This window comes from Lytechinus pictus, unplaced genomic scaffold (genome assembly GCF_037042905.1).
Source record: "Lytechinus pictus isolate F3 Inbred unplaced genomic scaffold, Lp3.0 scaffold_56, whole genome shotgun sequence".
NCBI classification, from domain to species: domain Eukaryota; kingdom Metazoa; phylum Echinodermata; class Echinoidea; order Temnopleuroida; family Toxopneustidae; genus Lytechinus; species Lytechinus pictus.
Window position 1 is genome coordinate 64,045 of NW_026974176.1, and position 72,089 is coordinate 136,133.

At 36.0% G+C, this 72,089-nt stretch overlaps 2 protein-coding genes and 1 long non-coding RNA gene across 3 annotated transcripts in view; 1 reads left to right on the top strand and 2 right to left on the bottom strand.

Moving 5' to 3' along the window:
* Positions 1–27,928: 27,928 nt before the first annotated feature.
* On the bottom strand, positions 27,929–29,907 carry LOC135158563 (uncharacterized). Its single transcript, XM_064115449.1, has 2 exons — positions 29,560–29,907; positions 27,929–28,810 (listed from the first exon to the last, which is right to left on the bottom strand). The coding sequence occupies exons 1-2, from the start codon at positions 29,905–29,907 to the stop codon at positions 27,929–27,931; spliced, it is 1,230 nt and encodes a 409-aa protein (XP_063971519.1).
* A 3,913-nt stretch (positions 29,908–33,820) lies between these two features.
* On the bottom strand, positions 33,821–39,581 carry LOC135158566 (uncharacterized). The gene is made up of 3 exons (XR_010297334.1): positions 39,383–39,581; positions 35,273–35,389; positions 33,821–34,736 (listed from the first exon to the last, which is right to left on the bottom strand). It is a non-coding gene; the product is annotated as an uncharacterized LOC135158566 (long non-coding RNA).
* A 29,586-nt stretch (positions 39,582–69,167) lies between these two features.
* Positions 69,168–72,089, top strand: part of LOC135158567 (uncharacterized) — a 6,787-nt gene continuing 3,865 nt past the window's right edge. The window contains exon 1 of the mRNA XM_064115453.1: positions 69,168–72,089. This exon is cut by the window's right edge and continues 3,865 nt beyond it. Within this exon, the coding sequence (XP_063971523.1) occupies positions 70,399–71,772 (1,374 nt within the window). The 5' untranslated portion in view covers positions 69,168–70,398 and the 3' untranslated portion in view covers positions 71,773–72,089.

The window sequence follows — 72,089 nt, forward strand, 5'->3', positions numbered from 1 at the left end:
AAAATAGTTTTTAGGTGAATTTTATGGTGTTATGCTGTTTTACTATACATCATTTAGCCACTCCACACACAATTTTGATATCGTATGTTCATGGTTGAGTGAGCACAATGTATTGCAGGGGCCACGGAAGCGGGGGGGGGGGTTCAGCCCCCCTCCCCCACTTTTTTCCAAAAGCATGTACAAAAATGTAAAAATGACCGTACGATTGTGATTTTTTGCATGGTCAGCCCCCCAACCCCACACTTTGAAAACCGTTCCGCGGCCCCTGTATTGTGACGTATTATGAAAATATCCTCTACATCTTGTTAGATCATGTTAAAATTTGAAAATGTTGGTGTCTCCCCCGATTATAGGCCTCTCCCCCATTTTAGAATTTTGGATCCACCACTGATTTGTCCATAAATTAAACTGATCATGAGAAATTGTTAGGAAAGAATACATTTATGCAGTATAAAGAGTATTTATTCCTAGTTTTTTGCTCGCTCAACCATGAAAATGTTTAAAGTTCGGAAATTGTGTGTTGATAGAAATGATGGATGATAAAAACACAGCGATTAAAGTCACATTTGAAACCGAATTTGCCCCCAAAATTCAATTTATTACCCTTTAAAATGAGTCTGTGACATTGAAAATACCAATTTCCCCACTTTGATGCGTGCTCACTCATCCATAAATAAACAAATCGATTTCATTTTTGCACAGAATTCTGCCCATGGGTTGATAAACATTACTACCAAATGACATTAAAAAAGACAGCCTTGAAAAAAGTTCCACCATATTGAATAAGGGGTTACGTATTCTTAAACTTATGCACCCATAATGTACACAAGTCTATGAGAGAGGAAGTCAACATTCTAACAAATATGAAATGAGGTTTTTTTTCATGGACGGTTTTTGTTACTTCTGCCAACAGTCATTTCATGAAACTTCGCACATGGCTTCAGAGTAACACTATCCAAAAGGCGCGCACACCAAAATAACCATTCGATACGGCACAGAGTGGGGCCAAGGCCTTGAACTTTCTTCTCATTTGCATCATTTTCGAATATTGTGTGCTCACTGATGCATTAAACATCGGGATTTTCATAAAAATCAAATCAAATGAACTATGCATGGAGGTTTGTGACAGATATCCATAGTTACAAATTGCATTTTTTCCAATAACGTAAAAAAGAGCTAATCACATTCCACATGTTCATTCAAGCGTGAACGTTTAATTAAACGCCTTTGAATCATTGAAGCATGTTAATTGGTCATGAACATAACGAAAAAGATGAGAAAAGATCATTTTCAGCTACCAAAATGAAACAATACTTGCCTATGATATTTGAAAATCGTATTTTTTTTATTCAATAAATGTTTATTGAACCGTGAAACGATGAATATTGCTGAAGATACTCTTCCCAAAAATAACTGTCATCATATTCTATCATTTTTATTTATAGAAATGTGTAAAACATCCAATTATAGCAAATTTGGACTTGTGTTTATTCAACCGTGAAATTTAGCCAAAAAAGTTGTATCGTCTTTTAGAAAGTACCTTTTACAAGCCTTCTGACTATTTTTCATGATGAGAATGTGGAATTAGTTCCAATAAAATGGAATCAAAGTAATGATATTTGGCTTGTGACTTTTGAAAAGTGACATTTTTGCCTTCTGACGGTGCTCACTGAAGCATGACGTAAAATATGTCCATAACATTTACTCAGAGGATAGCTTATAAAATTACCTACACGCTCATGTAAAAATATATTAAAAACTCGCATTGGTTCGGAAATTATTGATGTTTGTTTAAGGGGGGACTAACTTTTTTTGTTGTGTATATATATATATATATATCGGAGAAAATATGGCTGAAAAAAATATTCCGCCACCCCCCTCCCCCCCCCCCCCCTATTGGCGAAGGCTGGATCCGCCCATGAGTATAAAGTGCGCATCAAAAAGCGGGACAGTTTTGAAAAGTCTATTAAAATTTGTTTACGATGTTTGTATTTTGATGTCAATAGTTTCTCTGAAATCATTTGTTTGAAAGAAAATAGGTTCCGTTCATGCTTGAACAAACACGGAACATTTTTTGTCAGGGGTTCATTCAAAGGTTTGCGCGAAGTGGCAGAAAATGAGAAAATCTCGACAATCTGACATCATGCTAATCAGCAGACCTCCTCTTAACCTTTCATTATCTCTGCCAATATTTTCGAATCATGCTTTAAAAATCCATGTACAAGCATTAATTTGCTTGAATTGTTTTGTATTGTAATTTAAATATGTTATCTGTTAGCATTGGATATTCTTTCATAAGCAAGGAAAAAACGAACCTTTTGTCGCCCCAAACAAGGAGATTTGCATTATTAATGGGACAGCTTGTAATCTATTCATATCCTTTCATTAGGTGCTACCAAGGTTCTGGAATATTTTCGTGTATTAATTAATATTTCCTTATAAAGTACCAAGGCTCAGGAAGCTGCCCGGGAAGCGGGGTTGCTGAGGTGCTTAAGCACCCCCAGGATTTTCTTGGGGGCGCTGCGTGTATTCTTCATCATAGGTAGCGCCCCCTGGAAAAGTGTTACGTATGTGCAATATAAATTCTGAACAGAACTTAACTTAATTTTGTAGCGATATCCTTTTTATTCTGTTAGTCAAATTTCTCCTTATCAACAAGAGCTTTATTTCTTGGTGAAAACCCTTTTTTGCATGTCAAATTTAAACCACCCCTACTTTTTCATTGAATCAATGTCCCATTAACAATGTGAATCGTGTCTTTCAGTGGCACCACAACCCTTTTTTCGCAAAACAAAGTCACAAACTCTCCATTAAAATGCTAATCTCCTCGCTTGGGTTGACAACACAATTTTTATTTTACTTTTGAAGGAATATTCAATGCTAAAAGATAACATATTCAAATATAAATACAACACAATGCTTTGTAAATTGATTTTTTTTTAAATTAAGTTATTAGAACATATTTGGGTACAAAAGATCAGCATAAAACTGTTTTTCATCAATTACCTGATGAAAACATAAAGAACAACCTCATACATGTAAAATAAAGTCAAAATCTAAGTCAAAGATAACAATGCTTGATAACATAAATAAACAAATATTATTACTTAAATGATAATATGAATCAAGCTGAAATATTTTGAAAGCATACCTCAAAAATAATGGTAAAGATTGTGAAAAGGTTAAGAGGAAGTCTGCTGATTGGTAGGATGTCTGATCAACAATATTTTCTGCCACTTGGCGCAAAAATGTCTCGTGTTTGCTCAAGCATGAACAAAAACTATTTTTAATGGCATTTGAAAGATAAAACCTAATGGCATGTTTCGACATCAAAGTATAGACATCACAATTTGAAACGAAAATTTGATAGACTTCAAAACTGCCCTTTTTTATACGCAATGTATAGAAAATTTCAGCTTACGTCAGAGCTTGCATTATTTCGTTTGATAAAACACATCATGTTCCTGTTTAAAACGATAGTCAACATGTCCAGTTTTCAAATATGAAAGTAATGATAATAAGAAAATACTTCTCACGAATTCTTGCAAAAGGTCGCAAAAGTGTTCCAATCCATAATTAATATTAATCAAACAAAATCGTAATTCATACCTCCTTAAACAAGGATTGTAATCTCTTCAAAAGTTGGTGGCAATCAGATCATTAGGGACATTGTAAATTGCCACATATCCGATCTGTCCAGTGCAACCTATACAGTCAAGTGAGGCAGAAAAAAAGGAATGGATCCGCACTCACAAAATCAGTTCCTGGAGGACGATAAATCACGCCTGATAATGATAGCCATATGATGCAGATCTGGTTGTTTGATTCTAAGACCGAATTCATTCGTCTCTTGCATGTCTGATCAAAGTCGCATGAAGTAATGTGTCCGTAGGTAAGCAGCGCCTAATAATTAAAGCACTATCTGAGATACATCTCGATAAGTAATAAAATGATTAAAAAAACATTGATAGTAGTCACGAAGTCATGAAACAAAAAAAAATGGACTTTGATGCAAACGCAACTGGCTAAAATACATTACAATGCAAAACTACGGTTTTGATTCATAGGTGGAAATCTCTCCCCGAAGGTAGGAGCGCGAACCGCGAACTGATTTTTTTTTTTTTCATGTATTTTGTCCTGAAAATTGAATATTCTAGGCAAGGTGTGTAAACCTGAACAAGATGCGTATGTAGCTAAATAACTACTGCGAGCGATTCTGGCTTGATCTGTAAGGGACCTGTTAAGGACGTTTCGCAGTTAGCCATTAAGACGATGCATATTTCAAATATTAAATAATGCGAGCGCGAAGCGCGCGCTGAACATTTTTTGACATTCCGACCTATAAAGTTGACATTCTAAGCACTATTTGTAATCATTAATGGTATAGGTATAAAACCAAACAATTATTGCGAGCGCGAAGCGCGAGCGGAAAAATTGAGATTTCAGACCTAAAAATGGGACACTATTCATGTTTTGTAAATCATGAAAAAAGAGGGAAAATTTGGTCTTTTCCTACATAAATAATGCGAGTGCAAAGCGCGAGCAGAATTTTTTTTGATAATCTGATCTGAACTTGGATAATTTTAGCACGTTTTGAATAAAGATCCAGCTGCGTATCTCAATAAAGATTTGTGCGCGTGTTTTAGAGTTAGGCAGAATCTGGGCATTGTGAATACATTTCATTTTTTTATCATGAAAATCAATAATGCAAGCGCGAAGCGCGAGCGGAAAATACTTGATATTCCGGTATGTATGAGAAGTGGATATGGATAGCACTCAATAAATGATGCGAGTGAGAAGCGCGAGCTGATATTTTTATTACTATTTTGACCTGAGACCTGGACATTCTCAGCCTAAGGACATTTTGTCATCATATGAAAATGATGACTATCCTCCTATACTCCTTTTCTGAAAAAGCGACAATTTTGTTATTAGGAATTCATGCAAATTTTATATATCGTATTTATTTATGTTTTAAGTATAATGAGTAAGTGAAATTTGTTGACATTGAGGCCTGAAAACTGGATATTTTAAGCACTTTTGTAATCATAAATATAATTTATGAGTTGATATATTTTCAACAATATTGCCAGTGCCAATCGCGGACGAAATTTTTGATAAACTGTCATAAAAGGGGGATTTTAAGTCATTTGTTATATGATTAATAGGCCTATATAAAGAATCTTATGGAATAAACAGAGACCATATGTAGGCCTACTTGGCAAATAAAATAAAGCGAGCACACAGCGCAAAAAGCTGCAAATGATATTTACACAATAAAACGGACATTTTACAGAGCACTTAAAAAAGTCAATTTGTAAATCAAACAAGATAATAAAAGCTCGATGTTCGAGCTGAAATATGCATTGTATATTTCAAAACTTGATATTTCAAGCTACATATCAGCGCAGTAGCGTACCGTGACCCGGAGGAGACAAAGCATGGGAGGCACTGCATTGTTTGTGAACAATGCTGTGCCCCCCCCCCCCCCCCAATGCTTTGTCTCCTCCGGGTCACGGTCCGCCACTGTATCAGCCTATTAAACACGATATGTATTTCGTCGAACAGGCTATGCAAGCGCGTAGCGCGAGAAAAATTTAATATAGTGACATGAAATATATTTTCAAATCATTTTCCAAGTCTTCCCTTGACCTTATTTTATTCACTCGTCTCGCTCCTCTTATTTTTCCTCTTCATTTTTCCTCCTTTTCCCCCTTCTTTTTTTCTTTCTTTCCCCCTTTTTTCAATTTTGTTTCTCGTCCAAAATACATTATTTCGATTCTTATTGATGTATTTCTTTCCATCATAAAAGACCAAAAATAGCAGGGGGACAATTGACATTGGTAGGGAGGACGCGACCCCCCCCCCCCCCGTTGTCCCCCCTGTGATTTCCGCCCATGTTTTGATTTAACACCAGCCCGGAGTTTATATATGTACACACCAGAGACGTATTGAAACAACACCAGTTTGGAATCAAACCGATGCTGTTTTGATACTAATTGGTGTTGTATAAACACCTATCTGGTGTTAAACCAAAACAAAACTGGTGTTGTTTAACACTTCTCTGGTGTGGACATATATAGATTCCGTGCTGGTGTTAAATCAACACCAGAGTTTTTGCAGTGTATAGAAGAGGGGATGCCTTTTACCACTATTCCCCTCCCCTCGCAATTTCTATGAATGAAATATTACCGTTTTGTAATCATCAAAAAATTAAGAGTAAATATAATTTCATTTCTTTATATTCTACATTGTTATTATACATGACATATTTTTATTTCATTAGCAACAAAGTCATATTTATACGTTTTGGAAAAATTATATTGTGGTCTATGGTGGCATATGATTCATTTCATAAGAAAGCCTTATTTATGATAATTATGACGAGATCCTCTTCTATTCTCATCTCACTTTGACCAGTGAGCAAATGAGTTTTCATTTAATACATTTTTACTATTCAATCTTCAATTCCTCGTTTTATTTAAAAAAATACAGCTTTAGCGCCATTTTGTCTTCCGAATACTGCGGATTTGCCAGTTCGCTTCACCAGCTAGCATATCATTATGCATTGTCATCCCGATTGTAATTCATTAGTTTATGTCACATTTCAAACCACTGAAGCAAACATTAAAAAAAATCGAGGCTATATAATTGTATAAGGCGTGTTGTCAAAAGTGTGCGTGCGTCTTTACCTTTATATTCTACGGCGAACCCGCTGAGCGTGCCATTGTCCATTTTTCTTTCCTACGGGTCAGTGCTCTTGCCATTCAAGACGCCAGCGTGCCCTTTTGCAGCAAAAACGGAAGCGTTCGCTTTTATCTTTTCTTCTGACATGCTTCGGTTGGCTCTCCGATAATATGTTTTTGCATTAGCGCCCTCTATGTTCACGATATCGGCGTTTTAGGCAAACTATTGAACGCCCGATCTCTAGTCACTGATCTGCATTGTGTCCTTGTATCGGTGTGCCTAGTCCATTGGGGGTACATTTTCCAAAGTTACGCTTTCACGATTTCTTTTTATAGTTTTTCGTTTCAGGTTTCAGTAGTGACAAAGTTCAATTAGATTTAGATTTGATTTTTTTTTAATAGAACGAGTTGTTTTATTTTGAAGAATATACCGTTAAGACACTGACTTTCTAAAAGTAAATGTTCAGGCGCGGGTAAGATTTTTTTTCATCACACTGAGCCCACACATTCAGCATTGTCGGGTGAAAAGGAAAAATATGGAATTGTCCTTAACTTCTTTGTAAACGAAATGCAAAACCCTTTGCAAAATATGCAATATAAATCATACCTGGGTCCCAAAATGATGGCATTTAAATATCTACATTGAAACGCTATACTGTGACAAAAAATAATAAACTCATAAAATGCAAGCGTTTTTGTGGGAAAATGGACAAGGGCATCGTTGAAATTCATATTTGAGCTAAACATAGGCCTATATCTAATTTAGCCAAAGTGCACAACAATTTTACTCTTATTATACATTATGTTTAAACATTAACATGCTAGAAACTTATATATTCACACATAATACAGATGTCGTGCAAAACAAACGAATAAAATATCATTAATTTGAACTTTTAAAAATTAAATTGGATGCTCAAGCAGTCATATCGGTCATTGTTGATTAAATGCACAATTCTTGAATTTCATTGCCCGAAATTTAGAACTAAAAGTATTTTCGTTACTTTGTAAGACCATTACAAACATCTTTACTTTCAAACGAAATCAAAAGCACTTAACAATTTAGTATAAAAATTATCAAATTTGAGGTAGTCTTGACCATGAATTGAGTTGAATGTTTATAAAGGAATTATAGCGTATTTTAATGAATCCCATTCTAAACTTTGAATGACCGATGTCTCCGGGGAAAAAATATCGCGTGAATTAAAATGCAAATTAACACATTTAAGTGACTCTGACATAAAATTGGACATGAAAACCTATATTATCTTTTTACCTGGGATCCGTCTTTATTCTCTTATCACTTTCCCCTGTGATCTAGGGTGCGTTTATCCGCCACTTTTTTACCCTAGAATCATGATCTGAATCATGATTCTGCAGAATCACGATTGCGTTTAGTCGAAGGGTGCGTTTATCCGCCACTTTTTTACCCTAGAATCATGATCTGAATCATGATTCAAATCATGATTCTGCAGAATCACGATTGCGTTTAGTCGAAATTGAATATAATCATGATTAGAATCACAAACATGAAACACGAAAAAAGGGGCGTTTGGAAAGACGTTTCTGCAGAATCACGTACGAAAATGTTCGAATAAACGATATCGTGATTTGAATCATGATTATATGACCTCACTGTTGTGTCGGGCTACTTTCGGTTTGACTCTTGCCTAGCTCAAGGCGCTGTATGTACATGAATATGTACTACGCATGCATTTCTTGTCATGTTCAAGCTCTGTGTTGGTCATCGCATCGTCCACTACTTTTCATTTTTTGGTCATGTCTTCAACTTCAAGTTCTAGTAAATGAATTAACTGGACAGACAATGATCTCAGTTGTTGAGTATACAGTATCTACGCTGAAATTCACTTCCGAACACCATTTTGGATAAACTAACAAGATGAATAGAAGCATATGGACCCTATATGATAGAAGTAAACAAAATGAGGTATAGACTGAATTCTGGAAGCAAAAGATTTTTCGAGAGCCGAAACACGTGCGAAAAACTTCCTCTGTCAAACTGCGCACTAGTGATGCGCACTGGATTGGCCCGAATCTGAGGAGAAACAGCATTGGAATGAAGGTCGTCTAAACGCTGATTCTGTGATATTGTGATTCATGTTTGTGTTTTGAATCATGATTCAAATCATGATTCAAATCATGATTCTGGCTTGAGGTCGCATAAACGCAGCCGAAATTGAATATAATCATGATTAGAATCACAAACATGAAACACGAAAAAAGGGGCGTTTGGAAAGACGTTTCTGCAGAATCACGAACGAAAATGTTCGAATAAACGATATCGTGATTACAATCATGATTCTATGACCTCACTGTTGTGTCGGGCTACTTTCGGTTTGACTATTGCCAAGCTCAAGGCGCTCTATATGCTCATTGTATACATGATTATGTACTACGCATACATTTCTTGTCATGTTCAAGTTCTGTGTTGGTCATCGCATCGTCCACTACTTTTAATTTTTTGGTCATGTCTTCAACTTCAAGTTCTAGTAAATGAATTAACTGGACAGACAATGATCTCAGTTGTTGTTGAGTATACAGTATCAATATTAATTGGATCTACGCTGAAATTCACTTCCGAACACCATTTTGGATAAACAAACAAGATGAATAGAAGCATAGGGACCCTATATGATAGAAGTAAACAAAATGAGGAATAGACTGAATTCTGGAAGCAAAAGATTTTTCGAGAGCCGAAACACGTGCGAAAATCTTCCTCTGTCAAACTGCGCACTAGTGATGCGCACTGGATTGGCCCGAATCTGAGGAGAAACAGCATTGGAATGAAGGTCGTCTAAACGCTGATTCTGTGATATTGTGATTCATGTTTGTGTTTTGAATCATGATTCAAATCATGATTCTGGCTTGAGGTCGCATAAACGCAGCCTAAGTGACCAAGTGTTCTTGATTACCATCCAGCAGACACAGAACCGAAGGGGGTCTGGGCTGAAGCCTCCACACTCTTTTTCCTCCAAATAGCGTACAAAACGTAAAAAGTACCATGATTTTATGCATGGTGATCCCCTTCAAAACCGTTCGGCGGTTGGGGAAGGCTTAATTATTTCTTCCAATTTTTCAGTTCTACTCACAATATTTAATTTTTTCAACTTAATTTTAATGGCTTCTTTTTTTTCATCCAACTTCATTTCTTCCTTTGAATTTTTCTAAACCTTTTCTATACTTATTTTTTTAACCTTCACGTTTGACTTATACAGTAGTGCATATTGCCGTTGATTTCTTCTTCCTATCAAATATCTGAATTTATCTGCAATATGTGTGTGTCAAATTATTGCAAATTAGATTCCCAGTGTCTAAGGTAAACATAATTTACCGACGTAAAGTTTGTAATACGAAAGCCTCTTTGGCCTAGTTTCCCTTCCAACTTTGTACTTCACCTCTTAATCGTATAGCTGTATTCTGTATAGCTTGCAAATTTAAATACTTTTACACACAAAAAAAAAATCAATAAACGTTCAGGAAATGGTAATGCCTCGGTCACATTTGCTCTCCGGCGGCCGTACGGCAAGTCGAAAACAGCCGTTTTATTCATTTTTATTCAAACCACCTATATTTAGCTGGTACAAAAACTGTTGAAACGACTGTTTTCGACTCGCCGTACGGCCGCCGTAGAACAAATGTGACCGAGGTATTAGGCATACTAGATCAAGAAGGATGGAGTGTATGCTGGCGCAGATCCTGCCGAATTAACACAATACAATCTAATAGGCGCCGTATTTATTTTGAACAATAGTTGGCCTCTCAAAAGTATTGTGGTCTATTCTGTGACCTCTACTATTGTAAGCGCTTTGGGCCTAATGGGAAAAGCGCAGTACAAATAATAAGTAATAATAATAATAATACTAAAAGAAGTCAGTGGGTCTATATTCTGCACCTGGAGGGTACAGTAGTGATACCGGGGGGGGGGGGGGTGGCATCCGGCCCTTGCGCCCTCCCCCTTTGAGAGCCATTATCAATTGCTAATGTAAATATGCCATTTTTACACAAGTGTGCCCCCCCTTTGAAACTCACAGCATGTATTTTAATGAGGATATGTCGTTCATGCACAAGTGAGGACCTTCACTTTCGCCTGGTAAACACCCCTTTTCCAAATATATTTGATTATTAAAATGCACGGAGAGATGATAGGCGAATAATATAACTCGAATGTTAATATTAAGAGTTGACCTATAAGGAGGGAAGTTACATGGTTAATTAAAAATGTGTTGATAAAATATCAGTGGGACGTTATGTTATAATTTGCTGCGCCAAACAGGTTTTATGTAATATTGCTCTTTATAAAGACAAGTATTAAACTACATTAAATGTCGAAATGCTGAGATGTATAATGGAAACCATATTAAAATACACATTACGAAAAGAACCAAAATCAAGGCTCTAGTATGGGGACAAAACGAGAACAAGAAAACTACCCATTTGATGCTCATTTTAATTCCCCGAAAGCCGGACGTTGAAAATGACCTGGGCCAGTGCATTGCTAGCTGTATTTAATGGGAGAGCTCGGCTTACCCCATTGTCAAGGTAGATTTAAATTACCCCATTCTTGATTGGGGAGATTACCCTATTGTTGAACATAGAGGTGGTCTGACTGGTGACGGATTTCAATAGAAGGATGACCCCTTGATTGGTGGGGGTATTTCAATGGGAGATTACCACTTTGTCAGCGCGGGTGACTGTCTTAATACTTTGATGTGTCCCCGATGTGTCTTTTAATCGAACACCGTGTTTGCAACTAATCCCAATTAATGAGACTATTTGGCATCAAAATGAAAGTCTAACTTCCATCCTTTTCATAGATTTCGTTTGAAAATACTTACAGTGTACGTTTATAAGGTAAACTTGAAATATGAGAAGGCGCTTTATAATATGTAAACCAAATATGATTTGTTCATAAGTATCTTTATAATAAATGTTTTCAAAATCGAGTTTCATAGAACAGATGTATAATACTCGATTTAATAACAACCATAATATTTCAAAGTCATCGAGAGGGTAAGTATCAGACTAAATAATGCAAAGCGTGATTTGTTCAGGCGCTGGTAAGATTTTTCTTTTCAATCCCACTGAGCCTGATCTCTTTTTTTTTCATACAAAAGCCGGGATAGACATGTGGTTAAATAAGCATTAATTGGATTCGTGCTTTCGGGAAAACAGTATTTATTTACGAGCAAGAACATTGAAGTGTTCAGTGTTGGCACCGGTTGGCACCACTGCGATGAAGTTAATTCGAATTGTGTTTTTGAACAGGATCAAAATAGTAGAAGTAAAAACGTTAAGCTTATTATATATATATGTATTAATCATTCGGATTTATGCATTATTCTGAACTACACGTGTCTATAATTGAATGATTTATATGTATTCAATCAGTGGCAGATTTTCAGGTGGGGGCACATTTTCCCTTGAAAACTTTTTAGACAAAAAAGTTGTCACTAAAATAGGGCATTTTGACCCGTTTAAAACGTGACGTTAAAAAATTAAGGTCTTTACTTCTGTTTGAACAACATATTCATATTACAGATATTTGCTGTGACTCTCAAAAAGTGAGTACACTTGCAGGGGCGGAACCAGCCTTCGCCAAAGGGGGGGGGGGGGGTCTTTTTAACCACATACCCCCGATCAGCTGCTCAAATATGATTTTTGTTTGTTTAAATGAATGTAAAATAATCTCATAAGCCTTATTTAAATAGTGCGAGCGCGAAGCTCGAGCTATTGTTTAAATTATTATTCCATGTATTTTGTCCTAAAATGGCATTCTGGCAATGCTTGTGATCCTAAACGAGATGAGTAAATTTAATATACGCTTTGATCATTCTGATAAAAAAAGATATGTTAACGGCTGATTGCAGTTAGCCATGAAGACGTTACATATTTCAACAGTCAAATAACGCGAGCGCGAAGCGCGAGCTGAAAATTTTGACCTTTCTACCTGAAGAATTGAAATTCTAAGCAATTTTTGTAATCATGAAAAAGTTGAATATATAACAAAGCAATTGATGCGAGCGCGAAGCGCAAGCGGAAAATTCGAGATTTGTAGGAAAATTGTGAGTGGATATGGATCACAGTTAAAAAGGAGCTGATATTTTTCATTATTATTACTTTGAGTTTGACATACATGTAGGACCGGGACATTCTAAGAACATTATTCTATCGTATGAAAATTATGACTGTCTTCCTATTTCTCTTCCTATCAATGCGCTAGATGAAACTTGTCGATATTCCATTCTGAAAAAGGAACAATTTAAAGCGCTTTTGTAATAATGAATAAGATGCATGAGTTAATATATTTTTAACAATCAATGTGCGCGCATATCGCCAGCCGAAAATTGTTGATAAACTGTCATAAAATGGAGATTTTAAGTAGTTTGTTATAGAATTAATATTTAAATTTGTATAACTCACCAATCAAAATGCAAGCATGCAGCGCTAGCTGATACGTTTTTACAATCTGACATGAATAGGGATATTTTTATAAGTATATGGAATACAGGAAAATAATAGGTACCTGGAAATCAAATTTTGTGAGCGCGCAGCGCAAGCAGAAAATGTTTATATTCAGACAATAAAAAAGAAATTTTTACAGAACACTTTTTTAAAATGAAAGTTCAATTTCCGAGCTGAAATATGTTATGTATATTGACTTCTGACAAAATTTGATATTTAAAGTTCCATATATGTAAATCACCTAAAAGGTAATGCGAGCGCAAAGCACGAGCGAAAATTTTATATAATGACATGAAATATTTTTTTTTTTTTTTTCGAAGTCTTCCCCTCATCTTATTTATTCACTCGTTTTCCTCCTCTCATGTTTACCATTTTTTCTCCCCTCTTTTCCCTTTTTTGGTCTTTCCTTCCCCCTTTTTTTGCTCCGCCAATAGGGGGAGGAGGGAGGGCGGACCCCTTGCCCCACCCCTTGATCCAACTCTGGAACAATCTACCAAAAAGTATTAAGCAAGCAGATTCAAGAGAGAAATTCAAATCCGTGTTAAAACCTTTTTTGTTAAATATAGCTTTCCCTCCGCATGTGAAGCCCATCAATTGTTTACAGCCTACTGTGAACTGTACAACTACTTTATTTTTTGGTGTAATTCCTTCTCTCTCTTTATTTTTTCCTTAGCGTTTAGATAAATGTTTTGTTCTAAGTGGTATACAAATAATGTAAATTAGTGGCGTGCGTTTCCCGATCTCCGTATCGAAATCAATATTAATGAGAGAGCACAATTTCATCGTTTTCGCTCTAATGGGGAAGGGGAGGGGGAGAGGGTCAGTGTTCAATCAAGCAAAAGACGTAGGCCTATATGTGCATAAGTCCATGTCATTGGTGTAATGATAAAGATGATGAATCTGATGAATTCTGTTTGTCGACGTTATAATAAAGTTAATACAATCAATATGATTCAGGCGTACACCGCTTTAACTGCATGGTATCATGCATCCAGAAATCGAAATAGCCGATGTATTCAAAACGTACGTAGCCGGGATGGCATGCAGTTCGGATGTTACAATACTCTAACATTAGAATAATCTCGTATTACAAATGTCAATTTTGCGAAAATGCACACAAATTCATAACTTGATAGACTCTGGGGGATGATGTCGATATAAAAATCGCATCGACCTCGATATGCAAGCATGTTTGATACTGCGTCGGACTTGACAACCCGCAAAATCTTTTCCAAAATTAGATGAAGGCCATCCATTTTCATTCTTTTTAATCTAAATATAATATATGTATTTCAGGATAATGATATGAAAACCTTTTATAACAAACATGATAAAGGAAAAACGCGTCTCAAGTTATACATGGTTCATTGCCGCAAAATATACCAATCATCTTCATTTGTTATCATTTAATCATCAACATTATCACTGATATTATTATTCGTATTATCATGTCCGTTAATATCACTTCAAAGTTATAATTATCATTATATCATCATCACTGTTATCATCATCACCATCATCATTCATTCAGTATCTATTTCCAATCGTTCTCCAATATCAATGTTATATTTTATATAATTAAGAATATATGAAAGGTAATAGTAATGATAATGGTGATGCTGGTAATCATGAACATTAGATCCGTTTTGTGAGATAATTTATGCGATTTTACACGCTAATCGCTACTCGATGATGGTGAAAGAAAGAAGTCGGGACGGTAGTTACTGTATACACGTACTTTATTACACTATAGTACAAAAGATTCCCCATCGGACGGGCCAACGGTCTTTTGAAATAGGTTTATCTATTGAAATTATGACAATAATCACGACAGCGGATATGGGGAACTATTCTCTGAGCGCCTCTCCCATTCATTGTTGTCTGTGGCGAACCCGCTGAGCATGCCATTGTCAATGATTCTCTACACGGGTGAGTGATCTTGCTTTTTCATGATCATAGGCCTGGGCAATGACTAAGAACAGTTCGATGAGTATCAATGTCAAGTAATCCTGAAAGGTCAATAATGTTAAATTCTCTTGCTGGAGAAGACTATATCATGGCCCTATTTGCTTTTGCTGTAGGCCAGTTGTGTACAACCTGATATAGATGATAAATAATAATTATCTTTCATCTATTTTAGAGTAATGATCTAATGTTAATATCATTCTACATAATCACCCTGAAGCTTACGGCCCCATATCTTCACCCGTGAAGTATTGAAATTTGAAGTTTAAATTATTGAACATCATGGCATCCTAGTATTGTACTGATTTTTACCATCACTGCAATATAGATAAAAACATAGAGTTAATTCTACTCACATTGATTTTACTTTAGAACAAATTCAACCCCCCCCCTTCCCTTCCCGCTACAACCTTTCTTTCATTCCCTTTCATTATTTCCTTACAAAAAAATGATCCTAATTTCAATAACTATGATAATGACATAGATGATTTGCTGTTGACGATAATGATGCTGCTGATGATAGTGATGATAATCAAAACTGATGATGATGATGGTGGTGGTGGCGGTGATGGTGAATGTGGTAGTGGTAGCCTTGGTGATTATGACAAATAAAAATAATGAAAGGTACGAAAGTCACACATTCAATGAATAATACCTAGAAACATACTTTTAGATGAAATAAAAATCACACACAATTTGTGCAACTTGTAAGCCTCCCATTTAGTTTATTCTTATTTTTTTAACTGAATTGTGTCCGCTTATATTCCTTCTTGATGATGATTTAAAGCTTTTAAGTTTATAATTATATTGGTAAATCCCGGTCAGAAAAGTTCATGTCACCATTCCATTCCTGAGTACTATATAATATCAAGGAGATGATATCTCCTTGATTATATGAGCATGGCCCTAAAGTGATTGTGATGTGATAGGTATGAAATCAAATGTGTTTTATTGGAAAATGTAGCCCTTTTCACACATTCTTTTTTTTTCCGGCGATTTGGCGACCGATCAAAATGTCTGTGTATTTTGAATTGGAAACCATCTATCGGGACAGACTTCAAGATGTAGGTCTGAATAACATTGCAACATACTTCGTTTGGTGCTCAAAAGGTTATTTCTAAAATAGAACATCATCGAGAAATGGTGCTTGATTCATGACATCTGAAGAAAAAAATCCGATGACCACTGCACTTTTGTAAACATTTTAAAATGCTTGTTAATACTCGACAAAATTCAAAAGACAAAATTACGTATTATTTACCAAAGTTAATCGAAGAGTTTTAACATGACAATTAGAACAATAAATTAAACACTACCCATGCAGAGAACGATCGAGATGAGAATAAAAACTTGATCAGATGATGTAATATACTGATAAGCTTTTTCTTTATCTTCCTTTTTCCTCTTCGTATTCTTCCTCATCTCTCATTATTATCATCCCTTTTTACTGCTCCCCCATTCTACATGTACGTCTGCTTCTCCTTGGTAATTCTTCTTCTCCTCCTCCTTCTCCCACCTCACCGATTTATGAAGATAAAATTATAATGAAATAATAGAAATGTTTATGAAGATAATACTTATAATAGAGAAATGAAGATGATTGCGATTGTAACAGCGGTGATGACGATATCGATAATTATGAGAGGTCATAGACCATGTACAGCACAAAGTATCAGACGCAATTTCAAATATGATTACATGACGATTTCGATACGAAATATTAATCATAAATCTAGATCTAGTACATTAATATACACTTATTTTTGTAGAATAATGAAATCGCCGCTCAATATCGATAATTCTGATGATGACTAAAACAGAAAAGCATACGTGGGACAGTGTATTATAATATTGCCTCGAAAAATACCTGACACTTGATGGAATTCCGTGCTTATATCGCTCATTTCTCAGCACGATTTTCTTTCACAGGGCTATTTGGCAAATATTTTTCATTTATACAAACAAACACTCCGTTGGTAAATTTCATTGGATTCTGATCGAACTAATTTTCAGATCGTTACCACATTTGGTATGCATCTTCAATTCCGAACATTACGTTTAATACGTTAAACCAATTAAATGAAGTTACATACTTTAGTCTGTTATAAGTTGTTTATATGTACTCTCATACCCCGAGAGGGGATCGATGGGGTAAATAAAATGTAAATCTAAATCAGGGGCGGATCCAGCCTCCGCCACTGCATGTCTTCCCCTCTGTTCCCCTTTCACTCTTTCCCTTTTTCCCCTTTATTTCCCCCCCCCCCCATCGTCCACCAGATCTCTCTTCTTCTTTCCCCTTATTTTCTGTCTCTATCCATTTCCATATTCCAATTTGTCCCCCCTCTCCCGTTGATTCGATCCTAAATTTCTTCCCCTCTCAAATTTCCAATTTTTTTTTCTCTTTCAACTGTTTTTCCTCCATATTTTTTTCACCCTTCCTCTTCCTCCATCCCAATGTTTTTTTCTTATTTTCTCTCTGTTTCCCCTTCCTTTTCTCTCCCTATCCTTAGTTTTCTTCTTCCTCGTTTCATCTTCTCTTTTGGTCCCGCTTCTTTAAAACAAGGAGATAAAGAAAATTAAGAAACAATAATTATGTTATCCTGGGGAAATTGTTGCCCGTCCAAAAATTGAACAAACTATTTCTAACAGTTTCTAATAAATCTGTCATCTATCTATGCCTTATAGTGCCAAGCTGTTCGGGTCATATTCATTTCATCTTTCCATTTCCTTCGCTTTATTTATTTATTTATTATTATTATTATTATTTTTTTTTTGGGGGGGGGGGGGGGCTCCCGACACTTGTTTCAGATGCGAGTAATAATAAATATTCCAAGTTGACGTGAATTGTACGAATGGCTTGGGCCTACGAAACGAAAATGTGTGGAATCTTATTTTCCCACCTAAAACATCATGAATTGACCCTCTTCCAATGCGAAAAAGGAGGTTTTCATGGTTATTGCAGCAAATTCGAAAGATCAGTAACGATTTATTACACGTGCGTGATTTTTGATTAAGCTACTGTGGCTTTATGAATGCACCCGAACTTCCATTATAGATGCGAACCATAGTTCAAAACAGTGACCCGAACTCTCCGATCCGACAATAAATATGAAGGCACGCCTTTGTTTTGGTCGTAGAGGGAGCTATTTAGAATAGATTCTCCGGTTTTTCGACAGAAATTAAGACTTGCGGGAAAGACGAACAAAAGAACGGTGGCATCAATGGGCCTTTGATGGCGGCCGTTCCTTTGAAGAGAAGGGAACGTTGGGCAGGAAAGCCGAAGCGAAAACCCGGATGCAGTAAAGACGGTATAGAACGGTGCATGGACTTTTGACAAGCTCCCTAAGGGGTATGTCATCCAAAAATAAAAATGAAGGACTATAGTATGCTGTATATGGTTTATTACCCCCGTTTCATCATAGCCCTTGATTAGGGGGGCGCCTCACAAATTAGGAAGTTTCAGCTCAATATCATATTGCTCTCAACCCCCCCCCCCCTCATGTGAGGACTAGATTTACAACAATACCAAACTGTCGGAACGCTTTCCCATTGAATTGACTAAAGGTAAATTCAAAATATTGCAAAAATAGCAAAAAAATAATAACGAAGTATTTGGTAAAGTTTGAGTTAAATCTATAAACAATTAAAAAAACAAATATTTTTTTTTTGATTTGTGACATCAAATGCGAACAGCCTTTCCATTTCCCGTATGGTAAAAAATCGATGAAATTTCATTTGCTCAAAAATTTGATTTTTTTTTATTCCAATAGTTTTATAATACCTTCAGTATATCAATAGACAAATCATTTTACGCCCGATTCTGAAATAAATACAAAAAAAGGTTCATCGCAAACCACTGAAAATTTGAAATTTGTGCATTTATTTATATGAATATAGGGGCTTCTGCTCTATGACGGCATAAATAAACAAACCTAATATTCTAGTAACTTCTTAATCTTTGATATATTTTTCTAAAACCTTCAAAAATATTTGTCTGGTATTTTTTTTTTGAATAAAACGTTTCGTCAGGGTGATCTTCCCCTTGAACATGTTATTTTGGCTAACTGAAGAATCTATTACATATCTCACAGCAAATTTCCAAGCAATATAATTATATTTCAACGTCCCGGTAAACATGATTTTCCTTAATTTTGTTGTTTGTTGGTTTACATTGCCTTATTATTTCATTCAATACAGCTGCATACTACCATTGTTTTCCAAATAACAAAACAAATATAATAGAAATATACTGGGATAACAAATCTTTTTTTATCGCTTATCGGGGGCGTTTCATTGATTTAACGCCTATAAAGGTAATTTATCTTTTCGTGATTCACAGAGCGAAATTTTAACACACATATATAAAACAATGTTTGATTCCTTTATCTTTTTCCTTTCAAGAGTAAACATTAGTTGAAATCGAACAATGACTCCAAGTTATCTCTAAGAATAAACATTCATAACGAAATATAACTTTTTCAGAGCATGTGATTGGTTAATGGTGACTTTTATCATACTCATGAGTACGTGCAAAGAGTCACGAAAGCAAAGATAAATATGTTTGTGCTCTCCGATTGCAAATATTTCAAGGAACATTTTAAGCCTAAAACATTATGGAGAATCTTAATTAGCGCTTTGGAGAATCCCCATTGTTTTTTATCATTTCCTCTATAAGAATCCCCACTAAGTGTTATAATCAACTGAAAACCATATCTTTTTCCGGTAAACTCTACCTCAAAATGCAAAGGCACGGATACCTGCGCACGGCACACGTGCTAATTAGCGCCACGCCCACATCACATGTGCACATGTCACAAAATGATAACAAAGTACACAACAAAATCAAGATGGACGGACCAAACCAACAGCAACACCTTGCTCACGAAAATGACGTTTGGGTAGATTATACGCCTCGGTATTAAAGTACACCGCATAACTGACGCTACTATACACAACAAAAGAAGTAAGTCCCCCTTAAACAAACATCCATAATTTCTGAACCACTTCGAGTTTTGAATATATTTTCACATGAGCGTGTAGGTAATTTTATAAGCTACCCTCTGAGTAATTGTTATGGACATATTTTACGTCATGCTTCAGTGAGCACCGTCAGAAAGCAAAAATGTCACTTTTCAAAAGTCACAATTAAGCCCAATATCATGACTTTGATTCCATTTTGTTGGAACGAATTCCTTATTCTCATCAAGAAAAATCGACAGAAGGCTTGTGAAAGCTGCTTTTTAAAAGACGATACAACTTTTTGGGATAAATATCACGGTTGAATAAACACAAGTAAAAATTTGCTATAATTGGATATTTTAATACAAATTTCTGTTGATAAAATGATCGAATATGATGACATTTATTTTTGGGAAGAGCATCTCCGATGATATTCATCATTTCACGGTTCAATGAATATTTAATGAAAACAAAAAATACGATTTTCAAATATCATAGACAAAGTATTGTTTTTTTTATTTTGGGAACTGAAATTATCTTACCAACTTTTTTTCCTTATATCCATGACCAATTAACATGCTTCAAAGATTTAAAGGCGTTTAATTAAACATTCACGCTTGAAGGAACATATGGAATGTGAATAGCTCTTGTTTACGTTATTGGAAAAAATGCAATTGCTAACTATGGATATCTGTCACAAACCTTGATGCAAGGTTTATTTGATTTGATTGATTTGAAAATCCCGTTGTCTAATGCTTCAATGAGCAAAGAAAATTATGCAAATAAGAAGAAGGTTCAAGGCCTTTGGCCCCACTCTGTGCCGTATCGAATGGTTATTTTGATGTGCGCACCGTTTGGATAGTGTCACTCTGAAGCCATGTGCGAAGTTTCATGAAAAAACTAATGGCAAAAGTAACAAAAACCGTCCGTGAAACAAAACCTTTTTTTCACTTTTGTTAAAATTTTGATTTCCTTTCCCATAGACATTGTGTATACTATGGGTGCACCCTGTTGCACCCATGTTATATATTAAGTAACCCCTTATTCAAAATGGTGGAACTTTTTTTCAAAACTGTCTTTAGCAATGTCATTTGGCAGTAATGTTGATCAACCTATGGACAGAATTCTGTGATAAAATGAAATCGATTTGTTTATTAATGCATGAGTGAGCACACAGCAAAGAGAGAGGGGGTGGCATTTTCAATGTCACAGACTCATTTTGAGGGGTAATAAAGTGAATAGTGGGGGCAAATTCAGTTTTGAATGTGACTTAATTGCTGTTGTTTTTATCATCCATTATTTTTATCACCACACACTTTCCGAACTTTTTGCACTTTCATGGTTGAACGAGCGCACTTGAAAACTTAGGAATGAATGCTCTTTATATTGCATAATGCATTCTTTTCCTAACAATTTCTAAGATCAGTTGAATTTATGGACTAATGAGTGGTGAATCCACAATTTGAAAATGGGGAGGGGCCGAGCAATTGGGGAAGGGGAGCCACTAATATTCTCAAATTTTAACGCGTTTTCTTTAAGTTATAGAGGATACTACCATAAACCCCTATGATGATACGTCACAAAAACGTTGTGCTCACTGAACCATGAACATACATTATCAAAATTTTGTGTGGAGTGTCTAATGATAATGAATATAGCATTAAAACCATACAATTCACCAAAAACATTCTTCGCAAAACTTTGTATTTACACAGTCTGAAAAATTACTTTTGTGACTTTCAAAAATTTTCATTTTTAATTCAATCTTTGATCACGCATGACTCAACCGATCACTCTAATTTTTCCAGGAGTTGCGTAATGAATGTAGAAATATGATTTAGGGGGAACTTACTTGTGTGTGTGTGTATAGTATACTACTGCTTAGTCGTAAACTCTGAAACCTAAGTGATTATACCCTTGAAATCACGTATCGACCACTACATTCATAAACTCCCATGATAGTCTAGATGATCGGTGCAAAAAATAGCAAGAATTGTTCAGATTATGGTAAAAGCATGAAATTTGGCTGACAGGTAGAGAGAATAGTGCTGATCATTTTTAGCAGGGGTTGCCAACCTGACCTCTTCTCGTATAGCAACAGTTGCTAGGAAACTTATTTACTTTGGCAACCACCATTTTGGTGTGTTATCTACATTTCAAAAACTATATTTTGACTTCTAAGCTCCCACATATCACATATCAAGAAACATTCCGACCATGTATAGCAACAGTTGCTAAGCAACACATTATCCATAGCAACTATAGATAATATTACTTAATACTACATCTGGATATAATGTTTGAATGAACGTGGTTAGAAAATTGGTCAAAGTATGACTCTGGAGTGAAAAATATACCAGATCCCTAAAAAGGTCCAGAGACAGTCCAAATAATTATAATGCCTGCATAGTAGGCTTAATCTTATATAGGTAACAAACCTAATTTCGATATACATAATTTTACTATTTTTGCATACTTTTTACTCACACATGACAAAGCTAACACACAGACAAAAGTCATAATTGGGTCATTGAATGTGCATATATGATCTCTCTTGTTATTAAACTGAAACGGCGTATTGTAGTGGATGTAGCATGTGGCACTCGGAAAAACACCGAACCTTGAGGGAAAAGGGAAGCTGAAATTTTGTTGACATTAACTAATCGCTCCCAATTAAAGGCAAGGTACTTGTTTCTACGATATTATTAGTCATATCAATTATATCAGGCAAAATGCAAAAAGTGTCACAACTTACCCCGCCTTCCCCTACATATATATTCAAGTCAGTCAATATGATATAAAAAAAAAATCAAAAAAGTGCGTATGCATTACTCGCCATTACTTCCCAAGAAGGTTTGTCATTTAAATATGATTCTTCGGAAATCTTTTTCACCTATATACAACTTTCTACCCCCACACTGAAAGTCGTTGTGACCTTTGAAAAAAACGATGTCAGGTGGCAGAACTTGCCCGATCTGTGGGGTAAGTTGTGCCACCTTCGAGGGTAAGTTGAGCCACAAAAACTATGTACAAAATGTATGCGGGAAGAACCAGCATGTCAATTTTTTTATTTATAGTCTTTTCACTTGCTAATTCTAAAAAAATACTAACATTCTCTAAAAGTAAAAGAACTGTCATGTGAAGTTGCTCTTTTCTGCCTGCATATCGATGGCTTTTTAAGGTTTGATTGTGTTTTTATTTACATTACCATAAGACTTACCATGGCTCAACTTGCCCCATGTTTGCTGGCTCAACTTACCCCAGTCCGAACTTAATGCAATAATTTCGCATCCACACATTTCTTATGTAACCATCATGTAAAAGACTGTGACAAGAATGAAGATCCATACCTGGACTGACAATTTTGTTCTTATGCTTTATTATATGTAAAGAAGTGTGTGTGTAAAAAACACTTATCTATTTCACACTCTTTTTTACTTTTGTGGCTGAAATTTGTATTTTTCCCTCTAAAAAAGTACTTTTGGTTTCAAAGTTGAAAACAATGTGGTGGAGTTAAGGGTTATGTAATGGGTCATCAATACATGACACCACCATAATGTCTGACTCATTCATTATTGGCCTGGGGGCGGTGGCTCAACTTGCCCCTATGCTCAACTTACCCCGCCTTCCCCTACAGTATACCTGAAACAGCCCCAGGAATCATTTCCTGTATATGCACTGTATAGCATGTGCAGTAGACCTGAAACAGCTCAAGCATCATTGTCTGTATGTATGTACTGTTGCTCCTTTTTTATTTGATGATAATGCTGGACAGTTGAGTCATTTATTGTGCAATAGTTTCTATCTAGATAATGAAGAAAAAAAATATTTACATAATGTACAACTGTGCAGTTTCCAGTAGTTTGGGACTTTGTGTACAATTCTAGCGAATGAATAGAACGTACATTTTATGTGTCGCACATGCCTTCACAGAGTTGGGCATATATCTAGTCCAAAATTTAGGTTAAGACTGTCTGGATTGATTATAAGTAGGGAAAAGCAAAACCACTGTGAAGCATGCATTATGCTCGACAATGAATATTAGAGGCAACAGGGAATACATCAAGAAAGTTACAGCCATCATCATCTTCGGTGTAATAATGAATTGTTTGTCAATCAGAGTGTAAGAGACATCTCTCCTCATAAGGACATCATATAAGGTGATAGTGCAATCAGCAAAATCATTTCCATCTGAGTTCTGAGCTGGACATGCAAAGATGTATTGGAGGTATATGGAAGAAAGAAGCATATCAGAACTTAATGCTACTGTTCTGTGCCGGGGTTTTGTGGCCGAGGATGGATCACGTCCAGCCAACATGGGGCCTGTTGCAGAAAGAGTTGCGTTTAAACTCCATTCCCGAACACGGGTGCTTTATTGGCTGAAAATCAAGTTGCGCAAGATTTCTTGAGTTGCGTTTGTTCGCAACTCTTTCTGCAACGGGCCCCAAATATCACAAGTGCGTCACATACGTATAGGTGACAAAGTCAGCTGCGCATATAGTACATCCTGCAAGATCTTTCAAGTAATGATCCATGAAGCTGCAGGATCCCAGCAAAAACACCTGCAATCGGAACTGACTATAGTCAAAATCAACTTCTGCGAGAGCTTTCAAGTCATGATAGATCCAGGCCAACAAGCCTGGAGGCCGTTTCATAAAGCTGTTCGTAAGATAAGAGCGACTTTAAGAACGACTGGTGAACCTTTCTTACTCGCTGAACCATCGCCAATGAATATACCATTTACCACAAGAAAGGATCACCAGTCGCTCTTAAAGTCGCTCTTAACTTACGAACAGCTTTATGAAACACCCACCTGGAAACAGAACTAATGGTCGGGCCAAATCAACTCTTAGGAGATCTTTCACGTGATGATAAATCCTGGAGCTGAAGGATTGATCCAGGTCAAAACACCTACAACAGAACGGACAGGTCCAAATCAACTTCTGCAGGATCGAGTCATGATATATCAATCATATAGCTACAGGATCCGGCCAACATGCCTAGAAACGGAACTGATCGGTCAATATCAACTCTAGCAGGATCTTTCACGTCATGATAGATCACAGAGCTGCAGGATTTATCCAAGTCAAAACACCTGGAGATGGAATTGACAAGTCAAAATCAACTCCTGCACATGGCATTAGGTCCGGAAACGGTATGGAAAGCTAATATGATCTTCATTGCAGGCTTCAAAAGGGAGGGGATAAACCAAGGCAGAGTGTGTTGGCTTTCAAGAGAACGACTACTGTTAGCTAGAGATAAAGTGGTATCCAAGCACTCATTTGAAAATTACTTTCTGGCGGGATTTTGGTGTTTGAAATAATTTCTAATTTAGTTGACTCAATCAATTCTTGGCGGTAATTTTTTCATCTCCCCAAGATCAGAGATATTCAACTTGTAAGCACCCATGACCTCCTGGTGAGCTCTTGTAACTGTTCTTGTAACTGTTCTTCTCTTGTTAAATGTTGATTTGTGGAATTCTTTCCAAGAGCATTTGTAGGTGTTATACAGGGTCTTAAAGGAGATTCATAGGGCAAATACATAGCCACAAATTTCCAGAATGTCAACGGTTTCTAGACTTTTAATTCTCGATGATACAAATTCGATCAGTTCTACCTCCATTGTCAATCACTCAGATAAGTAAACATGAGGTCTATTATCATTCCATGATAAATGTGTAACTAAATTATGTAGTAATAACAGACATTAACAAAGTACCCTTTGCTATGAAAGACACAAATAATTTAAATCGATGGTCGATGTGTTTATGTTAATCCATAATAATTATGGTTTCCAAATGGAGAAAAATTTGTGTTAAGGTGAGTTTTTTTAACATGCAGCAAGCATTACTATACCAATAATATGGAACTCATAGATATCGTCTTTGGAAATATCAACCATATCGGGAGGTAGTTTAATTAGCGCAAGATTTTACGTTTTTAAGCATCTATTAGTACCTCTATCAATAATCTTACCGTAAGACCTTTACCCATTGGTTGCAACAGAAAACATGTTACTTACATCATCTGGTATTTTGCATGGGCGTGTATACATGGTATAATTGTTCCTGGGTTGTTGTGATTAATGTATTAATGCTTTAATAGAAAAGATATGGTTCATATAAATTATAATCATTAAAAAAATGCCCTTTAAGAATTGGTAACTGTGGAAAAAAATGTTACCTAGCAACCGTTGCTATTGTGCTTATTAGGTCTACCTAAGGAAAAATTCATCACATGAGGAATCTATGGGCCAGATTAAATTTCTGAGCTATTCTGAGTAAATTATATTGATCATATTCATCTGAAAATGATAAACAATTTGTTGCTATGGAAAATGGTCCCTTAGCAGCCGTTGCTATGAATAAATGGATTAAAACTGTTGTGATACAAAGGAACATGCTTTAGGTTAAAACTCATGCAACACATCGCTCATGAAAATGTTACTTAAGCCCAATAAAGCTCAGTTACTAAGGTAAATATGTTACCTAGCAACCGTTTCTATATTTGGCAAATTCACGTTGGCACCCCCTGCTAAAAGTGTTTAGAATAACTTACTCTACCTCTATGCCAATTTTCATGCTTTTACCATTTTCTGAACATTTTTTTCACCAATCACCTAGACTATTGGTCACATTTGCTATTTGCATCCCACATTTGTTCTCGAAAGGGAGATTTTCAAACTGCCTGTTGGTCTCTTTATCCGAACTGTCAGCATTGGGAGTTTCTCCAGCTTGGACAAAAGATCGAGCAAAAGCGTTGGCTTTGTCTGTATCACTGAGAAGCGTTTCTCTAAGAACAATGCAGGCATGTTATGCCTTGTTGGATTAGGGATACCTTTCAATCTTTTAACAAAACGCCAAATTTGACCAAGTGGAGTGAAGCGACTCAATTTAACCCTAACCCTATAGTCGAATTTCTTTTTGAGCCTTTTTGTGTATGCGTATTCTAACTCTAATACACACTTGAACTCATTCTCGGTCTCGATCTCTACTCAATAACTAGGCATGTCTGCTTGGCTTGGAGTTACATTCACAACTGACTTTATTCTCTATACTAAACTACAATATATAATTCACTCTACATAGTTACATAATATCCGAGGAAGGCAAAGTGATAAGGAAAGTATAAACAGATGGAGTTGAACAAGGGGTTGTTCATGGTGGGGGTAATACAGCATGGTCAATATTTACACAACTGGTCTGGGGAGGAAACATGATGATAGTGAGCTTGTGAACGGAGATGGAAACAGTAGTTGAGATAATGAGGCATGAATAAATAGCATGATAGAATGACAGAATGAAAGGATGGTTTGATGAAGAATGAAATGTGTTGTATGAACACAATATCCCTCCCTTGTTTGGAATGAAACTTGTACTAATAAAAGATCCTCACAAAATCCGATCACTGGATCTCATTAACAAAGTCATAAACTCATAATCAACATTATCACAAATTAATCTTTCTGAAACATATATTCCAAATGAATTTCTGCTAGTCCTCGAGGCATTGTAATATTTGAAGGCAATAACAACAATCGTAAAATTTTCGACATGCATATAACTTTTCCAATTTACTCGAACAAATCACATGTGAACTTAGCTGTTAATGGAATTATTGTATTTAAGTCAAAAGATATCAACGTTCTCAGTTCTTCCTTTTTCTCTCAGCTTTACTACACTATTTACAGTTCTGTTCCGTAGGTCGAATCCAATCCAGTTCCGTAATCAAGTTATCAGTCCATATTTCTCAACGTTACCATATTTTTTAGCACCGGACATTTCTCATCCTATTCCTTCTTCGTTGAACAACGGTCCATGGCTCGTGATCGTCCACCTAATTATCAATGTGCTGCTCCTGTATCTGAGCACCTCCCGCTAAGCGTATCAGTCCGAGCTCTGTTGATGTCTTCCGACTGAGTGCGCATCCGCTGTTGCCTCGCACTACCACAAATCGAGTCGTGGTCGACGATGACGCTGTCGACACTTTAGCTAAGAATTGTCCTAGGAGCGGAAGTGGGCTGCGACTTCCATACGCGTATAATCTCATGCGACTGGGGGTCAACCGGAGTGGTGAGCACCGGCCTCTCATCCAGCTAAAAGTATGCTCATCAATGATGTCTACTGACGATCCCGAATCAACAAGGGTATTGATCTTTGCATTGTTCACCATAATCGATCTCTTAGGAAGGGCATTCCCCTCCTCTCTCACGCTGAACATTAAATTGTCCTCATCTGAGTTGAAGGTCTCAATCAAATTGTCACTCGTCTTCGCAGCCAAGTTTGCACCGTCCCCAATCCCAGCAAATTCGTTGTTGGTGACATGATTGATAGGAGCTTGTCTCGAGCTCAAACCACCAGACCTCAGTTTCGAACGGCAAACTCGTGCAAAATGACCTACCCGTTTGCAAACAAGACACTCACGATTTTGGGCGGGGCATCCTCGATCTCCTGGTCGACGTCCCAATATTCCACAGTTCCCGCATATAATGTCTTGATTGTTCACACTCTCTGATGTTTTTGGTTGCCTTCCTTGCCTGTCACTGCGATTAGGCTGTCTCACTGGTCCTCCTTTAATCACACACGCAGATTCCGAAGTTCTTCCCGAGGCCTCCATCACTCCAGCCCGTCGGTCTGCAGATTCAGTTGATCTTGCTATCGATAGCAAGTCATCCAGTTTCAGGTTATCTGTCCTGAGTAGCTTCCTTCGTGAAGTGAGCTAGATGTACATTTATCCACAATTTGGTCACGTATATGTTCATCGCAGGCGCGGATCCAGGAGGGGGCCGAGCCGGCCCCGGCCCCCCCCCCTACTTTTTGGCAACCTGCAGAAAAAAGTGTACTCTGTAACTTGATAGAAACGATGAAAGACAGAAAGAAAAGTAAGACAGAGGTATTATACCCATGATGTGTAATTTACAGCCTCATACAGCCGGCCCGACCCGAAAGGAAACAAGAAAAAGGTGAGGGGAAGAATAGGAAAATATAATATATATCAAAAAAAATTCGCTCGCGCTTCATACACTCATTATTTAATTGGTGATAGTTGTATCCTCTTCATTAATCACTAAAAAAATCCTAATTGAGTCCCTTTTCACGTTACTATATTAAAATTTCGACTCGCGCTTCGCGCTCGCATTGTTTAGTTGGATACTTATCTTTCTTCATGATTATAAAAACTGCTCAGAATCTTCAGGTCTAAGGACATAAAATATCAAAGAATTTGAGCTCGCGCTCGCGTATTATATTAAGACCACATGAGATACCTTATCTTGTTTATAACAATAAAAACTAAAACTTCAGTCTTTAGTTAGGACTACCCCCTGAAAAACCAACAAAAAAAATCAGATAATAGCGGCCAATCGAGAAAAATGTTGATGAAAATATTTTTCGGCCCCCCCTATTGGCGAAAGCTGGATCCGCCCCTGCATCGGTATGTTCACCAAATGCACATGATGCTGCCAATACACGCAGTCTAGTGCAATATTCATCGACAGTCTCTCCATCACTTTGAACTGCTTGTCCAAAGGCATGTCTCTCAAATACTACATTTTTCCGGGGCTCAAAATATTTCGTTAGGGCCGTCATCGTTGTCTCATATTTAGGCTCATCCTCATCTACCAGTGTCTCATATAACTCTTGAACATCTGGTCCAGCACAGTGTAGTAGAAGGACCCGCTTCTGACCATCTGCTGAGACTCCTGATGCTGCCAGGTAATACTCAAATGTCCGCCTCCATTTTGGCCAGGCAATCCCTGCCCTAGACGAACGAACATCAAAGGGTGCTGGCTGTGAAAGGTCCACGCGTCGAGCCATATTCTCTCTGCCTTTTTAGGTTTTTTTTTATCCTCGTCGCCAATTTTGTGTATGCGTATTCTAACTCTAATACACACTTGAACTCATTCTCGGTCTCGATCTCTACTCAATAACTAGGCATGTCAGCTTGGCTTGGAGTTACATTCACAACTGACTTTATTCTTTATACTAAACTACAATATATAATTCACTCTATAGTCACATAATATCTGAGGAAGGCAAAGTGATAAGGAAAGTATAAACAGATGGAGTTGAACAAGGGGTTGTTCATGGTGGGGGTAATACAGCATGGTCAATATTTACACAACTGGTCTGGGGAGGAAACATGATGATAGTGAGCTTGTGAACGGAGATGGAAACAGTAGTTGAGATAATGAGGCATGAATAAATAGCATGATAGAATGACAGAATGAAGGATGGTTTGATGAAGAATGAAATGTGTTGTATGAACACAATAAGCCTCTCTTTTCTTTTGCTTATAACTAATCAGGTTCTCAGTTGATAGAAATTTTCTTAATTTATGTTTCGCTTTATTCCTTTCTTTGATTTTCAAGGAACATTACTTTGTCCACCATGGGACTGGATTGCGATGTGCCCTTTTCTTAATGGGTGCCGATTCATTTAGAGACCTCGCTAAAATGTCCATCAATTTTCCATAAAGAGTATGAACATCAATAGTATTATTCATATAATATAATTTAAAGTTTTTTCACATATATTACTGAAAATTTTCCAGTTCATCTCTTTTAGGGACCATTTGTATTTAGTCTCATTCGGTCGACTTTCCTTGCTTCCAATGTGTTTTTGAGCACTTTTGGGGTTAGGTTTGACAACCTGTGCATATGAGGGCGCGCTATCATTATTAGCAAGATTTTTGTCATTTTGCATCCCATTGTATTTTTTGAGCGCCTGTGTATAGTTCATTTTATTGACAACCTTGATCTTTAAGATTTATTTTGCCTTAATTGCTTCCTCACATCCTCTAAAGGCGGCTGAGTGGTTACCTCCACAATTAACACAATTTCGCTCTTCCTTGCGATTGCATTCCTCAAATGGATGTTCACCTCCACACCGAACGCATCTAAGTTTTTGGCGACAATTTTAGCTATTGTATGTCCACACCCTTATAAAAAAAATTGAATGGTATACCATTGAAATACCATACACCATACACCATTGAAACACCATTGATATACCATTGGAATACCATTCGCACAGCACCCATCATACACCAATGGTATACCATTCAAGCCCCAATGGTATACCATTCAAACTAATTTAAATAATTGGGACGTTACTATTACCATATTCATGAGCACCATTTACCATTCATATACCATTGATCAAACACCATTCACCATTGATCTACCATGGCCACTATAGACAGGTTTACCATTGACCACCACTCAGCCACCATTCACTGGCCTACCATTTACCATTCAGCCACCGTTCACTGGACACCATTGGTCTACCATTCACCTTACACCATACACCATTCGCCTACCATTCACCATACACCGTTGACCTACCATTCACCGTACACCATTCGCCTACCATTCACCATACACCGTTGACCTACCATTCACCGTATACCATTCGCGTACCATTCACTGTACACCATTCACGTACCATTCACCATACACCATACACCGTACACCTACCACTCACCGTACACCATTCGCGTACCATTCACCGTACACCATTCGCGTACCATTCACCATAAACCATTCGCCTACCATACACTGTACACCTACCATTCACCGTACACCATTCGCGTACCATTCACCGTACACCATTCACCTACCATTCACCATACACCGTTCACCATTGCCCTACCATTCACCATACACCATTGACCTACCATACATTGTACACCATTGGCCTACCATACACCGCACACCATTGACCTACCATTTACAGTTCACCATTGGCCTACCATACACCATTGACCTACCAATCGACATACACCATTGGCTTACCATACACCATTGACCTACCATTTACCGTACACCATTGGCCTACCGTTCACTGTACACCATTGTCATACCATACACTCTATACCATTGGTCAACCATTCAATTTACACCATTGGCCATACATTATAGACCACAAGTGTACTGTGAATGGTAGACCAATGGTTTACACTGAATGATAGACAGTAGACCAAAGGTGTACAATGTATAGTAGGCCAATAAAGTACAGTGAATGGTAGACCAATGGTGAACAGCATATATAGCTCGGGTTAATGGTAGGTTTGATAATGGATTAAGTATGCACAAGAAAAAAATGATGAAAACAGTTATTTCAAGAACGTCAAATGTTTTTACTATAAGAAGTTTAAGTACAGCATAAACGGAACACAGTATTCACAGGTATAGACTTTATAATTAAAGCACATAAGTTATGAATATATATGACTTTGCTCCTCGTTGACATCGATATTCTGTCAATCTTGGTATCTAAAATAAACATGTATCAAGACAGAGTTTAATTGAAAAACAACAAATGAATAACATTTCCAAGAATAAACCTGTTCTCTCTGATGGCTTTTTACGTGGATTGAGTACTTGGCAAAACCACTGTTCTGCAAACAAACCTGATACTTATAATACAATAACCTTGATTTTAAATCTGTTGTGTGTAATTGCTTTCACACAGCTACTTCAATGACATTAATAAAATATTTTTTTTACTAATAAGTTCAAGTAGAAAAGAGTGGAACCCAGTATTGACAAGTACATGTATGGCATAAAAGCACCAGCATTATGAATACATGTGACTGCACGACTCTACAAGAGGTCAATGATTGCACTCCACATAGATATTATGTTAATCTTCCTATAAACAAATCTACATGTAAGACAGAGTTTGGACAACAAACTGATGAACACCAAATTTCGAAGATTAAACTCAAAATGTGTGATAGCCTTCACATGGCCAAATGATTAAAGGTAAAGAGTACCAAACTTAGAGGAAATAAATATCCCCAAAAGGGGGGGGGGAATAGTAACCTCCTAATATTTCTCTATTTTCTTTTCACCTAAAAGATATATCAAACGGCGTGTTTCTACATAGAATCGTTAAAAGGTATTACCCGCGTAAGTATCCAGAATCCCGGAAAACTTTCCTGTAGAATTTTGTAGAAACAGACGCGATGCGGTTTATTGATAAACTGCTTCAAGCAAAATATGGTTTCTCATAACCATCTCTGAGAGGTGGTTATTGCCATGTTAATCCGTTTAACTTTTCTGTAAAAACACACGGCAAAATAGCGTATCGTGTCTGGCGGAAGTGCTTAATCCCGGAAGTGCAATTTCGCAGTACATATATTTGCACATTCTGGCCTTTTCGATCTCGCCAGCTAATCGTGCAACACGTATACCTGCTACATTGAGTGAGATCTACCACAAATTTTGAAAATTTTCCTAAGAAGATGCAATTTTGGACATATGTACAATGCAACGTGAGGTTAAAGGTTGAATTTTCTTATTTCCGCCGTATTTGCAACGCGAAAAGCGAGTTAATCAGATTATTCAGTTTGTAGAAGCAGGTTGGTTTAAGGGCGATAAGGTTTTTGAGTCCGGAAAAGATAAATCGTTTTTAATGATTTTCTGTAGAAACATGCCAAAAGTTTATCATAAATACATTAAAGATACATAAAGAAATAAATAATATCTATATCAAAAATAGAATATATAGAATAATAAAGAATATATCATGAAAATAGAAAAAAAAACAAGAAAAATAGCGACATCTTTTTCTAATATTTTGCAAATCATATAGAAAATAATTCTTAGTAGCACATCTATTTTTTAACTATTTCCCATAGTTCAAATATACAAGATTCCCACTTATTTCTTTTTTGTCTATTTTTGTTGTGTTGAATCAGATGAATAACTCAACGATGTGTGAGAAATAATATAATTTTTGTCTTACACAGTAAATCAGTAGTCAATCGTAATTTTTTACAACCTAGCTTGGACAAAATTTGAATTCATATAATACAAAAAAATATATAAATTGGGATCTTGTATATTCATGAGGACTTGCAGAGAACAGTTTTACCAAAAAATAACAACTTTAATTCGTCATAATTTCGTTAATCCTCATTCAATTTTGATGAAATTGTCAGTGTTTTTTTTTTGTCTGATGTACTCTTTGAATTTAAATCACATAACTTTCAGTCTAGAGTACCTAGCCCTTCAATCAAATGGGTTGGACGACCGGTTACATTTTACATATAACATAGTTATAAGGAGAATGAAGGGGACCATAGAAAGAAAGCATGAGAAGAGGGGAGATTTAGGTAGGAAGAGAATTAATCAGAAAAGCATAATGTTGACAATTTCGTTAAAATCTGATAACAAAGTCTTTGATTTGAAGGTTTAGCAACATTTGGGGAAAAATTACTGGAATGTGCACATGATCGTCAGGAATTTGTGTTAGGCTTATGTTATAAAATGAAATCATAATAATTTCATATTTTCGTACACGTGTGTATGATATGTCCCACGTAGCATGAAATGATTTCAAGCAATGCATGTGTTTACATTAAATAAATCTTCACTCCACTTTTTAGTTCTTGGAGGTCAAAATGTGAATAAACATGAATTCTTGTTATAAAATACAAAAGAACAAGTGGGGGTATGACATCAGCTTGTTAATTGTGGGTGCGTCGTGGTCTAGTGGTTCTGACTCTCACCTTTCAACAGAGTGTCGTGGGTTTGAATCCTAGCAATGGTGTTTTCCTTCAGCAACACATTTATCCACTGTGCTGCACTCGACCAAGGTGAAGTGAATGCGTACCCGGCAAGATTAATTTCTTGCAGCTGTAATAAGGAATATGGGATGAAAACAATGCAAAGGACAGTATGTCAGCTACGGGTTCAAAACATCAATGCTTGCCGTGCGTGCAAGCTTTCTTGAGAAATTGATATATTTCTCTAAAATATCGAGAAATTTGCATAATACACTACCCTTCAATTGAATAGTACCAATTAACAAATATCAACAAAACATTTTGTACAATATGATAAAGAAATTCATGTTTAACCATAGATTAGCAGAAAATAACCCGTTAAATTAATGGGAGGTTGCCCAAATGATGACAAATACCATACCACATGCATACCTGGGGCCAAAGTTTCCACCCCCCCCCCCCCCGCCAGCATATTGATTTTTTCCAGGAGGGGGGGGTGTTAGAAAGGACGTGTAATCCTATAAATGGGGATGACATTTGGCCTTTTTCAGTATTTTTACCATTCCTCACAAGTTTTTTTTCAGCTATGCCACTGCAGGAGTACAATCTGTTTTATTTAATGAAGCTTTGCAATTTTTCCACTGAAGTGAATTCTTACACAATTACCTTTCACAAACTCCAGTTGTTTTCTTGTAAACGGTTTTCTGTGTTCAACACCTGTAGTTTCCTTCCCAGATAATCCTGGACCATCTACATTATCATCCAGTGTATCCGTCGTCCAATCTTAAATGAAATACAATCAATTTGAGTGTTGGAAAATATGCATGTGCAGATAAAAACAAAAATATAATACTAATATAGTAAAACTTTCTTTAAGCTCCAAAATTCAATGATTCACTCATATACAGCATCATGATCATTTTTATTTCAACATATGCAGCAAATTCACTTGAAAATATGTTTGACATTGATGTCACAGAAATAAAATTCCCTCACCAAATATTTTCTGTGTGTGCATGCTGGAAATATATAGATCAATATAACACAGTTACTCTGCTGCGTAACGTGTTTTGATCAGCAATCATGTAGATATGCAAGAGAAAATTATATAATAGAAAAAGAATGATCTGAAGTCATATTTCCAGAGCAGCAGTTTTCAAAGGTAGGCCTAATCAATTAATTGATAACATTCAATATGATTTTCTTTTCTTGGTATTGACAATCACAGTAGCGGATCCAGATGGGCACAATTGACCTGTGCCCCTACCTCCCCCCCCCCCCCTTGAGAGCAATAGTCAATGGCCCGAATTCAAAAATGTGGTTTTGAAAACCCCGGTTGAGTCCATGTTTTATGGAGATATCCTGTATTAATTACGCTTATTTACAGCGTATATCAAAATATGTCCAATGCTGATGCGCGCTTTTGTCACAGTGCGCCAAATTGACGCCTGTTGCCGTGGTTATCCACGCTATTTTAATCACGAGTCCACTGTTTTGAATTAATGATTCCACTCTTCAAACAGTGGACTCATGAATAAAATAGCGTATCTAACCATGGTAACAGGCGTCAATTTGGCGCACTGCGACAAAAGCGAGCATCAGAATTTGACATTTTTTATACACGCGCAAGATACGTGCTAAATTAAGCGTAATTTATACAGGAAATCTGCATACACCATGGACTCAACCGTGGGTTTTCAAAACCACCTTTGTGAATTCGGGCCAGTGTGTTTAATGTAAATATGGCGTCTTTACACAAGTGTGTCCCTCCTTTTGAAAGTTACAGCAAATATTTCTAACGGAAATATATACTGTGTTTACACTTAATCGGCTTTTTCATAGCGTGTAAAACACAATTAACTTGCATCGGCTCGCAGTTCAGAATCAGCAATTTGCACCACCAAAGTAGTAGGTTCAGAACCGCGAGCCGATGCAGAATCGGCTTTTTTACTACGTGTAAACAGTAAGCCGATTCTGCATCGGCAATTGGTGCGCATTTCATTTACTTTACCATTGTGACATAATTGTAAGCGCACGGATCCAGCGTTGTCTTTATTATGACGTATATTGTTGGTGAGCGTATCAATTGAGGTTTTTGACACGCGAGCCGATTCTGCACCGCAAGCTGTAACAGCGTGTAAATGCAGTGCAAGATAAACCAAAAGCCGATTCTGCATCGGCTTTTGGTTCTGAACCAAAAGCTGATCAAGTGTAAACACGGTAATTGTCTCATACACAAGTAAAGATCTCTTTTTTTTGTGCTTGTTAAAGTTTCCTGAAAAAATGTGCCCCCCCCCCCCCCCTTGAGAAATCCAGGATCCGTCCCGGGACAATCATATGCCAGTGGGTGAATTCTAGACATTATTTTGGGCAAGTTTTTGATCAGTAAATAAATAAACACAGATAAAAAGTGATCACAGGACAAACTTAATTTAAAAAAATATAATTAACTTTAAAAATGGATTTGCCTAGCCCTATGAAAGGATCTCAGATTATTCTCCCGCACTAATGCAGTTTCACACCAGCCAACTTCGAGCAAAATTTTCCACCATTAATTGTCTACACACATTTTGAGGTCAATACACAGTATGCCCACCATTTTTCCAAACATCACGATCGGGAACAGCGGTATTTTGGCTCCATTCCCGATGTTATCGTAATGGTGGGAGCCATGCCGGGGTGGAATTCAGAGACCAGTGAGTTGGGGGGATTTTCCCCAGGCCAAGCCGGTCCGGGTTGAGAGCCAAAACAGCGAAGATCAGAAGCTGTTATGTCTCCGAAAAATACCAAATAAACACCAAGATAATGCGACCATTTACCACTATTCATGAAACAAGCTCATCTATTTTCTCAAATAATCTAACTTAATTTATCCTTTACATGAATTTCAGCCACTTTGAGCAGTGGAAACAGCATTATTTTAGCTTTGATCTCGACGTCTTAGTTAAAATTCTTAGTCAGATTTTGCCAAACGATCGCAGAGGGCAGCAACACTGTTGACTTCGTGTTTGCGCGTTGTAATCGCTAACTTCAGCAAATATCCAAATAAATATACAGTGGATTGAGACCCTAAATCTGATAACTCGAATGATGAAATCATGGTGGAAGCCGGAATAAAGATGTTCCTGATGCTCAGTGAATTGATTCGGACAAATATTTAGGTTAAATTAGTTCGCTAACATCGCAGGGTACAAAAGTGCAGCAGCGGTGTTGAGCGGTGGCTCCGAGTTCCGGGCCGATCCAGGACCCATAATTTTTTGGGCTAAACCTTCCGGTCCGGGCTCAAGCCAGGTTATCTTTGCGGGCCCCAACATTAAACATTACGTTATCGTTCAAATTCTCAGTCAGACATCACTTTGCTTGGCTTTGCCATTATTTATAAGGACTGAAGTTAGCGACCAAAAGATTTGCCTGCGGCAGTTTGCATGATTTGGTTACGAACTTCAGTCCATATAAAAATTACGGCAAAGCAACGCATGAGGATTCAAACAATGACGTAGAGATCGAAGCCGATATACAGCTGTTCCCGATATTCGGAAAAGCGGTGGGCATATGGACATTCAAATGCAATTCAGACTTGATATGACATTTGAGAACAACATTTGGTGGTGAATTTTGCTCGAAGTTGATCGGTGCGAAATTAGCGCCCAATCCCACGGAAAAATCCCAAGGAAAAAATTCCGAAATTGTGATTTTAGTCAGCCGGCATGGCTGAGTTCAGATTAGTATAGGCCCTTTTTTTTGGGGGGGGGGGGATACATACATTTACATGTAAACTACAAATTTTGTTTACAAACGTAAAAAACTATGCCAATTTTTATATTTGAAAAAATTATATCGTATTCATATGTAATAAATATTCTAAAAAACCTTAGGCCTAACCAAGAAGAAAATATCACACAACTCACTAATACCAAAATCCCGCCATGTTTTCAGAACACTTCTTGATTTATCATGGAATATTTCTCTGCCTCAATTTCTAAAATATGTTAATTCCAAACAGTTGTAGGTTTTCTCTGAATAATTATTGCAGTCTCTCTAGAAAAATTGAATAGGGATCGTTTGTCACTCTCTCCAGTCACAGTTCCGCACACAAAGTGCACATTTTACCATTGAAATTGCATGCGCAATAAGTGGTGCGTAGCTTTTTACGGCCTGCGTAGCCTTTAAGGCTTTGCTTTATGTTTTAAAATTTAGGACACCTTACCATGTTTCACCTGAATACTACCATGTCCATGTCATCTTAATTTACCAACATTATCTACCAACAACAACAAATTATAGGCCTCATTCCAGAGCAATATTTTTCGGCAAGGTTTCCATTTCAGTCAAACAATGTCAATGTTGTGCAGTAACCAATGGCCTAATTGACACTTTGACACTGACAGTCAACTCAATGTCATGACAGTACTGCACTGTACAGCATTGATTTAACAAGTCATTCATTCATAAATTCATACCGGTATTCAGAGATGGTTTTGTAAAACATTGACAATAGATATCAGACCATACGAGCGAATTACTACTCAATGACAATGCTCGGCTCAGCTCACCTCAGCCAATACAAAGGCATATTAACGCACCGCCCCATAATCCATTTCGCCAGAGACAGGCGTGTCCCGGCCCGCGCCAACGGGGCAGTGGCGGTACGGTGGCAGTGAATCCCCGTGGCAGTACAACGACATCTAACAGTAACACTAACAGTAACATTCTAGAAAATCAGGCCGAGCCACTAACTACGAAAACAATATCAAAGAAAATTGGTATCTAACTTACTGTTTAGCGTATTCTGCGAATGAATTTGAAGTCGTTGTCCGAATCTGACCTGTGTTCCTTTAGTTTATGATGAATTATAGACGGACTTCTGAACAGCAAAACAGTGGTTGATCGGGTTCTTTTTTCAAATATTGCAATTGGCGGTTACATGCGTACGTGCGCGCGCGCGTGCGAGAACAACACTTACATACATAGAGCGAGCTAGCTAGCAGCGCAGCCAATGCACATCCCGATATTGGGGGGGGGGGGTAAATCAAGACCAAATCAGGGGGAGGGGGCTTCTTAGCCAAGATACATCCCGATATGTGGGAGGAGTGAATTGCATGTAAGACCAAATCAGGGGTGTCTTTTTCTTGATTGGTTCTGGGTTGGCAATTAACCATGCAGTCAATTTTTGCCACTGCTTATCCTTTGAAAGGATCTATGAAAAAAATCATTTTGCTCAATTTTTTTCTGTTCTATAATTCAATGTCTTTCTTTTTTTTCTTTCCATTGTCTTTTTTTCTTTTTCCTTCTTTTTTTCTGTTCAGTCTTTCTTCTTTTCTTTGTCTTAGTCTTTTTCTTTTCTTTTTTTTTTATTTATTTTTCTGTTTTTCGATATATATATTTTTTACTTATTTCTTTTTTCCTTTAATTCTCTCTTTGTTTAATTTCGCTTTTGTTTTGATTGCAATTGAGAATTTCGTTCATTAGATTTTTTCTGTTACATATTGTACTAGCCTGGCGGCAGGGAATTTTGATACTGGGGGGGGGGGGGGCAAGACAATAACAGACAAATCATTTCAATTAAGCAAGTAATGACCGGCCTAGAATAGCTCTCCTCTTTATAAACACCATCCATGAGTGAGAAAAAATAATTTAAACACAATTTGTAAAGAAAAAAAAATAAACGTTTTATGATCAAAATTAAAGCAGTAGTAGCGATATATAAATGGCCGGGAGGGGGCTTTGGTCGTTGCAGACCAAAATCAGGGTTTGCCGATGGGAATTTCAATAGGGGTTGGGGGAGGAAGACAACCAACAGTAAATTCATTTTAAGCAAAATATTGACCTATGGGACATTGCAAGAAACTTGCAGTTGAACGCAAGTCAATTTCAAACTCCAAAATCAATTGAAAGTCTTACTTTTCATTGCAAACTTGCAACTGATTTATTGTTTCTTCCATCAATAAATCTATAAATTGGTTTACTTTAGATGAAATTAGTCTATCACTTGTAAATTTGCAACCGAATTTTGGGATTGACTGCAAATATTTTCTTGCAACACCCCATAGCTCTCTTTATAAAAAGTGGCCATAATTAAATAAGAAAATTAATTTAAAAATAGAACAAAACTTTCAAGAAGGGGGGGGGGGCGTTACATAAAAAAAAACTGTATACCGTACAGATAGGAGAGGTGGTGTGCCGTGCAAATTATACCAAGAAACAAAAAGAGAAAAGAAAGGATGGTGAAATGTACAATTTTCTATTTAGTACGATACACATCTTGTTCATGCTCTTTAAAACTTGCATGTTTTAATTTCAAGATTTTTACGGTAAATGATGATTATATCTTCCCTTTCGGGAGCGGCTGTGAAATAATTTGTCCGTTGATATTAAGGTACAATAAAAACCCTTTTTATCAAATAAGATTTCATTGACTCCTTTTATTTTTGCACTCAATGCATCAGATATAAATTTAGAAGGTAATATGTACAATTGTAAAATATAACAAATTAATAATATTGTGTTTTAAGCACTGGTTCAATAATATTTAAACACATATAGGCCTTTTACTTAATAAAGACAAAGACAATTTAAAAGAATGCAACAGACCATGTTTGCCATCATGAGCGAATGGGCCTGATTTGGGGAAGCTGCTCGCATAAAAGTCACAACTCAAAAATTTTAATAATTCTAATTTTTAATCTTTGATCTTTTTTCTCTTTAAATCTTCGGAATTATGTTATTGGGTAATGCAATTGGGCATACCATTCACCATTAACATAAATAGCATTCATTAGGCACACACCACTAAGCCACAATTGCGTTACAATTATCCAACAACTATCCATTAATTATACCACTATATAGGCACATACTACTGAGACACCATATTGGGCATATGGTATACCATTGATACAAATCATACCATTACACATATACCACTGAGACTATTGGATACCACTGAGACACCATTGGGTATATGGTATACCATTCACCATCATATCATTATAGAGGCACATACTACTGAGACACCATTGAATACCACTGAGACACCATTGGTATATGGTATACCATTCGTCATACCAATCATACCATTAGAGGCACATACTACTGAGACACCATTGTATACCACTGAGACACCATTGGTATATGGTATACCATTCACCATACAAATCATACCATTAGAGGCACATACTACTGAGATTCTGACACACCATTGTATACCACTGAGACACCATTGGGTATGGTATACCATTTATCATACCATTAGAGGCACATACTACTGAGACACCATTGAATACCACTGAGACACCATTGGGTATATTGTATACCATTCATCAAACCAATCATACCATTAGAGGCACATACTACTGAGACACCATTGTATACCACTGAGACACCATTGGGTATGGTATACCATTCATCATACCAATCATACCATTAGACACATACCACTGAGACACCATTGGGTATATGGTATACCATTTACCATTAAATAAACTACCACTTACCATTAAGAACTTACCATTGAAACACCACTTAAATACCATTCGCGTACCATTTACCATTCAGATCACCATTCAACTACCATAAACCACCACTTACCATTAAGAACTTACCATTGAAACACCACTTAAATACCATTCGCGTACCATTTACCATTCAGATCACCATTCAACTACCATTCGCCACCATTCAAATACCATTGGCGATTTTTAATAAGGGCATCGTTGACACTGGAAGCAACGAATAAGTCGGGGGATGTATTGTTTGACTTCTTTTTTCTGATAACACAAGGTGATCTCTTTTGGTAGAGTTTTCACCTTTTCGAAGGAAATGGTTAAGCTACGAGTAGGGTAATTTGTTTCTTTGTTGTTTGCATCATTAGGCCTATTTTTTCCCTTTCTCATAATTCTCTTTACACTACGTGTTGTATGGCACGCCCATAGGGAAACAATTATATATATATTTCACTTGAAAAAAATATGTTTCTCTTCTACTAAACCATTTCACTCAAAGAAATTTATATTTCACTTTTCAAAAAAATATATTTCACTTTTATAAAAAAAATATATTTCACTTTTCAAAAAAATATATTTCACTTTCAAAAAAAAATATATTTCACTTTTCAAAAAAATATATTTCACTTTTCAAAAAAATATATTTCACTTTTCAAAAAAAATATATTTCACTTTTCCAAAAAATATATTTCACTTTTCAAAAAAATATATTTCACTTTTCAAAAAAATATATTTCACTTTTCAAAAAAAATATATTTCACTTTTCAAAAAAATATATTTCACTTTTCAAAAAATAATATATTTCACTTTTCCAAAAAAAATATGTTTCACTTTTGAAAAGAATAATTTCACTTGTTACATTTTAATTTTGAAAGAAAACAAATCCTTTCACTTTTGTTGGATATCACATGCGGCTGCCGTATTAGACCGTACGTAAAATTCATCTATCTATCTATCTACCTACATGAAATATCTATCTATCTCTCTGCCTAATATATATCTATCTGTTTAAATCTATCTATCTATCCATCTATCTGTCTGTCTATTTATCTATCTATCTCTCGAACTATTTATTTTTCTATCTATCTAACAATTATCTGTTTAAATATGTCTGTCTATCTATCTATCTGTCTGTCTCTTTATCTATCTATCTATCTATCTAATATCTATTTATTTATTTTAATATGTCTATCTGTTTATTTATCATTCAATCTATCTATCTATATAATGATTTATCCGGCTGTTTAAATGTCTGTATATCTGTCTTAATTTCTATCTATCTGCCTATTTATCTTTATCTATCTATCTATCTATATATCTATCTATCTATCTATCTATCTATATATCTATCCAGCTATCTATCTATATATCTATCTATCTATCTATCTTAAGTCTATCTGTTCAAAATATGTATGTCTATCTGTATGTCTACCTTTTATCTTTCAATCTAATATCTATTGATCTGTGCAAATAATCATGTCTGTTTATTTGTCTGTTTATCTATTTAATATCTATCTACTAAATCTGTTAAATATGTTATTCTATCTGTCTATCTATCAATAAATATATCGATCTATTTTCTCTCTATCTATATATCTATCCATCTGTTTATCTATCTGCGTATGTATATATGTATCTATCTGTCTCTGAATCTATGTGTATATCAAATATAATATCATAATCACCGTTATCAGCATCATCATATTTGCCATCAATCATCAGCATCATCCTCCTCATCGTATTTTTTATCATCAATCAATATCTATCTAATGTCTATCTGTCTATCTATCTAATACATATTTATCTGTTTATATCTATCTATATATTAATCCCTTTTATTAATATATATCTATCTTCTATTGATCAATCCACCTATCATTTATCTCTCCAACCATCGATCTATCTATCTATTTATCTATCTTTCTTATACGTATCTGTTAAAAATGTATGTCTATCTGTCTGTCTATTTATCTTTCATACTTATATCCACTCATTTGTATAAATAATTATGTCTGTTTATCTACGACCGACCACCTAATTCGTCCGCACGACGAATTAAAATCTAGTTTCTTTTTCACTTGTTACATTTTAAATCTGAGAAAAAACAAATCCTTTCACTTTTGTTGGATAACACATACGACGGCGGCTGCCGTATTAGACTGTACGTAAAATTCATTCCTCACGTAAAAATCCATTCCTCTCGCTACGTAAAACATTTCACTCTTGTTGCAAAATTCATTTCACTCAATTGCAAAAAAATACGTTCCTCTTTTTTTTCGGCCTGTAGGCGGCGCACATCATTGTTGGCAGGACGAGGTAACAGAGATGGTTGCAAAATTTTCGCTGTGCTGAGGGGAGAAATCATGAATCCGGTTGCAACACACAAAGTGACAAGGATATGGGGATACCAGCGAACCCAATTACGACACTTTCCCACGCGTGCCCGAGAATACACCGCGAGGTGGGCCCATGAACACAAAACATAAAGTTTGATTTTATTGCTGATTATGCACAATAGCCAGTGCAATCAGCTGTTGCATTCTGTTCTACGATCAATCACTAACGTTTTGTAGGCATGATATGAAGCATGAATAGCTCCACGCATGGCACTACACTATCTCCGGAGCTAAATGGACAAGGTGTTGAAATTTCCCTTTTCTCCATTCCGTCTGTCTTTTACTTCATTGACATACGATAATCGCGATGATTGATGAAATGAAGCTTACAAAAGGCTACATTTCACTGGTCAACTCGCTTGTACTTCCGTTGCAAAACCAAATTCTCACCATTTTGTCACGGGCAGTGCTTCTTCAAACCAGACATAGGCGGTAAAGCATACATGACTGAATGGGTGAAGACGTCATCGCTTTCGGTGGACATTCTCGGCTAACACCAAATTTTTAGGGTTGAGCGATGACGTCATCACTTAACTTCAGTCCCGTATACTCATTTTTCATGTCTGTTCAAAAGACGGTGAAGTACTGCCCGTTCTGAGAGTAGCATTGGAAAACCCCCCATTCATGTCTCGGACAAACTGGAGAGAATTTGGTTTTGCAGTGCAGGTACAAGCGAGTTGACCAGTGAATTGTAGCTCTTTGTAAGCTTCATTTAATCAATCATTACGATCATCGTATGTCAATGAAGTAAAAGACAGACGGAATGGAGAAAAGGGAAATTTCAACACTTACCTTGACCATTCAGCTCTATAGATAGTGTATGTATAAAGTATTCATGCCCCATGCCTACAAAACGTATAGCCAGACCGTGATAAGGTTAGTGATTGATCGTAGGGCAGAATGCAACGGCTGATTGCACTGGCTATTGTGCATAATCAGCGATAAAATCAAACTTCACGTTTTGTGTTCATGGGCCCACCTCGTGGTGCATTCTCGTGCACGTGGGAAAGTGACGTAATTGCGTTCGCTGATATCCCCATATCCTTGTCATTTTGTGAGTTGCAACCGCTTTCATGATTTCTCCCCTCAGCACAGCGAAAATTTTGCAACCATCTCTATTTCCCGCCAACAATGAAGCGCGCCGCCTACAGGCCGAGAAAAAAGAGGAACGTATTTTTTGCAATTGAGTGAAATGAATTTTGCAACAAGAGTGAAATTTTTTTCGAGAGGAATGGATTTTACGTGAGGAATGAACTTTACGTACGGTCTAATACGGCAGCCGTCGTATGTGTTATCCAACAAAAGTGAAAGGATTTGTTTTCTCTCAGATTTAAAATGTAACAAGTGAAACTAGATTTTAATTCGTCGTGCGGACGAATTAGGTGGCCTGTCGTAGATAAATAGATAAACAGACATAATTATTTAAACAAATGAGTGGATATAAGTATGAAAGATAAATAGACAGACAGATAGACATACATATTTAAACAGATACATATAAGAAAGATAGATAAATAGATGGATGGATGGAGGGATAAATGATAGGTGGATAGATTAATAGAAGATAGATATATATTAATAGATAGATATATATATATATAACAGATAAATAGGTATTAGATAGATAGACAGACATTAGATAGATATTGATTGACGAAAAAATATACGATGATGAGGAGGATGATGCTGATAATGATTGATGGCAAATATGATGATGATGATAACGGTGATTATGATATATTTGATCTAAACATAGATTCAGAGCATGGGCGGAAATCCCAGGGGGGGCAGGGGGACGTGTCCCCCCTACTCAAAATAGTAGGGGGGGGGGACACAATATCAAATGTCCCCCCTACTATTTTTGGTCTTTTATGATGGTAAGAAATACATCATTCTAAATCGAAATAAAACATATGTATTTGGGGACGAGTTGGGACAAGATGACCTTACTTTTGGGATAACCTTTTTTTTTTGCTTGTCAAATGTTCCCGCCCCTTGTCCCCGTAGGCGGACCAGGGGGCCGAGGGGCCCGCCCCCCTCCCCCTCTTGGCGGAGCAAAAAAAAGAAAAAAAAACGGAAAGAAAGAAGGAATAAAAGAGGGAAAAGAGAGGAGAAAATGAAGAGGACGACGAGTGCATAAAACAAGATGAGGGGAAGACTTGGAAAATAAAAATAATCTTTCGTGCCACTATATATAACATTTTAGCTCTCGCTTCGCGCTCGCATTGCCTGTTAGGTGATTTACATATCTTGTTCAATATGGAGCTCGAATGTCAAGTTTGGAAGTCAATATACAAAACATATTTCACCTTGGAAATCGAACTTTCATTATTTTGTGTGATTTACAAATTGATTTTTAAAAAGTGCTCTGTAAAAATGTCAGTTTTATGGTCTGAATATTAACATTTGCTGCTTGCCTTACAATTTTTCTACAAAGTGCTTGAAATATAAAGCTGAAATTGACTCTTTTTTCAGATCGGAGTATCAAAGTTTCATGATTTACATGATTAAAGATGTACATGTATATAGAATGCTTAGATTCTAGGTCTAAATAATTTATGAAACACGCGCGCGCATGTTTATTCAGATACTCAACTTGTTCTCTATTTAAATCATTATCCAGTTTCAGATCACAATATCAAAATATTTCTGCTCGCGCTTTGTGCTCGCATTATTAACCCTTTGCGTGCGGGCCCGCGAAACCGGATACCTCTCCCTGCGGCGGAGCCGTTTTTGTACATTGCTGGTTTTTGAATCTGTGGCGGTGTTTTCCTAATCTATTGCTAATTGCGCCAAACTGAAGTATTTTCAGGATTTTTAGTAAATGTAAAGATGAAAGATCAGACATTTTTCTTTCTAGAATTAAAGGTCTCGCTTCTCAAATCAACTGAATAGTTAAGAAATTTACGAGGAAAAAGTCGTGTTATTTTGTCAAATCTTCGCTTTTTCCCAAGTCAATAGGCACTGTGTACAAAAATGCGTAAGGGCAATCAGCACGCGCGGACAAGTCGGGTTCGATCGATACCGCTTTGTTGTCTGCTCTAGTGCTTTCTTCATTGCCTATTGTAACGCTACTCATGAATGGTCTCTTTACCCCCTTGTATTCAGGTCATTTGCAAAGTGTATAATTACGACGATAATCCATTTTGGGTGAAATCACAGCATACCAAATACCTTTATTTTCCAGAATGAATAAAAAAGGGTGAATATATTCCCTTGCAAGTACGATGATGATGCTGCGCAACGAAAGTCCGAAACTATTTTGTGATTTTTGGCTTCTGGGCTTCAAGACGGTGGCATCAATGTTTCACTAAAAATCGCCTTTGGTTTCTTCTTTTCATAAATTACAGTTTGTAATAAAAAAATAATTTTGTTGCTGAAGATTGCATACCAGTGTTCGATTTGTTTTCCTGTTGCAATTTCAAAGAGCGAAGGGGGTAAATGTGACTCAAATCTGAAATCATACCTCCCAACGCTCTCCTCGTCTCGTTCTACGTTTCATTTTTCTATCTCCCTTTTCCCTCCAAAATAACCATGCTACCGATTACTGTTCGTCACAATGAGAGAAAGTAAATTATTTTTATCTATTGAAATTTTAGCATCTAAGTGTTTTATGTGTATCAAAATACCCCGGGATATTTAGGGTTAAGCGCCTGCATGTTTTAAATTAGTAAACATTTACTTTTTTGATTGTTACTGTCGTAATATGAAAAGCAGTATTCCTAAGAGCTTTTTGTATCGCTAAATACGAGAAGCATTTACTAGGTAATCCTGACGAAATACACTAATCTTCCTTTTATTCAGGGCGTTGGCTATTAGTCCCCTGCTCTTTTTTTATAAGGAATTTGTTTGAGCGTCCGCCATGACTTTCTTTTGTTCATTTTTAAAAGAGCAGAGGATAAACGATGTTCTTAATTCCTTTATTTTCTGTTTGTTTCCTTTGAAGACAAAAATAAGAGCAATATCGGATGAGAGAACGAGAGAAAGCGGGGGGGGGGGGGGTTCAAAAGTTTTCCAGGGGCCCGTTTTATATAAAATTTGTTTACAAATTTTCAATAACACTTGAAAGCTATAACAATCTATTTGACTGGCGGATGGTAAATTTGTTTAAATTATTGCGCATTTTTCAATATAACATGTGCATGTATAATGTATTTATAAAACGGTACCAATTAGGGATTTCCTCGTTTTCCCTTTCTCTGGTTTCTAACCTGTAACTGAATGTATTATCTACCGCTTTCATTCCCTTATATCTGTCGTCTTTCTATATCCCCTCCTTTCTACACATTTTTTTCTCTGAGTTCTTCTCATTTGAATTATATATGTATCGTCTTCTTTCTTCCCGATTTGGATTACGAGGTATATACCCGCCCCCACCCCCCTCAATCCTTTCTTTCTGATTTTTTCTTCTCAGTACCTGTCATTTTACATTACATCTAACATCTCCCCCCCCCTCTCTTTTCATCGGTAACGGTTCCGAGAGAATGCCTCGTTTTTGCCAACTTGTATTGATCGGAGGTGGTTGCATTTGTGGGCCTCTCGTCCTATTGCATCGTGGTCATCAGGTCGAAAATTTTGGGGGTTTTCCCCCGTTTCTCAAATAATGTCCCGAAAAACCTTCTAAAATTACTATTGTAACTGTCATTTCACAATAAACTCTATATCATCTTCCATTTTCTATATTGATAACGTGGGTAGATATCTTCCGCAAAAGACAATATGATGATGATCATCATCATCATCGTATAAAAATGCACGACTAAACAATTTTTTTTGTGAACCTGGGGCTTAGGGTTATGGCAAGACAGAGGCCTCAATCTTTCACTAAAAGTAATTTTCTTTTTTAGATTTTTTCATAAATTATATGTTTCATTTAATTCGATTTCCCACGCAGATATTATAGTAATAAAATAATTTTGTTCCTGAAGTTTGCGCATCGGTATTCGATTTGTAATATCCTGAAATTATTTCAAAGAGTTAAACGAATAAAAGTGACTAAAATTGTAAGTCTGAAATCGTACCTCCCAACTCTCTTCTTGTCACTTTCTACGTTTCTTTATCTTACTATTCCCTCAAAAAGAGCAAAGCAATTACTGAAAGTAAAAGGAAGTATTTTTCTTGAATAAATTATAGCATCCGCAATCATAAGTGTTTTTTTTATTTGTTCTTTCGTTTTGTTCTATTGTCTCCTTCATTTCACAACCGATAATAAATCATTAAAAAACATTCACAATAGTTAAAATTCATTATTGTCTCTATCGTTTTAATCGTTCAATCTAATAGTACAGAGGCGGCGGAGTTGGTAGGAAGTTTCAGTCCTCACCGTCCTCACCCCTTTCAGCAAACATGTACAAAAAATCCGAAGTCTATATAAATTTCTGATTTTTTTTTTCGGCCGGTCCACTCCCTCCCACATTCAGTCACGGAAACAATTTTTTTCCTCTATGAATCTTTTCTACCACGCTATTCGCCAGTTAAAAAAATGAGAAAGAAATTGGCAAAAAAAGTAGGAAAATCAATAAAATTTGGGTCGGTGTCAACATTTTTTTTTTTGGGGGGGTGTAGGTTACACATGAAAAAAAGTTTGTAGGATTGAGAGGATTCTATCGGGTGACACGCCATACAAACGTGTTTTCTTTATAGGGGGTGCCTTATAGCGTAATTTATCATCCTGTATCATTCTATTTCCTCCATTTCGCGCGAGGAAACTTTTAGTTCATTATTGGTTTTATCATTTGAAGTAATTATGTTTCCGTCAACTTTTCAATGCAAAAGCTTTCATCTGGGTGAGAAAAGGAAATAAGATGAAGAGCTTCTAAAACCTATCCTATTATAAATTCATTCTGTAAAATGACATGAATTAACAAATTGTATTTTTTAGCCGCTTCATCCCCGTCTCACAGCTCAACACCTGCACCATAAAAAACATTGCTGTCCCTGTATAACATCTTTTTCCAAACATTTTGGTTTAGATGCTAACCATGGTAAGCGCCCAAAATGCGATTTTTTTTTTTTTCGTAACGGGGGAAAAAAGGGCACCAGGACGGTATTTATTCTTATCTCTTCTACCGCGTTACTCGCAATTAAAAACAGAAAATCGGAGGAGACAAACAAGCAACATTAGAGTGTAGGTCAGAACATTTCCATCGGGGGGGGGGGGGGGGCTCAAACAAGAACAATGATAAAAAGTCATCAGTTTGGCAAGGGTCTGAGGACCGAGTTGCAACAAACAAACATTGTGGGATATTTTTTAAAGTAATCTAACCAAAAATAAGTCATATTGTAATTCGTTTAAGTAGATATTCATGGAATTTTAGCAAAAGCGCACTTGTCTGTTCCCCATTTATCTCTGTCTCTCATTCTCTCTCGTCCTCCCTGACATTTGAACATATTTTTTTTGATAATTTCCCTAAATAATTATTCGTTCTTCCTTATATGCATCATCACCCAGGGGAAGCGCCTTTTTGCAATATGAATCACTGACGGATGCCATAAGCACCTGTGTTGTCGGTAATGAGACATTTTTTTTTTAGATACGGTATGTTGGTCGAAAAAAAAGGATTCATAAAAGCTTTTTGTATTGCTAAATACGAAAAGCGTTCAATGGGTCATCCTGCCGATAAACAGTAATCTTCCTTTTGTTCGGGGCGTTGACCATCTGTATCCTGCTCTTTTCGGAAGGAATTTGTTTGAGTGGCCGCCCAGACATTCTTTTGTTCGGGTAGTGCCAATATCATGAACTACATGGACGTTCCCCTTTTGAAAAGAGCAGAAGATGAATGGTGTGCTAAACTGCTTTCTTTTCTCCTTTTTTCAGAATAGTAGACAAAAATAATGAGAAGAAGAGGGATGATGGGGAGGGAAAAGGTTCAAAAGTGCACCGAGATAAGCTCAAAGTACTAAGACATTACAAGCTTTTTGCTTTTCTGAAAATGCAATCGATCGATGAAACCAAGGAGATATCATTCTATCTAGAGTGATATCTTCTTGATTAAACAAATAAGACGAAAATGGTGAATAAACGCGTAGCTTATTACGTGTCGATCTTGCAGAAAAGATGTTAGCGTATATCTATCAGAACAACAATATGGATCAAATCACGTGATCAGAACAAATCACGTGATCAGGCCTTATGCGCGCGCGTACGTGCTCGTCACAAAATTTGTCCTCCCCGTCCGACTCCAACAAAAAAATCGGGTAAAGTTGAAATGATTTCCTATTTTCGGGATTTTTCCCCACGTAGCTGTATATTTTTTTCAATCTGTTATCGAAATAGGTTTATGAAGGAAATAGTGGCAGAGGTTTTAGTACATAACAATTACGAAAAAGCTGAAAAACTTAATTGAATTAAACCAAACATTTCTCGGCTTCTGTAGAAGCCCGTCGTAGCTAAGTGAACGACTCGCTGGGCTTCTGTGGAAGCCCGTCGCACGCAAAGGGTTAATGTGGGAAGACCCAATATTACTCATCCTTTTGTACATCATGAACAGAGTGGCCCATTTTTAGGTCTAAATCTGGTTTTTTTTTCAGCTTGCGCTTCGTGCTCGCATTTATTGATTGTTGAAATATGTAACGCCTTCATGGCTAAGTGCAAGCAGTCCTTAACAGTTACCTTTTCAACAGGTACCAGTTCAAAACGTATATAAAAATTTTCTGCTCGCGCTTTGCGCTCGCATTATTAATACTCATCCTTTTCATGATTTACAAAACATGAGTAGAGTGTCTCGTTCAGTAAATATTATAGGACTAAATCTCGAAATTTTACGCTCGCGCTTCGCGCTCGCATCAATTGTTTACTTATATACCTATTCTGCTTGAGTTTCAATTCTTTAGGTGAAAATGTCAAAAAAAAATTAGCTCGCGCTTCGCTCGCATTATTTGATTGTTAAATGCTACTTTAACAGGTATCTTTTCCATCAGTTTATTTCTGCTCGCGCTTTGCGCTTGTAGTAATTATTAAGTTGCATACACATCTTTTTTAGGATAACAAACATTGCCCAGAATGTTCAAATTTAAGGAAAAAATACATAAAATTTCCAAAAAATTAGCTCGCGCTTCGCGCTCGCATCATATAAATAAGGATTATGATACTATATATTAATTTATGAGAATAAAGCTAAGAAGTGACTAAGGAGGACTGCCCCTTCAAAGAAACAAACAAAAATCTTCTTCGAGCTGCCGATCGGGGAAAATATGGCTGAAACAAATTTCCGCCCCCCCTATTGGCGAAGGCTGGATCCGCCACTGTGTCCCCCCTACCTTTTGGGAGAGATTTCCGCCCCTGATTCAGAGACAGATAGATACATAGGTACATACACAGATAGATAAATAGATGGATAGATGTATAGATAGAGAGAAAATAGATCGATATATTTATTGATAGATAGACAGATAGAATAACATATTAAACATATTTAATAGATATATATTAAATAGATAAACAGTCAAATAAACATACATGATTATTTGAACAGATCAATAGATATTAGATTGAAAGATGAAAGGTAGACATACAGATAGACATACATATTTTGAACAGATAGACATAAGATAGATGGACATAAGATAGATGGATAAAGATAAATAGGCAGATAAAGATAAAGATAAAGATAAAGATAAAGATAAAGATAAAGATAAATAGGCAGATAGATAAAAAGACAGATAAATCATAAGATAGATAGATAGATAGATTGATTGATTGATAAATAAACAGATATACAGACATATTAAAAAATATTAGATAGATATATAGATAAAGAGACAGACAGACAAATAGATAGATTCGTAGATAGATAGACAGACATATTTAATCAGATAATTATTAGACAGATAGATAGAAAAATAAATAGTTTGAGAGATAGATAGATAAACAGACAGACAGATAGATAGACATATTTAAACAGATAGATATATATTAGGCAGAGTGATAGATAGATAGATAGATAGATATATCATGTAGGTAGATAGATGAATTCTACGTACGGTCGAATACGGCAGCCGCATGTGTTATCCAACAAAAGTGAAAGGATTTGTTTTCTCTCAAAATTAAAAAAAAATTTGTTGAAAAGTGAAATATATTTTTTTCAAAAGTGAAATATATTTTTTTGGAAAAGTGAAATATATTTTTTTGAAAAGTGAAATATATTTTTTTTTGAAAAGTGAAATATATTTTTTTGAAAAGTGAAATATATTTTTTTTGAAAAGTGAAATATATTATTTTTTGAAAAGTGAAATATATTTTTTTGAAAAGTGAAATATATTTTTTTTGAAAAGTGAAATATATTTTTTTGAAAAGTGAAATATATTTTTTCTTGAAAAGTGAAATATATTTTTTTGAAAAGTGAAATATATTTTTTTTGAAAAGTGAAATATATTATTTTTTGAAAAGTGAAATATATTTTTTTGAAAAGTGAAATATATTTTTTTGAAAAGTGAAATATATTTTTTTTGAAAAGTGAAATATATTTTTTTGAAAAGTGAAATATATATTTTTTTCTTAAAGTGAAACATATTTTTTTGATAAGTGAAATATAAATTTCTTTGAGTGAAATGGTTTAGTGGAAGAGAAACATATTTTTTTCAAGTGAAACATATATTTAATTGTTTCCCTATGAGCGTGCCATAGTGTTGTGATTTCAACTCAGCGAGTAATTCTCCTTCTGACTTTTCCGTAGGGATGTCAGAGATAACACCTTTTAGCGTGTTTGTTCTATCGATTGCTTTAACCGGTTTGTTACCAATATCCTCAATGTCATGTAGTAATTTATACTATCTAGTATTTACACACTTGACAAGAATGCCTGACCTAAAGAAATTAATGTTAGCCGGTGCTGATCCAGAACAGCTTTGTATTGCATTCGCAACTATCCTCATATTAACATTTCTCAGTGACCTGGGCATGATTAATACAGTCATATTACTATGGTTGGAGGAGGCAGTTGGAGTTTGAAAAACCGAATGGTCATTGCCATCCGAAGAAGAATCTCTACATGGTGATAAACTCTCTACATTCTGGCTACTGCCTTCTCTTACATTTCTCTTTTGTCTTCTTACTCTTTTATTATTAACGACAGACCAATTATCTCCACCATGCTCAGAATCCATCATTAATGACGACGTGTCGGTCATAATGACCACGTGCCGAAATTTGGCGGGAAAATAAATTTTGTATTAGTTGTGCATGAAAGTTGCAAGACCCAGAAAGTTTGCTTACCGAGACCTTTGACAAATCAAAATAGTATTCCAATGTATGTATCTATCAGACTGCACGTATGTCCAGTAAATAAATCCAGAAAATCCTAAGTAAATCCGAGATAAAGATTTAAAAATCAAGAGAAGCCCGCAGCCATGACCTGCCTCCTCTGCCGCGCCAAAAGAATCCCAAGAATAAATGTGAGAATCGAGCTTAGTATTTTCTCCAGACCCAGTTAATTAAAACTGGTGGAATTAATGTCTCTGTCGTTGTTTTAACTTATACGGCGCGTATTGTGAATATATGCGCTAAGAGTAAAGTGTGTGTGTGTGTGTGTATATTTAAGTTTTGTCAGACATGTATCAATCAGATATGATTATTTACGTCTGGGACCGACCTTTAACGTCACCATCCGAAAGACGTGACCAGGGCTCTAACCTCGAACCTCTGCATCAATTTGTAACTTCCACACAGCTTGGATTACAGGCGCACGCCACAACGCCCAGTTGTTGTTGTTATTGTTATCTTGGGTTTTGAGGCTCATGTCATTCAGATATGAATATTTACGAATATTCAGATATGAATATTTACGAAATTAGAATCAAGCGTAGTCTTTTCTCCAGACCCGTTTACTTAAAACTAAAACCCTTTACCCACAAATGTAATAATTTCACCCAAAATGTAATAATGCATTTTACCCACAAATGTAATAATTTTTGATTGCCCACAATTGTAATAATGACTTTACCAACAAATGTTATAAATTTGAAGGGATTTTTGGCGAATCTGTTCTAAACTAAAAACCTATACTATATAGTAATGCGTTCATATAGCGCAAAGTCACAGTCTTTTTTTCTCCAGACCCAGTTATATAAAACATTTAAACAATCTTCCAAATAAAGATCCCAACATTAATTCTTCTTAATGTTGAATAACGTTGTTGTTGTTTTAGCTTATACGGCGTGTGTCATTCAGTAGTGAATATTTGCGCCAAAATAACATAGAAGTCTAGCGTAGTCTTTCCTCCAGACCCAAATATTTCAAATAGCAAATAATAAATAATAATTAAAAAACACAAAGACCCCGCGATCTTATCAATGTTTACCAAAATGTAAATATAGCATTGTGTTTCCTCCAGACCCAATTATTTTCAAATAACAAATAATTAATAAAAGATATATAAAACTTAATAAAACAAAGGCCCCACAATCTTATTAATGTTTGATAACATGGAAATATAGCGTTGTCTCCCTCCAGACCCACTTATTTCAAAATTACAAATCATTTTTAAAGAGTCAACAAGTAACACCGACCCCCACTATCTTATTAATATTAAACAACAAGGAAATATAGTGTAGTCCTTCATCCAGACCCAGATCTTTCAAACAACAAATGACGAACAATAATAATAAATTAATAATAATAATAATAAAGACCGACGATCCTATTTATGTTGAATGACATGGAAATATAACGTAGTCTTTCTTCAAGACCCAGTCATAAAAATCATTAAAGACACAACAACAACAAAACAAAGACCCTGCAATCTTATCAACATTGAATAGCATGGAAATATGGTGTATTCTTTGCCCCAAAATAGGAAATTATAAGAAACAATAAAAACAAACAAACAACATTAACAAAGACCCCACAATATCATTGATGTAAAATAACGTTGTTGTTGTTGTTGTTATCTTGGATTTCTAAGGCACGTATCATTAAGATATGAATATTTACGCCTATGATTAATTTGTCTTTTTGTGGTTTGCGTTATCACAGGGTTTTATAGTTAGGAAGATGCTGGGGTCTAAGTTTTACGATTAATCTTTCGCTTAATTTGTATTTTTAAGAGAACTGGGTGTGGGGTAAAAGCAAAACTCTAAACCCAAGCATTTTAACTGGGTTTAATTTTGAAGATTGGTCTTAGCTTTGATTTTTTTTTCAATATTTGTTTATGTTTTAAATGACTGGGTCTGATATAAAGACAACGCTCTAAACATGTGCTTGTCTACATTTGGACAATTGTTGGTTCTTAGATTCGTTGTTGGGGGTTGGGTTTTATTGCTTTTTTTTTATTTTTGAAATAACTGTGTCTTGAGGAAAGTCTACAATCGATCTTCATGTTATTCCACAGTAGTTAGATTATTGGGTATTCGTTTTAGAATATTTGTAAAACTGTTTTTTTTTTAATAGTAAACAAGTCTGGAGAAAGGGTGTTTGCTTTATCCATGCATTATTACAATGTTTTGTAGGGGTCTTAGTATTATTTAAAAAACAGGGTGTGGGGTAAAGACATGTTTTTTTACTGGGCGTAACTTTTGAAGATTGGTCTTAGATTTGAAGTTTTTAATTCATTTTTTTAAATAACTGGGTCTGGAGGAAAGAGTACGTTTTAAAATGTATTCCCACAAGAATAAGAATATGACAAAGTCTTTTGTTTTTAAGATTGTTAAAATCATTTTTAAATTACCGGGTCTGTAATAAAGACAACGCTCTAAACATGTGCTTTTATACATGCATGGTCTTAATTTGGAGGATTGTTGGTTCTCAGATTCGTTGTTGGGGGTTGGGTTTTATTGATTTTTTATTCTTGAAATAATTGTGTCTGGAGGAAAGTCGATCTTCGACAGTCGGTCTTCATGTTATTCCACAGTAATTTTATTATTGGGTATTCGTTTTAGAATATTTGTAAAAACTATTTTTTTTTTTTAATAATAACCAAGTCTGGAGAAAGGATGTTTGCTTAACCCATGCATTATTACAGTGTTTTGTAGGGGTCGTAGTCATGGGCGGAAATCCCAGGGGGACAGGGGGACGTGTCCCCCCTACTCAAAATAGTAGGGGGACACACTATCAAATGTTCCCCCAACTATTTCTGGTCTTCTATGATGGTAAGAAATTCATTATTCGAAATCGAAATAAAACATGTATTTTAGGACGAGATGACCTTACTTTCGGGTGATAACCTTTTTTTTTTGGCTTGTCAAATTTTCCAGACCCTTGTCCCCCTACCTTTTGGGAGAGATTTCCGCCCCTGGTCGTAGTATTATTTATAAAAAAATGGGTGTGGGGTAAAGACATATTTTTTTACTGGGTGAAACTTTGGAAAAATGGTCTTAGATTTGAAGTTTTTTAATTCATTTTTTGAATAGCCGGGTCTGGAGGAAAGAGTACGCCTGATTCTCAATTTACCCTTAGCGCATATATTCACAATATACGCTGTATAAGTTGAAACAACAACAAAGACATTAATTCCACCAGTTTTAATTAACTGGGTCTGGAGGAAAGACTAAGCTCGATTCTCATTTTTATTCCACTGGAATATCATTATCGTATCTTAGTATGGACTTATATTAAAATTTTTGAAATAAACAGGTCTGGAAAAAGAATTTGGACATTTACATTTTTAAAACAACCGGGTCTGGAAAAAGACTTGGACTTATATTATAATTTTTTAAACAACCGGGTCTAGAAAAAAGACTTTGGACTTATATTGTAATTGTTTAATTATCCAGGTCTGGAAAAAAGACTGCACTTTTGTGCTATATGAACGCAGTGCTATAGGGTTTAGTTTTAATTTTGAGTAACCGGGGCTGGAGAAAAGACTAAGCTTGATTCTCAATTTACTCTTAGCGCATATATTCACAATATATGCCATATAAGCTGAAACAACAACAAAGAGATTAATTCCACCAGTTTTAATTAACTGGTCTGGAGAAAAGACTAAGCTCGATTCTCATTTTTTCCCCACTGGAATATCATTATTGTATCTTAGTTTGTACTTATATTAAGATTTTTTAAACAACCGGGTCTGAAAAAAAGACTTTGGACTTATATTATAATTTTTGAAACAACCGGGTCTGGAAAAAAGACTTTGGACTTATATTATTATTTTTGAAACAACCGGGTCTGGAAAAAAAGACTTTGGACATATATTATAATTTTTTAAACAACCGGGTCTGGAAAAAGACTTTGGACTTATATTATTATTTTTGAAACAACCGGGTCTGGAAAAAAAGACTTTGGACATATATTATAATTGTTTAATTATCCAGGTCTGGAAAAAAGACTGCACTTTTGTGCTATATGAACGCAGTGCTATAGGGCTTAGTTTTAATTTTGAGTAACCAGGGCTGGAGAAAAGACTAAGCTTGATTCTCAATTTACTCTTAGCGCATATATTCACAATATATGCCATATAAGCTGAAACAACAACAAAGACATTAATTCCACCAGTTTTAATTAACTGGTCTGGAGAAAAGACTAAGCTCGATTCTCATTTTTTTCCCCACTGGAATATCATTATTGTATCTTAGTTTGTACTTATATTAAGATTTTTTAAACAACCGGGTCTGAAAATAAGACTTTGGACTTATATTATAATTTTTGAAACAACCGGGTCTGGAAAAAAGACTAAGCTCGATTCTCATTTTTTTTCCCCACTGGAATATCATTATTGTATCTTAGTTTGTACTTATATTAAGAATTTTTAAACAACCGGGTCTGAAAAAAAGACTTTGGACTTATATTATAATTTTTGAAACAACCGGGTCTGGAAAAAAGACTTTGGACTTATATTATTATTTTTTAAACAACCGGGTCTGGAAAAATACTTTGGACTTATGTTATAATTTTTTTAACAACCGGGTCTGAAAAAAAGACTTTGGACTTATATTATTATTTTTGAAACAACCGGATCTGGAAAAAAAGACTTTGGACATATATTATAATTTTTGAAACAACCGGGTCTGGAAAAACACTTTGGACTTATATTATAATTATTAAAACAACCGGGTCTGGAAAAAGACTTTGGACTTATATTATTATTTTTGAAACAACCTGGTCTGGAAAAAAAAGATTTTGGACATATATTATAATTTTTGAAACAACCGGGTCTGGAAAAAGACTTTGGACTTATGATATAATTTTTTAAACAACCGGGTCTGAAAAAAAGACTTTGGACTTATATTATTATTTTTGAAACAACCGGGTCAGGAAAAAAAGACTTTGGACTTATATTATTATTTTTGAAACAACCGGGTCTGGAAAAATACTTTGGACTTATGTTATAATTTTTTAAACAACCGGGTCTGAAAAAAAGACTTTGGACTTATATTATTATTTTTGAAACAATCGGGTCTGGAAAAAAAGACTTTGGACATATATTATAATTTTTGAAACAACCGGGTCTGGAAAAACACTTTGGACTTATAGTATAATTATTGAAACAACCGGGTCTGGAAAAAGATTTTGGACATATATTATAATTTTTGAAACAACCGGGTCTGGAAAAATACTTTGGACTTATGTTATAATTTTTTAAACAACCGGGTCCGAAAAAAAGACTTTGGACTTATATTATTATTTTTGAAACAACCGGGTCTGGAAAAAAAGACTTTGGACATATATTATAATTTTTTAAACAACCGGGTCTGGAAAAACACTTTGGACTTATATTATAATTATTGAAACAACCGGGTCTGTAAAAAGACTTTGGACTTATATTATTATTTTTGAAACAACCAGGTCTGGAAAAAAAGATTTTGGACATATATTATAATTTTTGAAACAACCGGGTCTGGAAAAAGACTTTGGACTTATATTATAATTTTTTAAACAACCGGGTCTGAAAAAAAAAGACTTTGGACTTATATTATTATTTTTTAAAAAACCGGGTCAGGAAAAAAAGACTTTTGACATATATTATAATTTTTGAAACAACCGGGTCTGAAAAAAAGACTTTGGACTTATATTATAATTATTGAAACAACCGGGTCTGAAAAAAAGACTTTGCACATTTGTGCTTTATGAAGGCATTACTATAGGATTTTAGTTTAGAACGGATTCGCCAAAAATCCCTTCAAATTTATTACATTTGTGGGTAAAGTCATTATTACATTTGTGGGCGATCAAAAATTATTACATTTGTGGGTAAAGTGCATTATTACATTTGTGGGTAAAGTGTTATTACATTTGTGGGCGTTATTACATTTGTGGGTAAAGTGTTATTACATTTGTGGGCGTTATTACATTTGTGGGTGCAACACCCCCCCAAAAAAAAAATCTTTATTACCAAGAAAAAAAAGAGAAAATGAAAGAGAGAAGGGTGAAACATGATATTATTTTCAGAATATTATGTCAAAGTCTATCACAATTTTTTGCAAATAAAATGTTGAATATTTTTGCTTGCTCGCAAGTTTTTTTATTCTACCTGATACGCCATATTTAGCCCCCTCAAAATTGTTGGCTTAAAACGAACGCCACTGATATTTCCCCAATTTCAAATATATTTTTATGATTGGGTGGAATACCCTTTCCACTTATCCAGGGTTGATAAGTCGTTATTTTCCTGATAAGGAAATTGTGTTTCCTTTATTAAAAAAATATATTGCAAGCATGGTGAATAGCTTGACCCCCCTGGCAACTGGAGTACAGGTTAAGGTTAGGATTAATGCGATTGTAAGAGTGACCAGTGAGTGTGGAGGAGCTACCGATTAGTATCTAAGCTCCTTTTAGAGATGTTGGTAGAACTGGCGTACATAAGGGGGGGGGGGGGTTGAGGCTCTAACCCCCCCCCCCCCAAAAAAAAAAAAAAAAAAAAAAAGGAAATAAAAAAAAAAGGAAAAAAAAAATAATAATAATAATAAATGAAATAAAAGTAATAAATTCACGACCAAGAAAAAAAAAATAAACGAAATGAGGGTGAAATAGAAATAAATTAAAAAAAAGGGAAATGAAAATAAATAAAAATAAAAGATAAATGAAATAAAAAATAATAAATTCACGACCAAGAAAACAAAGATAAAAGAAATGGGGGTGAAATAGAATAATCTTTGAATATTATGTCAAAATCTAACACAAGCTTGGATTTTTATATTCAATTTTTATTTCTCGCTTATAAATTCTAGCAACTTTTTTAAATCAATTTATCGAGATACACCATATAAAAAAATGAATGAATGAATTAAAAATATTACTTCAAATAGGAAAGTCGATTCTGAGGAAAGGAAAAAAATGCTTGTGGCCGCGGGGGGGGGGTCATCAAAGTCATATCGCTTGGCCCCACGCGACGCTGGCCCCACAATGTACCAACGTACGAACCCCCAAACAAATCAAGATTAAATTCCGTTTTCAATCAAAGCTAGCGTCAGGCAATTAAGTTCCACCTCGACACTTCGATAAGGTAGGTAGGATTATACAACAGAATCAAATCGGATATGATTTATTTCAAACAAATGTGCACTTAATTTAACTTCCGTTGATCTAACTTAGGCCGCCTAACGCAGTAACGGCACGCTACTATTAAATTTAGGCCTATATATATATCGATATATATAATCCTGTTGTACTAAAACATCCCATTTTCAGGTCAATATACACAAAATATAATTATTTCCTCGCACTTTGAGTATTTATTGTTTTATGTAGTGACATATGCTTTTTTAATGACTATTTGATTGCCCCCTTTTAAGGTCTGAATATCAAACATTTCCTGTCCGTGATTGCGTTAGTATTTGTGGACTGGCGAGGTATCTGCTCTTCATATAAAAAAATTTCAGCTCGCGCTTCGCGCTCGCATCATTTGGTTAGTGAAATATGTATGTTCTTTGTGAATTCCTACAAACAAGCCTTAGAATGCCCCTCTTCAGTTCTGAATTTCAAAACTTTTCAGCTCGCGCTTCGCGCTCGCAATATTTGATTAGTCAGATATGTATCATGTTCATGATTACAATAACTACAAAAGATGTTTCATGGGTTAGGCCTAATTCTAAAAAAATCAGCAAGCGCTTGCATGGCGCTCGCAATAGATGACTATGGTCAGATATGTATGCACTTTATGAATTCCCTAAAACAGTCCTTAAAATGTCCCTTTTTCGGGTCAATATATACAAAAAAAATCAGCTCGCGCTTGCATTGTTTGTTTTCTGAGAGAGGTACGTATCATGATTACAAAACTTTGCTTATATCCTTTCTTACGTCTGAATATCAAAAATTTTCAGCTCGCGCTTCGCGCTCGCATTATTTGATAAGTGAGATACATATCTGTTTAATGGCACAGTCCTTATAATGTCTCTATTAGGTCAGTATACCTGGCAAATGAGCGCGCTTCGCGCGCTCACTAAGTGACTCAACATTTTTGCTGGTGCCCCCCCCCCCCCAATGTCATGACCCACGGTACGCCACTGGGTAGAACATCACCTTTTTTATTGTTTGTTTTCTCTCTCTTGTTATTTGATACATCTGGTTAATATTTCATTTTTTAATTGTTGAAACGCATCAGTATTAATTTCCAGTATCTTTGAACTAAAAAAGTTTGATGTATAATTTGTATAATTATATGAGATATGGATTTATTGTATATTTTATAATCGTATTTCAAATAATTTGTAAAACTTGTTTATGGAATGTGTATTTTGATTTGAGAGAATACAATACAAACATCCCTAAAACAAAAATTCGTGGAGATGTCGTGGCCGAGTGGTCTAAGGTGCCTGACTATACAAAGGAAGTCCGGGGTTCGATCCCCGGCCGGCCGCGGCACCTATACCCGTGAGCAAGGCATTTATAGTCCAGTCAATATAGGGTTTGACCCACCACTAATTGCAACACGAGATATTCCACTGCAATGCTTTCAAGAAAGGTCCCCTAAACAACATACTAAAAGTCCCAAGAAATCCAAGCAGTGGAAATTTATGAAATTTGCATACTATGCAAATTAGCCATTAAAAAGTTAGAAAAATAAGGAAAATAGCCCAAAGATTACAAATTGAGTGTCCAAAACAATTTAATTTGAGCGAGAATTCATGATGAATAACTGCATTCAATGTTTTTTGTCAAAAGTGTCAAAAAATCTACCTCATTTGCATAATATGCAAATAAGCATCCTTATATGGAAAAATGTCAAGGTATTGTGATTTTTCTCTCATTAACTGCTTGAAAATGTCATTAATGTTAAAATTTACATGCTGCTATCACTAAGGACGTTGAATACATTTGTATTTAGCTTAGTGTCTGTAGTGTAATTTGCATATTATTCAAATAAAAGTATCTAACATGTTATAAATATTCAAGAAAACACACTGGTGATACATCCCTCAAAAATTGCAAGTAGATTATCTATTGAAATTGGAATATGGCAATACTTTTAATACAGGAAGGTTTCCTAAACACCATATTAAAAGTCCTTAAATACACAAGCATATAGGAAAATCACAAAATTTGCATTTTATGCAAATTAGCCATAATAAATTACAAATAAGGAAAAAAATCCAAATATTGGAAATCAAGTGCAGAAAACAATACGAATTGAACTGAAGCCCATGATAAGTTTTACAAATTTATTTATTTTCTAAATAATAAAATCGTAAATAAATCTACCTCATTTGCATATACATGAGCATCTTTATATGAAAAAAAATCAAGAAATTTTGAATTTTCTCACAAAGACAGTTATGAAAACATTTCAGTCTAGATCAGAATGGCAAATACATTAACAATCAGCTTAATATCTGAAGTGCAATTTACATATTATGCAAATAAGCATCCGACATGTTATAAATATTCAAGGAAACACATACGTGATACTTTCCTCTATAAAAATTCCATGTAGATTATGTGCATTAACCATGATGACATTCCCTACACTTCTTGCTTGGTTGATATTGACTTTTGTCACAAGCAGTTACCCCAATCATATTGTACAATGATGAGTCCATTCTACATGGATCCCACTGCTTGAATGCTTCATTTCCATCCAAGTCTTGCTCTCTTCTTGACTTTGTAGAGACTTTGCGTTTCTTGCGAGTATAGTCCACGCTAACAAGCTCCTGGATTGCCAAGTGATCAGTACAAGATGTCACACCCGTACAAATGAAAGCCCATTAGCTTTGAATATTTGGTCCTTGTAGCACACTTATAAACTTGGGGTCCTTGTATTTAAAGCGCTTAACGATAAATATCCACCCTACATATCAGAGCTCTTATCTCAGCATAGACCAACACGCAGTCTCAGATCAGCATTGCTGAGGGAATAGCCGCACAACCTGGGGTGACAGACCCTTCTACAGCTCTGGACCAAAGCTGTGGAATAGCCTTCCCCAATTTATCAGGAGAGCAGAGACCCAATCAACTTTTGAGTCTTACCTGAAGACCTTTCTGTTCTCCACTCCAACGTTATCCCAAGAATAACTCAATTGTAGCATTACTAGGACAGTACTTGAACTGAATGATGATCCTAAGCACTGTTTGAAGACATTACAATTTGTGAGATATTTCCTATTTTTGCGCAAGCGCCATGAGCGTCCAGCTGGGGCGGATACTGGCACTTTACAAGAACCCATAGTCACCATCATCATCACTTGTCTTGGTGGTGAATATGAGTACTTGCTTGGATCACAAGATCTCTGGGCATGCTAAATAAGAGCAACAATGGGCATCTGCCTATACGAGCGTCATGAAAGCCATTCATAAATTCATGAAGGCTTAAAGTGCATTATAGGCATCTTTCTCAGATACAGGAATTGTGATTAGACGTTCTTGCTGAATCCAGTTGCTGCTTCATGATGAAGCATCCATTTTCTATTCTTTCCTCTTTGATAAATCTCCTTTGGCAACCATCTCCAAATATTAAAGCTATAGTTTCTAAGTAAGTCGTATGCAAATAATAATATTAATTTCCTGATATTTATGGTAAACAGAAATTCCTCAGTGAGACAATGAACGAACCAGATGGAGGACTAAGCCGGATTATTGCCTTTCCACCAAGAGGACACAATGTAATGGAACACCCTTAACATCACCATCAAATACCATCCAAGATTGGTTAGACAGGGTGTACCACTTCCAGGATTTGTTTGCCACAATGTGTTACTCATGGGTATATTGTGAGGTTATCCAGAGGAATAAACCTTTTAGTAATTATGGTAGACTAAGGATGTTCTGGAGGAATGCTGACTTTAATAGTGTCATGCAGATGTACTTTGGACAATCATACAACTCTCTGTACTGAAATCCGACAAGTCGAGCATAGGAGACTGAATGCCAATCAAGAGGACTTTAACAAGAACGCACCGTTAACCATGTCTTCTTCCGACACAAGTTGCCTCAATGAGACAATGGACATAAGTTGTGTCGGAAGATGTCAAGAGTTTCAGAGAAAGGCTAGGAAGGCTTGCACATTTTAGAGCTCCAAAAGCATCAGTATGGTAAAGCTCAGAATTGCTACAATGCATTAAAGAGGACCATAAGAGGGTTTGTAGACAAGCCTATAATACATAATTTGCTGCCCGGATTGACAATGATCCAGGCTGTAACAATTAGCATGTTGGGAGCCCTTAATATCAATAGCTATGACTACATTGGAATACCATTATTAAAGGAAGGCAAAGATTTTTAGTCTTAGTATTCACCACTGATCATGATGATGATGATGCTGATCTACAAGTCCTGACCAAGATATGGCCAGATACTAGTCAAGCAGGTGTAGCCAGACTACTGAAGAAATTGTTAAAGAAAACAATCTGCATGAAGGTACTACAGATGGAATCTCTGCTACACTTCTTAATGAGACTACTCATCAGATCTTACCTGCCATAAGTTTGCTTTTCCTGGCCTCCCTTTATCATGTTTATAACGTGAAATTTCAAGAAAGTCTAAGTCGTTCCCATCCATATAAGAAAGGGTTGTCAACTCTAACAAACTACACACCAATTCAAATACCGTGCTTTGTTCTTGCCAATCCAATCATCTTGTCAGACAAACAACGCGGCTTAGGAAGCAAAGAACATTATTTCCAGTATCTTTCCTTGAATATAAATCATATTGGTATAGATTTGAATGCTTAGTGATAGCAGCATATTAATTTGAAAAACTGAAATGTTTTCACTGCAGTCGATGTCATAAAAATCAAAATTTCTTGATATTTCCCATATAAGGATACTTATTTGCATAATATGCAAATGAGGCAAATTTGCTAGCTTTTTAAAAAAAGACATTGAACTTATTTAGTCATCATGAACTTTTGTTCAAAATTACTTGCTGTGGACATTTAATTTGTAATCTTTGGATTAATTTCCTAATTTTCTATTTTTTTAAATGGCTAATTTGCATAATATGCAAATTAATTTCAGGCATTGGGATGAATTCTCATGTTTAGTGATATAGTAGCATATTAATGTCAACATTAATGAAATGTTTTCAAGCAATTTATATGAGAAAAATCACAATATCTTGACATTTTTTCCATATAAGGATGCTTATTTGCATAATATGCAAATGAGGTAGAAATTTTTGCACTTTTGAATAAAAACATTGAATTCAGTTATTTATCTTGAGTTTCAATTCAAATTAAATTGTTTTGGACATTTAATTTGTAATCTTTGGATTATTTCCATTCGTTTTCTAAATTTTCATGGCTAATTTGCATAATATGCAAATTTCATAAATTTCCACTGCTTGGATTTCTTGGGACTTTTAGTATGTTGTTTAGGGGACCTTCCTGGAAAGCATTTCAGTGGAATATCTCGTGTTGCAATTAGTGGTGGGTTACCCTCCTATTCTGGCTAGATTGACTGGACTATTAATTGACAATGCTCTTTTATCCTTCATTCAAATATATGGAAATGCTGTACGCATTTTTGGTAACTAGGTGTGCACTTTTTTGTTAAAAAAATAAAAATAACTCATAACTCCCCTAATCTATCCTTTGTTGGAAATAATTGTGGCGGGATTTTACTCAGGGTACCTCCTTGCTCTTTTTGTTGTAGAGTTAGAACGTTTGTGTCAGGGTTTTTTTTTCTGCATCACTTTTAGCATCACTTTAACTTTTTGTTATCTATTTCCCCTTTTTTCATTAATATATCTTTATGTACTTTGTACTAATTTTGAATCATTACAATGCTGTAAATAATTATTCCCCCCCCCAAAAAAAAAGATAACTTTATGAAACATAATTGGCTTAGGGCGTATTTAGAGGGTAATGTGTTCATCATTTCTGGTGCTTGCATTGTCTGAGTAATGATATATATATATATATATAATCCTGTTGTACTAAAACATCCCATTTTCAAGTCAATATACACCAAATATATTTCCTCGCACTTCGAGTATTTATTGTTTTATGTAGTGACATATGCTTTTTTAATGACTATTTCATGATTGCCCCCTTTTAAGGTCTAAATATTAAACATTTCCTGTCCGTGATTGCGTTAGTATTTGTGGACTGGCGAGGTGTCTGCTCTTCATATAAAAAAATTTCAGCTCGCGCTTCGCGCTCGCATCATTTGGTTAGTGAAATATGTATGTTCTTTGTGAATTCCTACAAACAAGCCTTAGAATGCCCCTCTTCAGGTCTGAATTTCAAAAATTTTCAGCTCGCGCTTCGCGCTCGCAATAGTTGATTAGTCAGATATGTATCATGTTCATGATTACAATAACTACAAAAGATGTTTCATGGGTTAGGTCTAATTCTAAAAAAACCAGCAAGCGCTTGCATGGCGCTCGCAATAGATGACTATGGTTAGAAATGTATGCACTTTATGAATTCCCTAAAACAGTCCTTAAAATGTCCCTTTTTCGGGTCAATATATACAAAAAAAAATCAGCTCGCGCTTGCATTGTTTGTTTTCTGAGAGAGGTACGTATCATGATTACAAAACTTTGCTTATATCCTTTCTTACGTCTAAATATCAAAAATTTTCAGCTCGCGCTTCGCGCTCGCATTATTTGATAAGTGAGATACATATCTGTTTAATGGCACCGTCCTTATAATGCCTCTATTAGGTCAGTATACCTGGCCAATGAGCGCGCTTCGCGCGCTCACTAAGTGACTCAACATTTTTGCTGGTGCCCCCCCCCCCCAATGTCATGACCCACGGTACGCCACTGGGTAGAACATCACCTTTTTTATTGTTTGTTATTTGATACATCTGGTTAATATTTCATTTTTTAATTGTTGAAACGCATCAGTATTAATTTCCAGTATCTTTGAACTAAAAAAGTTTGATGTATAATTTGTATAATTATATGAGATATGGATTTATTGTATATTTTATAATCGTATTTCAAATAATTTGTAAAACTTGTTTATGGAATGTGTATTTTGATTTGAGAGAATACAATACAAACATCCCTAAAACAAAAATTCGTGGAGATGTCGTGGCCGAGTGGTCTAAGGTGCCTGACTATACAAAGGAAGTCCGGGGTTCGATCCCCGGCCGGCCGCGGCACCTATACCCGTGAGCAAGGCATTTAATTGACAATGCTCTTTTATCCTTCATTCAAATATATGGAAATGTTGTACGCATTTTTGGTAACTAGGTGTGCACTTTTTTGTAAAAAAAATAAAAATAACTAATAATTCCCCTAATCTATCCTTTGTTGGAAATAATTGTGGCGGGATTTTATTCAGGGTACCTCCTTGCTCTTTTTGTTGTAGAGTTAGAACGTTTGTGTCAGGGTTTTTTTTTCTGCATCACTTTTAGCATCACTTTAACTTTTTGTTATCTATTTCCCCTTTTTTCATTAATATATCTTTATGTACTTTGTACTAATTTTGAATCATTACAATGCTGTAAATAATTATTCCCCCCCCAAAAAAAAAAGATAATTTATGAAACATAATTGGCTTAGGGCGTATTTAGAGGGCTAATGTGTTCATCATTTCTGGTGCTTGCATTGTCTGAGTAATGAGATATATATATATAATCCTGTTGTACTAAAACATCCCATTTTCAAGTCAATATACACCAAATATATTTCCTCGCACTTCGAGTATTTATTGTTTTATGTAGTGACATATGCTTTTTTAATGACTATTTCATGATTGCCCCCTTTTAAGGTCTAAATATTAAACATTTCCTGTCCGTGATTGCGTTAGTATTTGTGGACTGGCGAGGTGTCTGCTCTTCATATAAAAAAATTTCAGCTCGCGCTTCGCGCTCGCATCATTTGGTTAGTGAAATATGTATGTTCTTTGTGAATTCCTACAAACAAGCCTTAGAATGCTCCTCTTCAGGTCTGAATTTCAAAAATTTTCAGCTCGCGCTTCGCGCTCGCAATATTTGATTAGTCAGATATGTATCATGTTAATGATTACAATAACTACAAAAGATGTTTCATGGGTTAGGTCTAATTCTAAAAAAACCAGCAAGCGCTTGCATGGCGCTCGCAATAGATGACTATGGTTAGAAATGTATGCACTTTATGAATTCCCTAAAACAGTCCTTAAAATGTCCCTTTTTCGGGTCAATATATACAAAAAATTCAGCTCGCGCTTGCATTGTTTGTTTTCTGAGAGAGGTACGTATCATGATTACAAAACTTTGCTTATATCCTTTCTTACGTCTGAATATCAAAAATTTTCAGCTCGCGCTTCGCGCTCGCATTATTTGATAAGTGAGATACATATCCGTTTAATGGCACCGTCCTTAAAATGTCTCTATTAGGTCAGTATACCTGGCAAATGAGCGCGCTTCGCGCGCTCACTAAGTGACTCAACATTTTTGCTGGTGCCCCCCCCCCCCCCAATGCCATGACCCACGGTACGCCACTGGGTAGAACATCACCTTTTTTATTGTTTGTTTTCTCTCTCTTGTTATTTGATACATCTGGTTAATATTTCATTTTTTAATTGTTGAAACGCATCAGTATTAATTTCCAGTATCTTTGAACTAAAAAAGTTTGATATAATTTCTTAAGGTTTCCATGGCGAAGAAGAATAGTGTAGTAGGTTTCACGGTACACCATGTATCTTTCTTTCATGTACACAACTTGCATCCTAGCAAAACTGTTGTCAACCTCAGTCAACGTCAGTTGTCTGAGAATGAACATCAGGTCCTCTCATTGGGACTTAATTTTGCTATGGCTCCTAAGCAAGTAAACCGAAAAGAATTCATCCAGAAGATTGAACCCAGCCTCAGACATCTTACTCGGTCTCAATCAGACACAGTGCGTATCCAAATCTCACAAGTACTGACTTCGGTTAACCCACCTCGGCCCAACCTCACCAAAGCCGAGAAGTCAGGCCTTGCTAGTCTCCGAGAGGATAACTCCATTCATATTCTCAAGGCAGACAAGGGTAATGCTACTGTTGTGATGGACAGATTGGATTATGAGACCAAGGTTCAAAGACTACTGGATTCGGGGACCTATAGGAAACTTCCTAGAGACCCCACACCGGCCATCGAACGTAGGGTTAATGATAAGCTCCTCTCTCTCCAGAGGAAGGATGTCTTGTCTAGACCCATTTACCGACAACTCCGGAGCTCGTCTGGTCTATGTCCCATAATCTTTGGGCAACCGAAGATTCATAAACCAGACACTCCACTCAGACCTATTGTGTCTACTAGAGGATCTCCCACGTACGCACTGGCTCAGCATTTGACTTACATCTTACAGCCTCTTGTTGGTCAGGGCGTGCATCACGTGAGAAACTCTAAACATTTCGTTGAGCAGATCTGTCAGATGAACGTCTCTAACAATGACCTCCTTATCAGCTTTGATGTTGAGTCATTGTTCACAAGTGTACCAGTTAAGGATGCTTGCGCCATCATCCTTGAGAGATTGAAATTTGACAGAACTCTCCCTGACAGAACACAGTTGTCTCCTCTAGAGATCCATGACCTGCTTGAAATGTGCCTCAATTCCACCTCTTTCAGATGGAGAGACACATTCTACAGGCAAACGGAAGGGGCTGCCATGGGGTCTCCCCTGTCCCCAGTGGTAGCCAACATGTTCATGGAACATTTCGAGGAGACGGCTCTCCAGTCAGCAACCCACAAACCCAAAGTGTGGCTTAGATATGTGGACGACACTTTTGTGGTTTGGCAACACGGTGCTGAGGAAACTAGCAATTTCTTACAGCACCTCAACTCTCAACACGAGTGTATCAAGTTCACCATGGAAATGGAGAATGAGGGGTCTATCCCCTTTCTTGATACAAAGATTACGAGGACGGCACAGGGATCCCTATCCCATCAGGTTTATCGGAAACCTACTCACACTGATCGGTACTTGAACTATCGTTCATTCCACCACCCATCAGTGCTGAGATCCATCAACAAGACGTTAGTCAAATGAGCGCATGAGGTTAGTGACCAGATCCACCTGAGAGGTGAGCTTGAGCATATCAAACGTGTTTTGAAATGTAACAACTACCCCTCACATAAGATCTGCACTGAGCTTCCCCCCTCGCGGAACCCTCGTGTAGGACAACCCAAGGCGAGAGTCGTTCTTCCATATCTGGGAGCAGCCTCTCACAAAATTCAGAGGATTTTGAGAGAAGCCGACATTGAGGTTCGTCATAGTTCCTCAAATAAGCTTCAATCTGCCCTCACTACACATAAGGACAAGCGCAACTCCAAGGACCTCCCTGGAGTTTACCGAATTCCTTGTGA

Excerpts from the sequence above, each read along its gene's own strand:
- LOC135158563 (XM_064115449.1), bottom strand. The coding sequence starts at position 29,907 with ATGGCTCGACGCGTGGACCTTTCACAGCCAGCACCCTTTGATGTTCGT. Across the intron at positions 28,811-29,559 it reads AATATTGCACTAGACTGCGT|CTCACTTCACGAAGGAAGCT; the intron begins GTATTGGCAGCA and ends ATGTACATCTAG.